The sequence below is a fragment of the Helianthus annuus genome, chromosome 4 (genome assembly GCF_002127325.2).
Source record: "Helianthus annuus cultivar XRQ/B chromosome 4, HanXRQr2.0-SUNRISE, whole genome shotgun sequence".
Lineage (NCBI taxonomy): Eukaryota > Viridiplantae > Streptophyta > Magnoliopsida > Asterales > Asteraceae > Helianthus > Helianthus annuus.
In genome coordinates this window covers 93,086,400-93,158,488 of record NC_035436.2, presented here as the reverse complement: position 1 = coordinate 93,158,488, position 72,089 = coordinate 93,086,400, and positions in this window count along the sequence as shown.

Below are 72,089 nucleotides of genomic sequence, written 5' to 3'. Positions count from 1 at the left end.
GAAACACCTTTCATATGGAATTGGTTTGGATTATATTGCATTTACTTTTACTTTATACAATGTTCTGTATGATTGGTGGCTTGATCCTGGTCAGTCACGCTTGTCACACCCCCAAAATCCACCTGCGGATAACGCCCGCTCCGAGGGCGTGACTGACCAGGATCCAGCCACCAATCATACTGAACAAGCATATAAGTAGTTATAAAAGTTTAACCATCACGATTGGTGTTCCAAAACAAATAAGTTTAAGTTGCAAGCGGAAGCATAAGTTTAAAGTTATAACATAAGTTCCAAAGGTTTCAAGTTTAACATAGTCTTGTAGCAATCCCTGTCCCACAACGATCCTCCTCCATGCAAGCTCCCACTGAGTACCTATGGTCCTGCAAAGCATGTAGTAACGAGTCAACAACTAGTTGAGTGAGTTCACGGGTGGGCGTTTGTTTTAGTTATTCCGAAAACAGTTTTCCTTTAACTGGCAATCCTGCCGTGGGGGTTACCCCATAGTTTAAAAACGTGACCTGTTCATTCCCAGTTACTCCGGCACTCCAGCCGTGGGGGCTACCCCATGTTTAGTTATCAGGCATTTCGGCCGTGGGGGCTACCCCATGTACATCATCTGGCTCTCCAGCCGTGGGGGCTACCCCATGTGTATACTAGACTCGTTACCGTATCGATTGCTGACTGTAGTCATGTTTATGTGCCCTGAAAAACATCAATGTCTATCATCATTGACGTGCCCCAGATCCATTAGTTCACGCCCGTCCTCTGCGGCACGGTGTGAGGCTTGTCAGACCTAAATAGCGCTATCTAACTAATGACCCGCTCGCCATTGGCCCGGCGATTAGTCGATACAAAAAGGAGGGACTTCGTGATAGAGTTTTAGTCTAGTACGTTTATCCGTCCATCCGGACGAGGAATCACATTCCTGAACCACTGACGTCCTACCCAATGGTAGACGAGGAACCCATGTTCCTGAATCCCATTCCCAACCCAGGGAATCCCATGCTTTGTAAAGGGTGTGAACTCACCTTGGTTTGCTCGGCAGTTAATCACAGAAAGTCAATCAAGTCGCAAGTAGTCAATAACGTCCTAACACGGATATCACGTATAATCAGATTCGAACCAAGTAGTGCACAAATGTGCAACACGTATGGCAAACACGGGTAATAATCATGGCAACACGTTTAACATACACAGTTCACAGTTATCATTCAAACACAGCCCAAAGTCTAAGTGTAAGGCCCAAACAGTTGGGCTCGTGATAACAGACCCAAATAACATATCAACAGTAGCACAGAAGTCCATAAATTCGGCCCACTAACTTAGGCCCAAAGTGTGGTCTCGAGTCGCAACCGGACTCGCAAGCATGGTCTCGAGTCAGGCTGTGTGTGTTGATCTCAGGTGGTTGCGAGTCGCAACCGGTGTCGCAACCGTGGTCTCGGTTCATCATGCTAAGGTCTCGAGTCGCAACGGGACTCGTAACCTGTGGTTTCGGCTTGTCCTGTTATGGTTGCGAGTCGCAACCGCGTAGTCTCGAGTTGTAACGCTGTGGTTGCGAGTCGCAACGGGTGATTGCGAGTCGGTAAGCTGTCGTTGTCAAGTTCACGTGTTGATGCAGATGTAGTCAGATTAATGGTACAATATAATCAGGCCCAAATCCGGAAATAACCAATAGAATCCCACTAACATATTTCCTAATCAGGCCATTAGTCAAAGATGGATCAAAATCACAAGGGTTTTCAATCCTCAACATTCATTCAAAGTGTTCTTCCTATGTTCAAACACATATTCATCAAGTATTCAACCTTTATTCAAACAAAACTATGAACAAGCATCAAAACACTAAACATAACACACAACTCGGTTTTTATATATGTCCGATTTCATGAGAAATGCAAATCCGATTTCATGTATCATCAAGATCTAGTAGTTTAACTCTATTTAACACAAGATGTCATGAGTTCTTTAGCAACACATTCCAACACTATAACTTGTTAACATACATAAAACTTCATCTCATTCATGCATCCATTTAAACACAAACATAACATAAACTAACAATAATCATCAAGAAATACTAACAATAAACATCATCTCATGCATTTTATCATTTAACATGATTAACATAAATCCATAAACATTAAAAGCACTAACCGGTTGTGTGTGTGTGTGTGCCGATCCGAAGTTCCAAATCCGAGAGTTTCTTGTGTCAACCGAGTGGATCCGAGAGTCTTGGAGGTGGGTTTGTGTGCTTAAGGCTTAGAGAGAAAAGTAGGAGAGTGTGTGGGTGTAATGTTCAACAAATGGTAAAAACTAACTAAGGTATGGTATATATAGTCAAGTTCCAAGAGTGTGCACCCTTAGTGGGTTTCGAGTGGGGGTTCACGGCCCAATGGCCCAACCGGCCACAAGGTTCTCGGCCCAAAGGCCTATTCGGTCACTATTCACTCGAGACCTCTTGGTCTCGAGTCGGGTCCGTTGTTTCGTGTCGGGTTCTCGGTTCACATATAACACGTACACACATATATATATATACAATACACGCGTAACAAAGCACTTATCACATAAAAAGATTCACGTTATCATTTTAACTAGTCACATAACGTACAAGTAAGTTACAACGAAAGGTTCTAAATTTCGAGTTGTCACATCATCCCCAAGTTGAAAGAAATTTCGTCCCGAAATTTGATGGCACTCACTGAGGAAGCTAGTCAAGTTGCAAGGTTTTCCCGGTTTTCCTGGGGTGTCACATCCACCCCCCGTTGATCTGGAATTTCGTCCCGAAATTCCGTAGCTTCAGCCTCAGTAGCGTTTGTACTGTTCTCAAACAGTTGGGGATACTTTTGTTTCATCCGATCTTCGCGCTCCCAGGTAAACTCTGGGCCGCGACGTGAGTTCCAACGAACTCGAACAAGAGGTATTCTAGTGTTCTTGAGGACCTTAACATCCCGGTCCGTGATCTCGACAGGTTCTTCGACGAATTTCAACTGTTCGTCGATCGTAAGTTCCTTCAGAGGAACTACGTGCGTCTCATCTGACAGACACTTCTTCAGATTCGACACATGGAAAACGTTGTGAACTGCACCGAGTTCTGTTGGTAATTTCAGTCGGTAGGCCACCTTGCCTATTTTCTCAAGAATCTCAAAAGGTCCAACGTACCGTGGGTTGAGTTTCCCTCGTTTACCAAAACGAACCACACCCTTCCAGGGTGAAACTTTGAGTAATACCCGCTCCCCAACCTGGAGCTCAAGTGGTTTCCTGCCCTTATCGGCGTATGCCTTCTGACGGTCACGAGCGGCCGCCATGCGTTGTCGTATTTGAGCAATCCGCTCAGTAGTGTCTACCACATGTTCTGGACCAGTGATCTGACTATCCCCCACCTCTGCCCAACAGAGGGGTGACCGGCATTTACGTCCGTACAATGCCTCAAACGGAGCAGCTTTAATGCTGGTGTGGTAGCTGTTATTATACGAGAATTCCACGAGTGGCAGATGTCTTTCCTAGCTGTTGCCAAAGTCGATTACACAAGCGCGAAGCATGTCTTCTAAGGTTTGAATAGTACGCTCGGACTGCCCGTCCGTCTGTGGGTGATATGCTGTGCTCATATCTAAACGTGAGCCAAAAGACTTGTGCATTGCCTGCCACAGTTCCGAAGTAAAACGTGCATCTCGATCAGAGATGATAGAAGTGGGCACCCCGTGCCTCGAAACAACTTCCTTGAGGTATATCTCCGCTAGAGTGGAGAACTTATCCGTTTCCTTGATTGCCAAAAAGTGTGCGGATTTCGTGAGTCGATCCACGATCACCCAGATAGTATCGTTTCCGCGCTGTGATCTAGGTAGGCCAGTAACGAAATCCATGGAAATTTGCTCCCATTTCCATTGTGGTATCTCTGGTTGCTGAAGTAGGCCTGAGGGTTTCTGATATTCCGTCTTGACTCGCGCACAAGTCAAACACTTGCTGACATACGTTGCTATGTGGGCCTTCATGCTAGGCCACCAATACGTGGTTTTAATATCGTGGTACATCTTGTCCGAACCAGGGTGTACCGAGTAGCGAGATTTGTGCGCTTCATCCATCACAAGTTCTCGTAAATCGCCATAGAGTGGGACCCAAATGCGTCCTGATACATAATAAGCACCGTCTTCCTTCTGTTCTAAGCGTTGCCTTGACCCGCGTAGGGCTTCGGCTCTAATGTTTTCTGGTTTCAGTGCTTCTATCTGAGCAGCTCGTATCTGCGAAGGTAGACTAGAATGGATCGTGAGTTGTAAAGCTCTTACACGCTTAGGCGTAGTGTCCTTTCGACTGAGGGCGTCCGCCACTACATTGGCCTTGCCCGGGTGATACCTGATAGAGCACTCGTAGTCATTCAGCAGCTCGACCCATCGTCGCTGCCGCATATTCAGTTCCTTCTGCTTGAATATGTGTTCTAAACTTCTGTGGTCGGTGTAGATGGCGCACTTGGTTCCGTACAGGTAATGCCGCCATAGTTTAAGTGCAAAAACAACAGCTCCCAGCTCTAAATCATGTGTCGTGTAGTTCTTCTCGTGAACTTTAAGTTGTCGTGAGGCGTAAGCTATGACTTTATCTCGTTGCATCAATACACAACCAAGACCTTGAATTGATGCATCACAGTAAACCACAAAATCGTCTGTGCCTTCTGGCAGTGAAAGGATAGGTGCACTGCAAAGTCTATCCTTTAGATGCTGAAAAGCTAACTCTTGTGCATTTCCCCAATGATAAACAACGCCTTTCTGCGTTAGTAAGGTGAGAGGCTGCGCGATCTTAGAAAAATCCTTAATGAATCTCCTGTAATATCCTGCCAATCCCAAAAATTGGCGAATTTCCTTTGGTGTGCGAGGCGCAGGCCAGTTCTTAATAGATTCCACTTTGGATGGATCAACGTGAATCCCATCCTTGTTCACCACATGCCCTAGGAAATGGACTTCACGAAGCCAGAAGTCGCATTTCGAGAATTTTGCGTAAAGCTGTTCCTTCCGAAGGAGTTCCAAAATAAGTCGTAGATGCTGTTCGTGCTCTTCTTTACTCTTAGAATAGATCAGGATGTCGTCGATGAAGACTATAACAAACTTGTCCAGGTACGGTTTGCACACTCGATTCATCAAATCCATAAAAACTGCCGGTGCGTTCGTCAGCCCAAACGGCATGACCAGAAACTCATAGTGCCCATATCGAGTCCTAAAAGCCGTCTTAGAGACATCCTCTTCCCGAACTCTCAGCTGGTGATATCCCGATCTCAAATCGATCTTCGAATAGTAGCTCGACCCCTGCAACTGGTCGAACAAGTCGTCAATACGCGGTAGAGGATAACGATTCTTCACAGTCACCTTGTTGAGTTCGCGATAGTCGATACACATTCTGAAGGTACCATCCTTCTTTTTCACAAAAAGTACTGGAGCTCCCCAAGGCGATGAGCTAGGACGAATAAAACCCTTATCCAAGAGTTCTTGTAGTTGCGTGGAGAGTTCTTCCAACTCTGATGGCGCTAAACGATAAGGTGCACGGGCTACAGGCGCGGCTCCAGGAGCTAAATCAATCTGAAACTCGACTTGGCGATGGGGCGGAAGACCAGGTAATTCCTCAGGGAATACCTCAGGATAGTCGCGTACAACGGGAAAATCTTCTAGCTTCTTCTCCTTTTCTGTGGTATCAGTAACTAGAGCCAAAATCGCAGTGTGGCCCTTTCGTAAGCATTTCTGGGCCTTAAGAAGAGAGATGATGTTCTCAACAGCACTTCTCTTGTCGCCACGAATCATGAGAGGTTCACTACCTAAACCAGGAACACGAACGATCTTTTCGTTGCAAAGAATCTCTGCTCGGTGTTGGGATAACCAATCCATCCCAATGACAACGTCGAAACTACCCAAGACAATAGGAATAAGATCGATAGAGAAGGTCTGGTTAGCGAGAATAAGCTGACAACCCTTGACTACGTGAGAGGCTTCCAAACTCTTACCATTAGCTAGCTCTACAGTGTGCTTGTCGCTCAGGGGTGTAGGAATACGCTTAAGCATCTTACTAACTTCTAGTGACACATAACTAGTATCGGCACCCGAATCAAATAAGACTGTAACATAAAAGTCGTCGAGAAGGAACTTACCCGTCACCACGTTGGGATCATTCCTTGCTTCACCTTGACCAATCACGAACACACGTCCCCTAGCACCATTGTTGTTGTTGTTCCCATTGTTACCATTCCCCTGATTGTTGTTGTTCTGGTTCAGTTGGGGACAATCCTTCTTGAAGTGGCCTTCAGCTCCACACTGAAAGCATCCTTTGTTGTTACCCTGCTGCTGTCGCTGGTTCTGCTGAGGTTGCTGACGATTCTGGTTGACGGGGTATGCGCTTCTGCAATCCTTTGCAACATGACCAGGCTTGTTGCATCGATGACAGTTGCCCCTGGTGCATGGCCCACTGTGGTGTAGGCTGCAGCGATTGCACTTGGGGTGATTCCCCTTGTATCCACCATGACTTTGACCACCAGACGACTGCTGACTGGGGCTCTTGTGATCGTCCGTCTTTCTCTGCTGAGACTGAGTTTGCACTGAAGTTGAACCCCTGCTTGAAGTTCCATCCCATTTCCGTTTATCCCCACTAGAAGTACCAGAAGTAGTTGCAGCACCTATACGCTTCGGTAACTTGTTCTGCTCCACCGCTTGATCAGTAAGACGGTGAGCCAACTGTACAACCTGCTGGATAGTAGTCAACCTCGCTGAAGTCACATGACTTTGGATCTCTGGCACCAAGCCCTTGAGATAGAGTTCAATTCGCTTGTAGGGAGGATCCACCATAGTAGGACACAACAAAGCAAGCTCATGCGATCTCTTAGTGTATGCCTCAATTTCTGACCCCGACATCTTAAGATTGTAGAACTCATCTTCCAGTTTGTGAATGTCGTCACGACTGCAGTATTCCTCCCTGATCATTTCCTTGAAAGTTTCCCATGGGGTGGCGTTGGCAGCAACCAACCCTAACATCTGCACCTGAGCATTCCACCACGTGAGGGCCAAACCCTCGAGAGTACCAGTAGCATACTTCACCCTGCGCGCTTCAGGGCATTCGCACATTTCGAACACAGACTCCAGTTTCTCAAACCAGTGTAGGAGACCTACTGCTCCTTCAGTGCCGCTAAAAGTCGTGGGTCGACAGTCCATAAAGGTCTTAAAAGTGCACACCGGTGCCTGAGCATACTGACCTAAGGTAGGTGAAAGAAAAGACAGAGATTATCACAAAGGTTGGTTCACGAGAGTAGGATCCAAATGATCCTAGAACAATTTCGGACTGCAGGATATACCTCCTGCGTGTGCAGCTGCGAGCGCTGCGGCAACTCGTTCGTTGATCAAAGCCGTCAACTGGGCTTGTGTCATGTTAACGCGTCCAGACATGGTTCTTCATAACAAGAGTAACACGTGTGAGAGAGGTTCGCGAAAGCACGATAGTAGGACAGAGTAAGCACGCACGTGTTCAAACAACAGTAGCTATACTAATCAAGCATACCATGAGCAGTGTACTACGCAACTAACAAGTAGGCAATATACATACATCATATTACCTAGAACGTCGAGCCTTGCATGAGGAGCGAAGTGTCGTTGTGGACCGTTGAGCACTAAACCGGTTATAGTCTGGTTTTAACAAAAACGTTTCTCCTTTATTAAAACCAAGTTCACTATAACCAATGGCTCTGATACCAATCTGTCACACCCCCAAAATCCACCTGCGGATAACGCCCGCTCCGAGGGCGTGACTGACCAGGATCCAGCCACCAATCATACTGAACAAGCATATAAGTAGTTATAAAAGTTTAACCATCACGATTGGTGTTCCAAAACAAATAAGTTTAAGTTGCAAGCGGAAGCATAAGTTTAAAGTTATAACATAAGTTCCAAAGGTTTCAAGTTTAACATAGTCTTGTAGCAATCCCTGTCCCACAACGATCCTCCTCCATGCAAGCTCCCACTGAGTACCTATGGTCCTGCAAAGCATGTAGTAACGAGTCAACAACTAGTTGAGTGAGTTCACGGGTGGGCGTTTGTTTTAGTTATTCCGAAAACAGTTTTCCTTTAACTGGCAATCCTGCCGTGGGGGTTACCCCATAGTTTAAAAACGTGACCTGTTCATTCCCAGTTACTCCGGCACTCCAGCCGTGGGGGCTACCCCATGTTTAGTTATCAGGCATTTCGGCCGTGGGGGCTACCCCATGTACATCATCTGGCTCTCCAGCCGTGGGGGCTACCCCATGTGTATACTAGACTCGTTACCGTATCGATTGCTGACTGTAGTCATGTTTATGTGCCCTGAAAAACATCAATGTCTATCATCATTGACGTGCCCCAGATCCATTAGTTCACGCCCGTCCTCTGCGGCACGGTGTGAGGCTTGTCAGACCTAAATAGCGCTATCTAACTAATGACCCGCTCGCCATTGGCCCGGCGATTAGTCGATACAAAAAGGAGGGACTTCGTGATAGAGTTTTAGTCTAGTACGTTTATCCGTCCATCCGGACGAGGAATCACATTCCTGAACCACTGACGTCCTACCCAATGGTAGACGAGGAACCCATGTTCCTGAATCCCATTCCCAACCCAGGGAATCCCATGCTTTGTAAAGGGTGTGAACTCACCTTGGTTTGCTCGGCAGTTAATCACAGAAAGTCAATCAAGTCGCAAGTAGTCAATAACGTCCTAACACGGATATCACGTATAATCAGATTCGAACCAAGTAGTGCACAAATGTGCAACACGTATGGCAAACACGGGTAATAATCATGGCAACACGTTTAACATACACAGTTCACAGTTATCATTCAAACACAGCCCAAAGTCTAAGTGTAAGGCCCAAACAGTTGGGCTCGTGATAACAGACCCAAATAACATATCAACAGTAGCACAGAAGTCCATAAATTCGGCCCACTAACTTAGGCCCAAAGTGTGGTCTCGAGTCGCAACCGGACTCGCAAGCATGGTCTCGAGTCAGGCTGTGTGTGTTGATCTCAGGTGGTTGCGAGTCGCAACCGGTGTCGCAACCGTGGTCTCGGTTCATCATGCTAAGGTCTCGAGTCGCAACGGGACTCGTAACCTGTGGTTTCGGCTTGTCCTGTTATGGTTGCGAGTCGCAACCGCGTAGTCTCGAGTTGTAACGCTGTGGTTGCGAGTCGCAACGGGTGATTGCGAGTCGGTAAGCTGTCGTTGTCAAGTTCACGTGTTGATGCAGATGTAGTCAGATTAATGGTACAATATAATCAGGCCCAAATCCGGAAATAACCAATAGAATCCCACTAACATATTTCCTAATCAGGCCATTAGTCAAAGATGGATCAAAATCACAAGGGTTTTCAATCCTCAACATTCATTCAAAGTGTTCTTCCTATGTTCAAACACATATTCATCAAGTATTCAACCTTTATTCAAACAAAACTATGAACAAGCATCAAAACACTAAACATAACACACAACTCGGTTTTTATATATGTCCGATTTCATGAGAAATGCAAATCCGATTTCATGTATCATCAAGATCTAGTAGTTTAACTCTATTTAACACAAGATGTCATGAGTTCTTTAGCAACACATTCCAACACTATAACTTGTTAACATACATAAAACTTCATCTCATTCATGCATCCATTTAAACACAAACATAACATAAACTAACAATAATCATCAAGAAATACTAACAATAAACATCATCTCATGCATTTTATCATTTAACATGATTAACATAAATCCATAAACATTAAAAGCACTAACCGGTTGTGTGTGTGTGTGTGCCGATCCGAAGTTCCAAATCCGAGAGTTTCTTGTGTCAACCGAGTGGATCCGAGAGTCTTGGAGGTGGGTTTGTGTGCTTAAGGCTTAGAGAGAAAAGTAGGAGAGTGTGTGGGTGTAATGTTCAACAAATGGTAAAAACTAACTAAGGTATGGTATATATAGTCAAGTTCCAAGAGTGTGCACCCTTAGTGGGTTTCGAGTGGGGGTTCACGGCCCAATGGCCCAACCGGCCACAAGGTTCTCGGCCCAAAGGCCTATTCGGTCACTATTCACTCGAGACCTCTTGGTCTCGAGTCGGGTCCGTTGTTTCGTGTCGGGTTCTCGGTTCACATATAACACGTACACACATATATATATATACAATACACGCGTAACAAAGCACTTATCACATAAAAAGATTCACGTTATCATTTTAACTAGTCACATAACGTACAAGTAAGTTACAACGAAAGGTTCTAAATTTCGAGTTGTCACAACGCTCCCAAGCGGTGAGACTCCGCAGGTGGATTTTGGGGGGTGTGACAGATTGGTATCAGAGCCATTGGTTATAGAGAACTTGGTTTTAATATGGAAAAACGTTTTTATTAAAACCAGACTATAACCAGAACAGTGCTCTCAACGATCCACAACGACGCTTCGCTCCACGTGCAAGACTCGACATCCTAGGTAATAAGGTTTATGTTTATTGCCTACACGCTAGAATTTGCATAGAACTTTGCTCGTAGTATGCTTACATTACTTTGCTCACAACTTGTTATTGCTTGAGAACACATACGTGCTTACACTTTCTGTCATCGCACTACTCGCGAACCATTCATACTTATGCTACCTTTACTGTTCGATCATGTCCGGACGTGTTGACATGACTCAAGCCCAGTTGACGGCACCCATTAACGAACAAGTTGCTACGGCACTTGCAGTCGCACAAGCAGGAGGTATAACCTGCTATTCCAAACCTATCCTAGGATGTTAGATCCTACTCTCGTGACCCAACTCTCGCGCTTAACCTTGACCTATCTTTCTCGCGCAACGGGTCAGAACGCACATCAACCTCTCTGCACATTCCAGAACATCATGGACTGTCGTCCAAGCACATTCAGTGGCACATTCAAGAACTTCATGTGTGAACGCCCTGAGGCTCGCAGGGTCAAGTACGCCACTGGTACTTTGGTAGGAATCGCGCTAACCAGGTGGAACGCGCAAGTACAGATACCAGGGTTGGCAGCTGCTAACGCCACCCCCTGGAACGAATTCAAAGAACACATTAAAAGGGAATACTACACGCGTGATGACATCCACAAGTTGGAAGTGGAGCCTTACCATTTGAAAATGACGGGGTCAGAAATTGAAGCTCATACGAAACGATAGAACGAACTGGCCATCTTGTGTCCAACCATGGTGTACCCTCCAAACAAGCGTATCGAATTGTACCTCAAGGGTCTAGCCTCAGAGATTCAGAGCCATGCTACATCGGCTAACCTCGACAAAATCCAAGACATTCAGTGTCTTGCTCATCGCCTCACGGATCAGGCAGTGGAACAGAACAGGCTGCCTAGTTGTATCAGCGCTATTACTACCGCTACCACTTCTGCTACTCCTGCTACTCCTAGTGACAACAAGCGGAAATGGGATGGGTATTCCAGCAAGGGTTCAGCTACCGTTCGGTCTCAAGCACAACAGCAGCACAAGAATAGTGATCGCCAGAGCACAGCAGAAGCTAAGGATTCAGGAGCCCACGGCTTGCACATCGGAATCGCCAGCAGCAACAGCAAGCAGAAATCCTATACAAAGAAAAGATTGTTCGCATTCCTCGTTCTGGTCAAGAACCTCTCGAAGCTCAAGGCGACAAGAGTGGTGCCGTGGTTGGCATCATCTCTTTCTTAAAGGCGCAGAAATGTTTACGAAAGGGACATACTGCCATTCTGGCACTTGTCACTGACGCATCAGCAAAAGTAAAGAAGCTGGAGGATATACCAGTTGTGCGTGATTTTCCTCAAGTGTTTCCCGAAGATTTACCTGGTTTACCTCCTCATCGTCAAGTCGAGTTTCAGATTGAGTTAGCTCCTGGAGCAGCACCAATAGCCCGCGCACCGTATCGTTTAGCTCCAACCGAACTGGAAGAACTGTCGAAGCAGCTACAAGAGCTCTTGGAAAAGGGCTTTATTCGTCCAAGCTCTTCGCCTTGGGGAGCTCCAGTGTTATTTGTGAAGAAGAAAGACGGTACGTTTAGAATGTGCATCGACTACCGTGAACACAACAAGGTGACGGTGAAGAACCGTTATCCTCTTCCACGCATAGATGACCTATTCGACCAGTTGCAAGGGTCGTGTTACTATTCCAAGATTGATTTAAGGTCAGGGTATCATCAGCTGAGAGTCCGGGATGAGGACGTCTCCAAAACCGCTTTCAGAACTCGTTACGGTCACTACGAGTTTCTTGTTATGCCATTCGGGCTTACGAACGCGCCTGCAGTCTTCATGGATCTTATGAACAGGGTGTGTAAACCCTATCTAGACAAGTTCGTCATTGTTTTCATCGACGACATTCTAATCTACTCCAAGAGTCAGGAGGAGCACGAGCAGCACTTACGTCTTATCTTGGAACTTCTTCGAAAAGAGCAACTGTACGCAAAGTTTTCAAAATGCGACTTCTGGCTTCGTGAAGTCCACTTCCTAGGCCACGTGGTAAACAAGGATGGGATTCACGTCGATCCATCCAAGGTAGATTCGATCAGAAATTGGCCTGCACCGCGTACACCGACAGAAATACGCCAATTCTTGGGTTTGGCAGGTTACTACAAACGGTTTATCAAGGATTTCTCGAAGATCGCGCAACCACTTACACTACTGACACAGAAGGGTGTCACCTACCGTTGGGGCAACACGCAGGAAACTGCTTTTCAGTATCTAGAGGATAGGCTTTGCAGCGCACCTATTCTCTCTTTGCCAGAAGGCACAGATGACTTCGTAGTATATTGTGACGCATCAATACAGGGTCTGGGTTGCGTATTGATGCAGCGGGATAAAGTGATAGCCTACGCTTCTCGGCAACTCAAGGTTCATGAACGAAACTACACGACGCACGATCTAGAGCTGGGAGCTGTTGTTTTCGCGCTTAAGATATGGCGACACTACCTGTACGGTACCAGGTGCACGATTTACACCGATCACAGGAGTCTCGAGCATATCCTTAAGCAGAAGGATTTGAACATGCGTCAACGACGATGGGTCGAGTTACTTAACGACTACGAATGCGCCATCAAGTACCATCCAGGCAAAGCCAATGTTGTGGCTGATGCCCTCAGTCGAAAGGACACTTTACCTCGGCGCGTGCGAGCGCTACAGCTTACGATTCAGTCCAGTCTTCCTGCACAGATACGAGCTGCTCAGATAGAAGCACTAAAACCCGAAAACGTCAAGGCTGAAGCCTTACGCGGCTCACGACAACAAATGGAACAGAAGGCAGACGGCGCCTACTATGTAACGGGGCGTATTTGGGTCCCACTTTATGGCGGTCTACGCGAACTTGTAATGGATGAAGCTCACAAGTCTCGCTATTCGGTACATCCAGGGTCGGATAAAATGTACCACGACATCAGCACTACTTATTGGTGGCCTAGTATGAAGGCCCACATCGCTACGTACGTTGGAAAATGCTTAACCTGTGCGAGAGTCAAGGTTGAATATCAGAAACCAGCTGGTCTACTTCAGCAGCCTAAGATACCGCAATGGAAATGGGAAGAAATTTCCATGGATTTTGTTACAGGTTTACCTAGATCTCAGCGTGGGAATGATACAATATGGGTCATAGTTGATCGACTCACCAAGTCTGCACACTTCCTGCCGATTAAGGAAACGGACAAGTTCTCCACTCTCGCAGACGTCTATCTTAAAGAAGTTGTTTCGAGGCACGGAGTGCCCACCTCTATTATTTCGGATCGCGATGCACGATTCACGTCAGAGCTATGGCAAGCAATGCATAAATCTTTCGGCTCACGTTTAGACATGAGCACAGCATATCATCCTCAGACGGATGGGCAGTCTGAGCGAACGATTCAAACACTTGAAGACATGCTTAGGGCATGCGTTATCGATTTCGGCAACGGCTGGGAAAAACACCTCCCATTGGTGGAGTTTTCATACAATAACAGTTACCACACCAGCATTCAAGCCGCTCCATTCGAGGCATTGTACGGACGTAAATGCCGGTCACCTCTCTGTTGGGCAGAGGTGGGGGATAGTCAGATTACGGGTCCAGAGATTGTAGTGGATGCCACAGAAAAGATTGCACAAATACGTCAACGCATGGCGGCAGCACGCGACCGTCAGAAAGCCTACGCGGATAAGCGAAAGAGACCGTTGGAATTTCAGGTCGGGGACCGGGTTTTACTAAAAGTCTCACCCTGGAAGGGTGTGGTTCGATTTGGTAAACGAGGCAAACTCAATCCACGGTATGTTGGACCGTTCGAAATCACTGAAAGAATAGGCAAAGTAGCCTACAGATTAAACTTACCAGCTGAACTCGGTGCAGTTCACAATGTGTTTCACGTGTCGAATCTGAAGAAGTGCCTGTCAGATGAGACCCTCATAGTTCCTTTTAAGGAACTCACTATCGACGAGCGGTTGCAGTTCGTCGAGGAACCAGTTGAAATCACGGACCGGGATGTTAAGGTCCTCAAACACAAGAGAATCCCTCTTGTTCGAGTTCGTTGGAACTCCCAGCGTGGTCCAGAGTATACCTGGGAACGCGAAAATCAGATGAAAGAAAAGTACCCCCAGTTATTCGAGACCAATGCAACCACTACTGAGGCTGAAGCTACTACTACTGAATTTCGGGACGAAATTCCAAATCAACGGGGGGATGATGTGACACCCCAGGAAAACCAGTGAACGATATAACTTACCTAACTTCCTCAGTGAGTGCGTACCAAATTTCGGGACGAAATTTCTTTTAAGTTGGGGATAATGTGACAACTCGAATTTCTAAGATTTCCTATTTTTGCATTTATTGCACGTTCTTGTATTGCTTAGTTGATTATTTGCACAATTAGTTGCTATGGAACTGTAACGTTTTAATATAATGAAGTGCATTGTGTGATTGTGCATGACAATGTGTTAATTATGATAAACTTGTCAAATGTGTGAACTTGGTGGTGAAACTGTGTAATTAATTGGAATAGTGCACTATTGTAAAATATAATACTTGAGGATGTAGAGGACAATTAGTGGAATTCTAGTAATACATAACCCTAAACTCTTTCACTAATTATTTGGCACAAAAACCAAAGCACGTACATTCATCTCTCTAGCAATCATCATCACCACCATCATCGGCACAAGGCATTCATCACTTTCGATTTCTCTATTTCGTTGGAATCATTCAAGGTAATTGTTAATGATTGTGCGTTGATTATTTGATTGTATCAATTCTTGACTAGTTGTTGATTGATTGATGCTTATAAAACCCTAGTTCTTCATGTGATAGGTTGTGATTTTGATTTGATTCTGAACTATTGATGATAATGATTAGTCGTATGATTGATAGATGGTTCCTATAATGATATAGTTTGATTTTTGTTGAGCATGAGTGGATTGATTATGATTCTGCCGTTACTGTGTTTGATATTAGGGTTTGATTGAATGATAAACGTAACTGCTATGATTGTTAATAAGAAATTGAAAGTTCACGAGCTATGTTTGTCTGAGTTTGATGATTTACATATGCCTGAGTTTAATGATATATAAACGTCTGAGTTTATAATGAATTAGAATGGTCCGAGTATAAAGAATTAGATTGGTCCGAGTTTAGTTAATTGTGAATGGACCGAGTTTATTTATGGACCGAGTTTATTTGATTGGTCCGAGTTTGTTCAATGCATTCAAGTCCGACTTTAATGAGTTTGATGTGGTCCGAACTTAAAGTAATTCACATGGTCCGAGTTTAAATGAACATCACATGGTCCGAACATAATTGGATCACCTTGGACCGAACATAATTGGATCACCTTGTCCGACTTTATTTGGGATCTTTGGTCCGAGTTTAATTAAGGGACATTAAGTCCGAGTTTGTTAAATAGTGAATGGTCCGAGTTTAATGTTATGAGGTTGGTCCGAGTTTAAATGATTTGATGTTGGACCGAGTTTAATGAGTATGTGTTGGGCCGGATATAATGAATGTCTATTGGACCGAGTTTAAAACATGATCAACCATGTTCGAATTTATATGCTGATTATATGTCTGAAGTTGTATGATGAATATATGTGCTATCCGAGTTTCGAACAGGGGAGACCCCCCCCCATACTTGTCTGAGTTTTTGTGAGATGCATGATCCTGTATATGTTCATATGAATTACGTGAATTGCATGAATGGGTTAACTGTTACGTGATACATGATTGATACATGATATTGGCTGTCAAGCACTATACGACATTAGATTACATGCGTATCATTGCGAACATGAACTGATTTGTTATACGTGCATACAATAGGACTTGATTAATTACTTGTGAGTGCATAACCTAGCATACCGAGCAAACCAAGGTGAGTTCACACTCCTACTAAGGCATGGGATTCCCGGGTCGTGGGAATGGGATAAAGGTTACCATTGACTAAGAACGTATATATGTTTTTCCTAGACTATCACCTACCATGGTCCTCGGATGTCAGGACGGTTCCGTAGGTTAGGATAACACCTACGTGGTCATATGCCAATTACTGCCTCGGATGTCAGGCACGCATGGTCCTCGGATGTCAGGACGGTTCCGTAGGTTAGGATAACACCTACGTGGTCATATGCCAATTACTGCCTCGAATGTCAGGCACGCACGTAAAACCTACGTGTACGCATTACTTACTTCTATCCTCGGTTGTGAAGGATACGTGCGTAAAACCTACGCACACCCCATACGCGCTACTGTTCTCGGACGAAGAACAGGGATGATACGAGTAGTTGATACGAATAGTCTAGTGGTCACATAACATGGGAAGCCCCCACCTGTATAACTTACTATTTGTGACAACTCGAACTTTAGACTCACTTTGTGTAACGATACGTGGTTATGAGAACGTTGTTTATTGAATAATTATGTGATTTTGTTATTACGTGTGTTGTGCATATAATATGTGGATGTATGTAAACGAGCCAAACCGCACAAGGCTACATAACTTGAACCGCACAACACCACTCGCACAAGCCCTTTGGGGCCACTCCTTGTTCTCGGGTCCATTAGACAACCGTGTGGGCTCGGCCCACTCCCCACTCGCAACCCACAAAACTGAGTTTAGGGGTTTTGTTTTACCACTTTTGCAAATCACAAACACACACACAAACCCTAGAAGTTTTGCTCTCTCTCTCTCTCGTTTACTTGGAACCCAACGGCGAACAACACTTCTCGGCTCACCCTCTCTTTGATTCCAACCGGTTAGTGTACATTGTTATTTGATTGTATGTGATGATATTATGATCTATGCGTTTACATGATGATTTTATATGATTCTTGAACATTACATGATGTAATTCGGATGATGCTAGTATGGTTGATTGTGATAGAACCGGTTTACATGTGTGCTTTGTTATAAATCAAATGTTAATATGTGTTTCGGATTGTTAACATGTTCATACGGATCGGATGAAACTCGATGAAATCTGTTGTTATGCTATAGGATTCGGATGTTAACTTGTGGATATGCTAAGTTTTGGGCTAGGTAATTAGTCACGGTTACATGCTCATAGAAATAGATTGTTGTTCATATGAATGCAGTTCACGTTGATTCGATGTTCTTGAATGGTTATGAATATGCATGAAATCTAAATCAACTGTTGATGAATTTCTGTGATTGATCTGATTTCGAAACTGCCGTAGATGTTTGCTAGAATCACGGGATAGTCAATGCAGGAATTATGGAAACCAGTTACACACGCGGTTGCGACTCGGCATCACTCGTTGCGAGTCGGAACCCCACTCGAGACCACTAACAGCACCAGCCGGAACCACGGTTGCGAGTCCCGTTGCGACTCGTAACCAGACCATGATGAACCGAGATCTCCATTTGCGACTCGCAACCAGCCGTTGCGACTCGTAATCTCCGGTTGCGACTCGAGATCTCCGTTGCGACTCGAGACCATCGTTTACACGCACACACTGTTGGGCCTTCACTGTCACGGGCCCAACGATTTGAATGGTGGACTGATTATTAATGGACTTGTATGTGATTGCTATTTGGGCCGATTGAGAATCTGGACTGTTTTGGTATTGGGCTGCTTATGACATTGGGCCGGGTATGATTGGACTTAGACAATTGGATCCTCACATGCTATGCCTTATCTGCTTATGTGCGTACATGTTTGCCATGACTATACGTGATTGCTATATACGTACTATATACGAACCTGACTCGTATAATAACCATGATAGGACGTGAGTGACCATTTACTTGCTACTTATATTCCTTGTGTATCTGCCGAGCAAACCAAGGTGAGTTCACACAGCCAAGGCATGGGATTCCCGGGTTGGGAATTGGGTTGGATATGATGGATATGGAATGATTACTCGTACTTACGCATATACCAGACTATAGACCATCGTCCTCAGGTTAGTCAGGACACGTTACGTAAAGCCTACGTAACCCAGTATACTTGCCTTATGTCTCCCGGGTCGGGAGGACACGTTACGTAAAGCCTACGTAACCCAATACCATCTACTGGTTTCCAGGTCGGAAGGCCACGCTGCGTAAAGCCTACGTAGCCCCCACGCGTACCACTGTCCTCGGGGAAGGGCACGTCACGTAAAGCCTACGTGACCCTGTACGTTTTCCTGTTCTCGGTAAAGAAGAACACATGGTCGGAAGTTAGTCTAGTAAGTACCGTTAATGAGAAGCCCTCATTAACCAGGATGAACATGGGAAGCCCCCACCTTTATTACACACTAGTATGGGAAGCCCCCACTAGCTATACTTATGCATTACACTATGAACTTACTTTCTGTGAACTCGCTCAACTAGTTTGTTGATTATGTGCTGCATGCCTTGCAGGACCTTAGGTACATTACGGAGCTTGCACAGGGAGGAGCAGGTCGTTGTGGGATTTGGATTCATGAACGTTATTCGAACTTATAATTACTTTGAGATTACATACTATGCTTCCGCTATTTAAACGATGTTTGGTTTTGGAACATCAATCATGTCATGATGATTTACATTGATTACTTTTATTATTAAATGCTATGTTTGATATGATTGGTGGCTTGATCCTGGTCAGTCACGCTCCCAAGCGGTGGTATTCCGCGGGTGGATTTTGGGGGTGTGACAGATTGGTATCAGAGCCATTGGTTATAGAGAACTTGGTTTTAATATGGGAAAAACGTTTTTATTAAAACCGGACTATAACCAGAACAGTGCTCTCAACGATCCACAACGACGCTTCGCTCCACGTGCAAGACTCGACATCTTAGGTAATAAGGTTTATGATTATTGCCTGTTTGCTAGAACTGCTCAGAACTTTGCTCGCATTACGCTTAGATATACATGCTTTGATTACATGAGAACACCTATATGCCTACGCTTTTCTGTCATCGCCCTACTCGCGAACCATTCTTACGTATGCTACTTGTTACTATGAAGATCATGTCTGGACGAATCAACATGACACAAGCCCAGCTAGAGGCTCTTGTTCAAGCTCAAGTTGCTGCGGCAGTTGCAGCAGCTCAAGCAGGTAGTATATCCTGCAGTATAGGCCCACACTAGGATCTTTAGATCCTACATTAACTCCCGTATTTAACTTCGTCCTATTCGTACACAATAGGTCAACACGCGCAGCAGCCAGTCTGCACTTTCAAGAACTTCATGGACTGTCGTCCAAACTCTTTCAGCGGCACAGAAGGAGCGGTTGGACTCCTCCACTGGTTCGAGAAGTTAGAATCGGTATTCGAAATGTGCGAGTGCCCTGAGGCTCGCAAGGTCAAGTTTGCTACTGGCACTTTGGAAGGAATAGCGTTAACTTGGTGGAACGCCCAAGTTCAGATCTTAGGGTTGGCAGCTGCTAACGCCACCCCATGGAACGACTTCAAGGAACTCATCAAGCGTGAGTACTGTACACGTGAGGATATTCACAAGCTGGAAGACGAGCTGTATAATTTGAAAATGGTTGGATCGGAAATCGAAGCGTATACCAAACGGTCGAATGAGCTGGCCGTTCTGTGTCCTACTATGGTAGACCCTCCATATAAGCGCATTGAGTTGTATCTCAAGGGATTGGCGCCAGAAATTCAGAGCCACGTGACGTCGGCTAACCTCGAAAACATCCAAGAAATCCAGCGTCTTGCTCACCGTATCACCGATCAGGCAGTGGATCAGAATAGACTGCCCAAGCGTGTTAACGCTACTGCTAACGTCACCACCTCAGTTACTCCTGCTACGTCTGGTGACAGTAAAAGAAAATGGGATGGGGATTCCAGTAAAAGTTCAGCATCTGTTCAGCCACAATCTCAGCAGCAGAAGATTGACCACTATCAGAGCCCCAGTCAGCAATCCTCTGGTGGTCACAGACAGAGGAGATATCAGGGTAGTCAACCTAGGTGCCACAACTGCAACAGGCATCACCACGGCCCATGTAACAAGGGTCGTTGTCAAAGGTGTCTCAAAATGGGTCACGAGGCCAAAGACTGCAGGAGCCCTCGTCCTGCGAATCAGAACCAGCAGCCTCAGCAACCAGCTCCACAGAACCAGCAGCAACAGCAGCCACAGCGTGGAAACCGGGGGTGTTTCCAGTGTGGGGCTGAAGGTCATTTCAAACGCGATTGCCCTCAATTGAACCAAAATCGCAACAATAACAACCAAGGCAACGGGAACAACAACGGTGGAAACAACAACAACAACAACGGCAATGAAGCCCGTGGTCGCGCTTTTGTGCTAGGTCGAGGCGACGCAGTGAACGATCCCAACGTTGTCATGGGTAAGTTTCTCCTCGACAATATTTACGTTACTGTTTTGTTTGATTCGGGTGCGGATACAAGCTATATGTCTGTGAAAATGTGTCAACTGCTAAAACGTGCACCAACACTTTTACCCACCAAACATGTAGTAGAGTTAGCTAACGGTAAAAGTCTAGAAGCCACGCACGTAGTTCAGGGTTGTAATCTTATCCTAGCTGGCCAAGCCTTCTCTATTGATCTCATTCCCATAGTTTTGGGTAGTTTCGACGTCGTGATTGGGATGGATTGGTTATCCCAACACCAGGCAGAAATCTTATGCAGCGAAAAGGTTATTCGCATTCCTCGTTCTAGTCAGGAACCTCTAGAAGTTCAAGGCGACAAGAGTGGTGCAGTGGTTGGTATCATCTCTTTCTTGAAGGCTCAGAAGTGCTTACGTAAAGGTCACGCAGCCATTCTGGCTCTCGTTACAGACGCATCAACAAAGGAAAAGAAATTGGAGGATATTCCAATTGTACGTGATTACCCTCAGGTGTTTCCTGAAGACTTACCTGGCTTACCGCCTCATCGTCAGGTCGAATTTCAGATCGAGCTCGCTCCAGGAGCAGCACCCATAGCTCGCGCACCATATCGCCTAGCTCCATCGGAATTGGAGGAATTGTCAAAGCAATTACAAGAGCTCTTGGAAAAGGGTTTCATTCGACCAAGCTCTTCGCCTTGGGGAGCTCCAGTACTCTTTGTGAAGAAGAAAGACGGTACGTTCAGGATGTGTATAGACTACAGGGAACTGAACAAGGTGACGGTGAAGAACCGTTATCCTCTTCCGCGCATCGACGACTTATTCGACCAGTTGCAAGGGTCGTGCTACTACTCGAAGATAGACTTGAGGTCTGGTTATCATCAGCTGAGAGTCCGGGATGAGGACGTCTCCAAGACAGCTTTCAGAACTCGTTACGGTCACTACGAGTTTCTCGTCATGCCATTTGGGTTAACGAACGCGCCTGCTGTATTTATGGATCTTATGAACAGGGTGTGCAAACCCTATCTCGACAAGTTCGTCATAGTATTTATCGACGACATTCTGATTTACTCCAAGAGTCAGGAGGAACACGAGCAACATCTTCGCCTGATTTTGGAACTCCTTCGAAAGGAACAATTGTACGCCAAGCTTTCTAAATGCGACTTCTGGCTTCGTGAAGTCCACTTCTTAGGCCATGTGGTGAACAAGGATGGGATCCACGTCGATCCATCCAAGGTAGATTCGATCAGAGACTGGCCTGCACCGCGTACACCGACGGAAATACGCCAATTCTTGGGTCTGGCAGGTTACTACAGACGGTTTATCAAGGATTTCTCGAAGATTGCTCAGCCGCTTACGCTACTGACACAGAAGGGTGTTACCTATCGCTGGGGAGAGCCCCAGGAGACTGCTTTTCAGCACCTAAAGGATAGACTTTGCAGTGCACCTATCCTCTCATTGCCAGAGGGCACAGATGACTTCGTGGTTTATTGTGATGCATCCATTCGGGGACTGGGATGTGTGTTAATGCAGCGCGACAAGGTTATTGCTTACGCCTCTCGTCAACTCAAGGTTCACGAACGGAACTACACGACGCACGATTTAGAGCTGGGAGCTGTTGTTTTTGCGCTTAAGATATGGCGACACTACCTGTACGGTACCAGGTGCACGATTTACACCGATCACAGGAGTCTCGAGCATATTCTTAAGCAGAAGGATTTGAACATGCGTCAACGACGATGGGTCGAGTTACTTAATGACTACGAGTGCGCTATCAAGTACCATCCAGGCAAAGCCAATGTTGTGGCTGACGCTCTTAGTCGAAAGGACACTTTACCGAAGCGCGTGCGAGCGCTACAGCTTACGATTCAGTCTAGCCTTCCTACACAGATACGAAATGCTCAGACAGAAGCACTGAAGCCCGAAAACGTCAAGGCTGAAGCCTTACGCGGCTCACGACAACAGATGGAACAGAAGGCAGATGGCGCTTACTATGTAACGGGCCGGATTTGGGTCCCTCTCTATGGCGGTCTACGCGAACTTGTAATGGATGAAGCTCACAAGTCTCGCTATTCGGTACATCCAGGGTCGGATAAAATGTACCACGATATCAGCACTACTTATTGGTGGCCTAGTATGAAGGCCCACATCGCTACGTACGTTGGAAAGTGCTTGACTTGTGCGAGAGTCAAGGTCGAATATCAGAAACCAGCTGGCCTACTTCAACAGCCTAAGATACCGCAATGGAAATGGGAAGAAATTTCCATGGATTTCGTTACGGGTTTACCTAGATCCCAGCGTGGGAACGATACAATATGGGTCATAGTTGATCGACTCACCAAGTCTGCACACTTCCTGCCGATTAAGGAAACGGATAAGTTCTCCACTCTCGCAGACGTATATCTTAAAGAAGTTGTCTCGAGGCACGGGGTGCCCACGTCCATCATTTCGGATCGCGATGCACGATTCACATCAGAGCTTTGGCAAGCAATGCACAAATCTTTCGGCTCACGGTTAGACATGAGCACAGCATATCACCCTCAGACGGATGGGCAGTCTGAGCGTACGATCCAAACTCTCGAAGACATGCTTCGGGCATGCGTTATTGATTTCGGCAACGGCTGGGAAAAGCATCTCCCTTTGGTGGAGTTCTCATACAATAACAGTTACCATACCAGCATTCAAGCCGCTCCATTCGAGGCATTGTACGGGCGTAAATGCCGGTCACCTCTCTGTTGGGCAGAGGTGGGGGATAGTCAGATCACGGGTCCAGAGATTGTAGTGGACGCCACAGAAAAGATTGCACAGATACGACAACGCATGGCGGCAGCACGCGACCGTCAGAAAGCCTACGCGGATAAGCGTAGAAAGCCATTGGAATTTGAGGTCGGGGACCGGGTCTTATTGAAAGTTTCACCCTGGAAGGGTGTGGTTCGTTTTGGCAAACGGGGCAAACTGAATCCGCGATACGTCGGACCATTCGAAATTTTAGAAAAGATTGGCAAAGTAGCCTACAAGTTGAAATTACCAGCTGAACTCGGGGCAGTTCACAATGTCTTTCATGTATCGAACTTAAAGAAGTGCCTATCAGATGAAAACCTCATCATTCCTTTCAAAGAACTCACTATCGACGAGCGGTTGCAGTTCGTCGAGGAACCAGTAGAAATCACGGACCGGGATGTGAAGGTCCTCAAACACAAGAGAATCCCTCTTGTTCGAGTTCGTTGGAACTCCAAACGTGGCCCAGAGTACACCTGGGAACGCGAAGACAGGATGACAGAAAAGTACCCCCAGTTATTCGGGAACCAGGCAACCACTACTGAGGCTGAAGCTACTACTTCGGAATTTCGGGACGAAATTCCAGATCAACGGGGGGAGGATGTGACACCCCAGGAAAATCAGTGAACGGTACAGTTCACCTAGCTTCCTCAGTGAGTGCATACCAAATTTCGGGACGAAATTTCCAATTAGTTGGGGATAATGTGACAACTCGAACTTTAGACTCACTTTGTGTAACGATACGTGGTTATGAGAACGTTGTTTATTGAATAATTATGTGATTTTGTTATTACGTGTGTTGTGCATATAATATGTGGATGTATGTAAACGAGCCAAACCGCACAAGGCTACATAACTTGAACCGCACAACACCACTCGCACAAGCCCTTTGGGGCCACTCCTTGTTCTCGGGTCCATTAGACAACCGTGTGGGCTCGGCCCACTCCCCACTCGCAACCCACAAAACTGAGTTTAGGGGTTTTGTTTTACCACTTTTGCAAATCACAAACACACACACAAACCCTAGAAGTTTTGCTCTCTCTCTCTCTCGTTTACTTGGAACCCAACGGCGAACAACACTTCTCGGCTCACCCTCTCTTTGATTCCAACCGGTTAGTGTACATTGTTATTTGATTGTATGTGATGATATTATGATCTATGCGTTTACATGATGATTTTATATGATTCTTGAACATTACATGATGTAATTCGGATGATGCTAGTATGGTTGATTGTGATAGAACCGGTTTACATGTGTGCTTTGTTATAAATCAAATGTTAATATGTGTTTCGGATTGTTAACATGTTCATACGGATCGGATGAAACTCGATGAAATCTGTTGTTATGCTATAGGATTCGGATGTTAACTTGTGGATATGCTAAGTTTTGGGCTAGGTAATTAGTCACGGTTACATGCTCATAGAAATAGATTGTTGTTCATATGAATGCAGTTCACGTTGATTCGATGTTCTTGAATGGTTATGAATATGCATGAAATCTAAATCAACTGTTGATGAATTTCTGTGATTGATCTGATTTCGAAACTGCCGTAGATGTTTGCTAGAATCACGGGATAGTCAATGCAGGAATTATGGAAACCAGTTACACACGCGGTTGCGACTCGGCATCACTCGTTGCGAGTCGGAACCCCACTCGAGACCACTAACAGCACCAGCCGGAACCACGGTTGCGAGTCCCGTTGCGACTCGTAACCAGACCATGATGAACCGAGATCTCCATTTGCGACTCGCAACCAGCCGTTGCGACTCGTAATCTCCGGTTGCGACTCGAGATCTCCGTTGCGACTCGAGACCATCGTTTACACGCACACACTGTTGGGCCTTCACTGTCACGGGCCCAACGATTTGAATGGTGGACTGATTATTAATGGACTTGTATGTGATTGCTATTTGGGCCGATTGAGAATCTGGACTGTTTTGGTATTGGGCTGCTTATGACATTGGGCCGGGTATGATTGGACTTAGACAATTGGATCCTCACATGCTATGCCTTATCTGCTTATGTGCGTACATGTTTGCCATGACTATACGTGATTGCTATATACGTACTATATACGAACCTGACTCGTATAATAACCATGATAGGACGTGAGTGACCATTTACTTGCTACTTATATTCCTTGTGTATCTGCCGAGCAAACCAAGGTGAGTTCACACAGCCAAGGCATGGGATTCCCGGGTTGGGAATTGGGTTGGATATGATGGATATGGAATGATTACTCGTACTTACGCATATACCAGACTATAGACCATCGTCCTCAGGTTAGTCAGGACACGTTACGTAAAGCCTACGTAACCCAGTATACTTGCCTTATGTCTCCCGGGTCGGGAGGACACGTTACGTAAAGCCTACGTAACCCAATACCATCTACTGGTTTCCAGGTCGGAAGGCCACGCTGCGTAAAGCCTACGTAGCCCCCACGCGTACCACTGTCCTCGGGGAAGGGCACGTCACGTAAAGCCTACGTGACCCTGTACGTTTTCCTGTTCTCGGTAAAGAAGAACACATGGTCGGAAGTTAGTCTAGTAAGTACCGTTAATGAGAAGCCCTCATTAACCAGGATGAACATGGGAAGCCCCCACCTTTATTACACACTAGTATGGGAAGCCCCCACTAGCTATACTTATGCATTACACTATGAACTTACTTTCTGTGAACTCGCTCAACTAGTTTGTTGATTATGTGCTGCATGCCTTGCAGGACCTTAGGTACATTACGGAGCTTGCACAGGGAGGAGCAGGTCGTTGTGGGATTTGGATTCATGAACGTTATTCGAACTTATAATTACTTTGAGATTACATACTATGCTTCCGCTATTTAAACGATGTTTGGTTTTGGAACATCAATCATGTCATGATGATTTACATTGATTACTTTTATTATTAAATGCTATGTTTGATATGATTGGTGGCTTGATCCTGGTCAGTCACGCTCCCAAGCGGTGGTATTCCGCGGGTGGATTTTGGGGGTGTGACACTATTGGCCCAGTAGAGCCACCCGTTACTTACTGTTACGCACTTACTTACTGTGAACTCGCTCAACTAGTTTGTTGATCATTCTGTTACATGCCTTGCAGATCGTTAGGTACTTGGAGCTTGCACATGGAGGAGCGGGTCGTTGTGGGCTTGGATCGTGATTACCTTATTAAACACTTATGACATTTAGTACTTATTTACGTTGGGGTTTGATTATACGCTTCCGCTAAACGATGTTAACTTACTTATGTTTTGGAAACACCTTTCATATGGAATTGGTTTGGATTATATTGCATTTACTTTTACTTTATACAATGTTCTGTATGATTGGTGGCTTGATCCTGGTCAGTCACGCTCCCAAGCGGTGAGACTCCGCGGGTGGATTTCGGGGGGTGTGACATTTTTATCGACGACATCCTGATCTACTCCAAGAGTCAGGAGGAACACGAGCAGCACTTACGTCTTATCTTGGAACTTCTTCGAAAGGAACAACTGTACGCCAAGTTTTCAAAATGCGACTTCTGGCTTCGTGAAGTCCACTTCTTAGGCCATGTGGTGAACAGGGATGGGATTCATGTCGATCCATCCAAGGTAGATTCGATCAGGAACTGGCCTGCACCGCGTACACCAACGGAAATACGCCAATTCTTGGGTTTGGCGGGGTATTACAGACGATTCATCAAAGACTTTTCAAAGATCGCACAACCGCTTACAATGTTGACACAGAAAGGTGTTACCTATCGTTGGGGAAATACACAAGAAACGGCTTTTCAGTATCTGAAGGATACACTATGCAGCGCACCTATTCTCTCATTGCCAGAGGGCACAGACGATTTTGTAGTATATTTTGACGCATCGATACAGGGGCTTGGTTGTGTATTGATGCAGCGGGATAAAGTTATTGCTTACGCTTCGCGGCAACTCAAAGTTCATGAATGGAACTACACGACGCACGATTTAGAGCTGGGAGCTGTTGTTTTCGCGCTTAAGATATGGCGACACTACCTGTACGGTACCAAGTGCACTATTTACACCGATCACAGGAGTCTCGAGCATATCTTCAAGCAGAAGGAATTGAACATGCGTTAACGACGATGGGTCGAGTTACTTAACGATTACGAATGCGCCATCAAGTACCATCCAGGCAAAGCCAATGTTGTGGCTGACGCTCTCAGTCGAAAAGACACTCTACCTAGGCGTGTACGAGCTCTGCAGCTCACCATTCAGTCTAGACTTCCTGCACAAATACGAGATGCTCAGGTGGAAGCATTGAAACCAGAAAACGTCAGGGCTGAAGCCTTACGCGGCTCAAGGCAACGATTAGGAAGTTTATTAATGTTGAATCTGTTAAGATGTGTATGTCACTTGGTTAAGTCACTAACTCCGTTAAACTTGTGAAGTTTATTAAAGCTGCTAAATGTACTAAGTATCTTAACGGTGGCAATTAGGTTAATATCCACGTTAGACTAAACTGTGAAATCAAAGACGTGACGCATGAATTAGGTGAATACGAGTAACTGTTTACGTGATGTATGATTCTATATATATGATTGTATGATACTGAATGCAACTGTATGATCTTGCATGTATGAATCATTCTATGTGATATCATCCTGTACACAATAAGCACACAAAACACAGTTGCTTGAATATCAATGACTTGCAAACCCTAATTGGATGCAAACACTTACATCGTATCATGTGCAATGAATCCTAGGTCGTGTGTAACGGACTTAGACATTTAGTTAACCCTAGAAGCAATAACATACCGAGCAAACCAAGGTGAGTTCACACTCTTACTAAGGCATGAGATTCCCAGGGTTTGGGAATAGGATTGAAGGAATAAGGTTGAATAGAATCGTACTTACACTGTTACTAGACTACCATACCATCGTCCTCGGTTGTGCAGGACACATACGTAAAACCTACGTATACTTATGCTACTCACTGTCCTCAGGTTGCGAAGGACACTCATGTAAAACCTACGTGAACTTATACTCACTACTGCCTCGGTTGTGTCAGGCACTTACGTAAAACCTACGTAAACCCCCGCGTACCCCTATCCTCGGTTGTGAAGGATACTGACGTAAAACCTACGTAAACTTGTACGTATTACTGTTCTCGGGATATGTAGAACACTTATGGTTACGAATAGTCTAGTGGATATACAACATGGGAAGCCCCCACCAATAGAACGTACTATCGGCCCAGGAGAGCCACATGTTACAAACGAACTTACTATTACTCATTTACTTACTGTGAACTCGCTCAACTAGTTGTTGATCCTCTGTTACATGCCTTGCAGGTCGTTAGATACATGGAGCTTGCACAGGGAGGAGCTGGTCGTTGTGGGCTTGGATCGTGATTGTTTCATTAAACACTTATGACTTTTCATACTATATTATGTTGGGTTTTACTTATACGCTTCCGCTAAACAGTGATAACATATTTATGTTTTGGAACACCTTTCATATGGATTGGTTTGGTTAAATTGCAATTACTTTTACTTTATACATTGTTCTATATGATTGGTGGCTTGATCCTAGTCAGTCACGCTCCCAAGCGGTGATACTCCGCAGGTGGATTTTGGGGGTGTGACAGATTGGTATCAGAGCCATTGGTTATAGAGAACTTGGTTTTAATATGGGAAAACGTTTTTATTAAAACCAGACTATAACCAGAACAGTGCTCTCAACAATCCACAACGACGCTTCGCTCCATGTGCAAGACTCGACATCCTAGGTAATATGGTTTATGTTTACTACCTGTTTGCTAGAATTGCCTAGAACTTTGCTCGTAGTACCCTTAGATACACATGACACTATTACGTGAGATTACCTATGTGCTTACACTCTTCTGTCATCGCACTACTCGCGAACCATTCTCACTTATGCTACTTTTACTATGAAGATCATGTCTGGTCGTGTTAACATGACTCAAGCCTAGTTGTCGGCTCTCATTAACGAACAAGTTGTCACACCCCCAAAATCCCACACGCGGAGTACCACCGCTTGGGAGCGTAACTGACCAGGATCAAGCCACCAATTATATCAAACATAGCATTTAATAATAAGCATAGACATAATTGATGTTCAAAACCAAACATTGTATACGTAGCGGAAGCATTAAATGTAAAACCCAAAACATAAGTATCAATGTGTGAATGTAAAAGTGTTTAATAAGCATTCACATGTTCTTGTCCACAACGACCCGCTTCTCCTCTGGTGCAAGCTCCAAGTATACCTAAGGTCCTGCAAGGCATGCAGCAAATAATCAACAAACTAGTTGAGCGAGTTCACAGAAAGTAAGTTCATAACAGTAATGCGTAAGTTCATCTAGTGGTGAGGGATTCTCACGATTATCCTTAACAATGGGGGATTCCCATTATGGTACTTACTAGACTAGTGCAACCATGTGTTCTTCTTAAACCGAGAACAGGAATACGTACTGGGTCACGCAGGCTTTACGTGACGTGCCCTTCCCCGAGGACAGTGGTACGCGTGGGGGCTACGCAGGATTTACGCAGCGTGTCCTTCCGACCCGGAAGACAGTAGAAGGTATTGGGTTACGCAGGATTTACGTAACGTGTCCTCCCGACCCGGGAGACAATTGGCAATTACTGGGTTACGCAGGATTTACGTAACGTGTCCTGACTATCCTGAGGACGATGGTCTATAGTCTAGTGATTTCGTAAGTACGAGTAATCATTCCATATCAAATCAATCCAACCCAATTCCCACCCGGGAATCCCATGCCTTGGCTGTATGAACTCACCTTGGTTTGCTCGGCAGATACACAAAGAGTACAGATAAGCTAGTAAATGGTCAATCATGTCCTAGCATGGTTATAATACAAGTCAGGTTTTGACTAATGTAATACACGTATGCATCACGTAAGTTAACACGTTACTATCACGTATAAATCATGGCAACGTTTGCCAGTTAAGCAATACCTACAACTTGTACGGTTTAACAAGTAAGCCCAATAGTATTCGGCCCAACATGTTGTGCGACCCACAACATGTTGTGCGAACCAACCAAACCCGGGCTATCAATAACATCCAAATCAATAACATATCGGCCCAATACCCCAAACATATAACAGTCTTGTAAAGATATAAGCCCAATATGCTCGGCCCAAAACAATTAGACATCAACCGGCTTGTGCGATTCAGATCTGTTTGTGCGACTGGCCTTGGGCTTGCACGGCCCAAACAGTGTAACAGCTTAACATGTGCGATTAGCCTATTACCCAGCCCAATTCACTCATTCGGCCCAACAGTTAATGAACATAAAGCTTTGTGCGATCCAGTACGTGTTGTGCGACAGTTGGGTTGTGCGATCAGGGACATGGGCTTGTGCGTCTGAACCTTTGGGCTGTCCGACCCAACCTACAGCCTTGTGCGACCAGGCTGCACTTGTGCGACCAGGTTCCCCTTGTGCGTACGGATCACCTTGTGTGGTTGGACTTCTTGTTCGACCAAGAAGTCTTGTGCGATTAGTTTTTAAATGCCGGATTTTATGCTAATACGGTTACATCATTATTCTAGCCAAATCAATCACAAGGTTTCCTATTTTATCATAATCAATTAACAATAACAATTTTCCATATTATAGATCAAACAAGGATTTCCAAACATTAATTCACATGAACCCTAACAAGAATCAAAGCATGAACAAGAAACACATCCTTCCAATAATCAATCGGATCAACTTTAAGACATAACAATTTCATACAAGCCGATTACATACATAACCCGATTCATTAACACATCGACAAGCTGCCAATCCGATACAACAATTAGACAAGCATTATCAAATCAGTTTCTAAGTTATTCTCATGCAGTTTCGTTCCACAAAACATCCATATACGGTTCATATTGTTCATCACAACAATTAACCCTAGTTGTTTTAATCAAACCGTATAATCATAACAAATCATCATCATACCGAGCATAAGCAACACAACAATAGTTAACGTACTAACCGATTAGGATCAAACAGAGAGGGGATGATCTTCGGTTGCCTTGTGCCGTCGGGTTTCCAAGCAAGACGAGGGAAAGAGAGAGAGTCTAGGGTTGTTGTGTGTTGTGAGTTGTAAAAGTGGAGGATGGTTACAACTTTCCTAAGTGTTATTCGGATTAGGGAAGGATGGGCCGAACCCGCCACTTGGGCCGCCCTATAGCTCAATTACAAGTAACACGGCCCAAAAGGCCTTGTGCGGTCGAGTGGGTGTGTGTGTTGTGCGATCCTTGTGCGGTTCAATACATACATACATACAATATATACACAACATACATGACAAGGTTCACGTAACATTCATTAATTCAAGGTATCACATAGACACGTAACATTACATCAAAGTAAGTCTAAAGTTCAAGTTGTCACATTATCCCCAACTAATTGGAAATTTCGTCCCGAAATTTGGTATGCACTCACTGAGGAAGCTAGGTAAACTGTATTGTTCACTGATTTTCCTGGGGTGTCACATCCTCCCCCCGTTGATCTGGAATTTCGTCCCGAAATTCCGAAGTAGTAGCTTCAGTCTCAGTAGTGGTTGCATTGGTTTCGAATAACTGGGGGTACTTTTCTGTCATCCTGTCTTCGCGTTCCCAGGTGTACTCTGGGCCACGTTTGGAGTTCCAACGTACTCGAACAAGAGGGATTCTCTTGTTTTTGAGGACCTTCACATCCCGGTCCGTGATTTCAACTGGTTCCTCGACGAACTGCAACCGCTCGTCGATAGTGAGTTCTTTGAAAGGAATGATGAGGTTTTCATCTGATATGCACTTCTTTAGGTTCGACACATGAAAGACATTGTGAACTGCCCCGAGTTCAGCTGGTAGGTTTAGCTTGTAGGCTACTTTGCCAATCTTTTCTATGATTTCGAATGGTCCGACGTACCGCGGATTCAGTTTGCCCCGTTTGCCAAAACGAACCACACCCTTCCAGGGTGAGACTTTTAATAAAACCCGGTCCCCGACCTGAAATTCCAATGGCTTTCTACGCTTGTCCGCGTAGGTTTTCTGACGGTCGCGTGCTGCCGCCATTCGTTGTCGTATCTGTGCTATCTTTTCTGTGGCGTCCACTACAATCTCTGGACCCGTGATCTGACTATCCCCCACCTCTGCCCAACATAGAGGTGACCGGCGTTTACGTCCGTACAATGCCTCGAATGGAGCGGCTTGTATGCTGGTGTGATAACTGTTATTATACGAGAACTCCACCAAAGGGAGATGCTTTTCCCAGCTGTTGCCAAAATCGATGACGCATGCCCGAAGCATGTCTTCTAGAGTTTGGATCGTTCGCTCAGACTGCCCATCCGTCTGAGGATGATATGCTGTGCTCATGTCTAATCGTGAGCCGAAAGATTTGTGCATCGCTTGCCATAGCTCTGACGTGAATCGTGCATCGCGATCCGAAATGATGGATGTGGGCACCCCGTGCCTCGAAACGACTTCTTTAAGATAGACGTCTGCGAGAGTGGAGAACTTATCCGTTTCCTTTATAGCTAGGAAGTGTGCAGACTTGGTGAGTCGATCCACGATCACCCATATAGTATCATTCCCTCGCTGGGATCTAGGTAGGCCTGTAACGAAATCCATGGAAATTTCTTCCCATTTCCATTGCGGTATCTTGGGCTGCTGGAGTAGACAGCTGGTTTCTGATATTCAACCTTGACCCTTGCACAGGTCAGGCATTTTCCAACGTACGTAGCGATGTGGGCCTTCATACTAGGCCACCAATAAGTAGTGCTGATGTCGTGGTACATTTTGTCCGACCCTGGATGTACCGAGTAGCGAGACTTGTGTGCTTCATCCATTACAAGTTCGCGTAGACCGCCATACAGTGGGACCCAAATACGCCCCGTTACATAGTAGGCGCCGTCTGCCTTCTGTTCCATTTGCTGTCGTGAGCCGCGTAAGGCTTCAGCCTTGACGTTTTCGGGCTTCAATGCTTCTACCTGAGCGTTTCGTATTTGTGCAGGAAGGCTAGACTGAATCGTAAGCTGTAGCGCTCGCACGCGCCGAGGTAAAGTGTCTTTCCGACTGAGGGCGTCAGCCACAACATTGGCTTTGCCTGGATGGTACTTGATAGCGCATTCGTAATCGTTGAGTAGCTCGACCCATCGTCGTTGACGCATATTCAATTCCTTTTGCTTGAAGATATGCTCGAGACTCCTGTGATCGGTGTAAATCGTGCACCTGGTACCGTACAGGTAGTGTCGCCATATCTTAAGCGCGAAAACAACAGCTCCCAGCTCTAAATCGTGCGTCGTGTAGTTCCGTTCGTGAATCTTGAGTTGACGTGAGGCGTAGGCAATAACTTTATCCCGCTGCATCAATACACAACCCAGACCCTGTATTGATGCGTCACAATATACTACGAAGTCATCTGTGCCCTCTGGCAATGAGAGAATAGGTGCGCTGCAAAGCCTATCCTTTAGGTACTGAAAAGTTGTCTCCTGGGGCTCTCCCCAGCGATAAACGGCACCCTTCTGTGTCAGTAACGTAAGCGGCTGAGCAATCTTCGAAAAGTCTTTAATAAACCGTCTGTAGTAACCCGCCAAACCCAAGAATTGGCGTATTTCCGTTGGCGTACGTGGTGCAGGCCAGTTTCTGATCGAGTCTACCTTGGATGGATCGACATGGATCCCATCCTTGTTTATTATGTGGCCTAAGAAATGGACTTCACGAAGCCAGAAGTCGCATTTCGAAAACTTAGCATATAGCTGTTCCTTCCGAAGGAGTTCCAAAATAAGGCGAAGATGCTGCTCGTGTTCCTCCTGAGTCTTGGAGTAGATCAGAATGTCGTCGATGGAAACAATGACGAACTTGTCAAGATAGGGTTTGCACACCCTGTTCATAAGATCCATAAATACGGCAGGCGCGTTCGTTAACCCGAACGGCATGACAAGAAACTCGTAGTGGCCGTAGCGAGTTCTGAATGCAGTCTTGGAGACGTCCTCATCCCGGACTCTCAGCTGATGATACCCTGACCTCAAATCTATCTTGGAATAGTAACACGACCCTTGTAACTGGTCGAATAAGTCGTCGATGCGCGGAAGAGGATAACGGTTCTTCATCGTCACCTTGTTGAGTTCACGGTAGTCGATGCACATTCTGAACGTACCGTCTTTCTTCCTTACGAATAGTACTGGAGCTCCCCAAGGCGAAGAGCTTGGACGAATAAAGCCCTTTTCCAAGAGCTCTTGCAGCTGTTTTGACAGTTCTTCTAATTCTGATGGAGCTAGACGATACGGTGCGCGAGCTATGGGTGCTGCTCCTGGAGCGAGCTCGATCTGAAATTCGACCTGACGATGAGGCGGTAAGCCAGGTAAGTCTTCAGGAAACACCTGAGGGTAGTCACGTACAATTGGAATATCCTCCAATTTCTTTTCCTTTGCTGATGCGTCTGTAACGAGTGCCAGAATGGCAATGTGCCCCTTTCGTAAGCATTTCTGAGCCTTCAAGAAAGAGATGATGCCAACCACTGCACCACTCTTGTCGCCTTGGACTTCGAGAGGTTCCTGACCAGAACGAGGTATACGAATGATCTTCTCACTGCATAGAATTTCTGCCTGGTGTTGGGATAACCAATCCATCCCAATCACGACGTCGAAGCTACCCAAAACTATGGGAATGAGATCGATAGAAAAAGCTTGACCAGCTAGGATAAGATTACAACCCTGAACTACGTGCGTGGCTTCTAGACTTTTACCGTTAGCTAACTCTACTACATGTTTGGTGGGTAAAAGTGTTGGTGCACGTTTTAGCAGTTGACACATTTTCACAGACATATAGCTTGTATCCGCACCCGAATCAAACAAAACAGTAACGTAAATATTGTCGAGGAGAAACTTACCCATAACCACATTGGGATCGTTCACTGCGTCACCTCGACCTAGCACAAAAGCGCGTCCCCTAGCCTCGTTGCCATTATTGTTGTTATTCCCACCGTTGTTGTTCCCGTTGCCCTGGTTATTGTTGCGGTTCTGGTTCAACTGAGGGCAATCACGCTTGAAGTGACCTTCAGCCCCACACTGGAAACATCCCCGGTTTCCACGCTGTGGCTGCTGCTGCTGGTTCTGTGGAGCTGGTTGTTGTGGTTGCTGGTTCTGATTTGCAGGACGAGGGCTCCTACAGTCTTTAGCCTCGTGCCCCATCTTGAGGCATCTTTGACAACGACCCTTGCTGCATGGGCCGCTATGGTGCCTGTTGCAATTGTGACACTTGGGGTGAAAACCCTGATATCTTCCCCGTCTATGACCACCAGAGGATTGCTGACTGGGACTCTGGTAGTGGTAAGTCTTCTGTTGCTGAGCTTGAGACTGAACAGAGGCTGAACCTTTACTGGAATCTCCATCCCACTTTCTTTTGCTGTCGCTTGTAGTAGCAGGAGTAGCTGAAGGAGTGACTGTAGCAGTAGCGTTGACACGCTTAGGCAGTTTATTCTGATCCACTGCCTGGTCAGTGATACGGTGGGCGAGGCGTTGGATATCCTGGATGTTATCAAGGTTAGCCGAAGTAACGTGGCTCTGGATCTCTGGCGCCAATCCCTTGAGATACATCTCAATGCGCTTGTATGGAGGGTCCACCATAGTTGGGCACAGAACGGCTAGCTCATTAGACCGTTTAGTATACGCTTCAATCTCTGACCCAACCATTTTCAGGTTATACAGCTCGTCTTCCAGCTTGTGAATATCTTCACGCGTACAATACTCCCTCTTGATAAGTTCCTTAAAATCGTTCCAGGGTGTGGCGTTAGCAGCTGCCAACCCCAGAATTTGCACCTGCGCGTTCCACCAGGTTAGCGCGATTCCTTCCAAGGTGCCGGTGGCATACTTAACCTTCGAGCCTCAGGGCACTCGCACATTTCGAATACTGACTCTAACTTTTCGAACCAGTGGAGGAGTCCCACTGCCCCCTCTGTGCTGCTGAAGGTACTTGGACGACAGTCCATGAAGTTCTTAAAGGTGCAAACTTGCTGCGCTGGTTGACCTATTGTGTACGAATAGGGCAAAGTTTAAATACAAGGGCTAGTTTAGGAGTGTAGGATCTAAAGATCCTAGCGTAAGTTATGACTACAGGATATACTACCTGCTTGAGCGGCTGCAAGTGCCGCAGCAACTTGAGCTTGAACGAGAGCCTCTAGCTGGGCTTGTGTCATGTTAATTCTCCCAGACATGATCTTCATAGTAAAAAGTAACGTGAGTGAGAGTGGTTCGCGAGTAGGGCGATGACAGAAAAGTGTAAGCACGTAGGGATTCTCATGCTATAGTATCATGTGTATCTAAACGTAATGCAAGCAAAGTTCTAAGCAGTTCTAGCAAACAGGCAATAAACATAAACCTTATTACCTAGGATGTCGAGTCTTGCACGTGGAGCGAAGCGTCGTTGTGGATCGGTGAGAGCACTGTTCTGGTTATAGTCTGGTTTTAATAAAAACGTTTTCCCATATTAAAACCAAGTTCTCTATAACCAATGGCTCTGATACCAATCTGTCACACCCCCAAAATCCCACACGCGGAGTACCACCGCTTGGGAGCGTGACTGACCAGGATCAAGCCACCAATTATATCAAACATAGCATTTAATAATAATCATAGACATAATTGATGTTCAAAACCAAACATTGTATACGTAGCGGAAGCATTAAATGTAAAACCCAAAACATAAGTATCAATGTGTGAATGTAAAAGTGTTTAATAAGCATTCACATGTTCTTGTCCACAACGACCCGCTTCTCCTCTGGTGCAAGCTCCAAGTATACCTAAGGTCCTGCAAGGCATGCAGCAAATAATCAACAAACTAGTTGAGCGAGTTCACAGAAAGTAAGTTCATAACAGTAATGCGTAAGTTCATCTAGTGGTGAGGGATTCTCACGATTATCCTTAACAATGGGGGATTCCCATTATGGTACTTACTAGACTAGTGCAACCATGTGTTCTTCTTAAACCGAGAACAGGAATACGTACTGGTTCACGCAGGCTTTACGTGACGTGCCCTTCCCCGAGGACAGTGGTACGCGTGGGGGCTACGCAGGATTTACGCAGCGTGTCCTTCCGACCCGGAAGACAGTAGAAGGTATTGGGTTACGCAGGATTTACGTAACGTGTCCTCCCGACCCGGGAGACAATTGGCAATTACTGGGTTACGCAGGATTTACGTAACGTGTCCTGACTATCCTGAGGACGATGGTCTATAGTCTAGTGATTTCGTAAGTACGAGTAATCATTCCATATCAAATCAATCCAACCCAATTCCCACCCGGGAATCCCATGCCTTGGCTGTATGAACTCAACTTGGTTTGCTCGGCAGATACACAAAGAGTACAGATAAGCTAGTAAATGGTCAATCACGTCCTAGCATGGTTATAATACAAGTCAGGTTTTGACTAATGTAATACACGTATGCATCACGTAAGTTAACACGTTACTATCACGTATAAATCATGGCAACGTTTGCCAGTTAAGCAATACCTACAACTTGTACGGTTTAACAAGTAAGCCCAATAGTATTCGGCCCAACATGTTGTGCGACCCACAACATGTTGTGCGAACCAACCAAACCCGGGCCATCAATAACATCCAAACCAATAACATATCGGCCCAATACCCCAAACATATAACAGTCTTGTAAAGATATAAGCCCAATATGCTCGGCCCAAAACAATTAGACATCAACCGGCTTGTGCGATTCAGATCTGTTTGTGCGACTGGCCTTGGGCTTGCACGGCCCAAACAGTGTAACAGCTTAACATGTGCGATTAGCCTATTACCCAGCCCAATTCACTCATTCGGCCCAACAGTTAATGAACATAAAGCTTTGTGCGATCCAGTACGTGTTGTGCGACAGTTGGGTTGTGCGATCAGGGACATGGGCTTGTGCGTCTGAACCTTTGGGCTGTCCGGCCCAACCTACAGCCTTGTGCGACCAGGCTGCACTTGTGCGACCAGGTTCCCTTTGTGCGTACGGATCACCTTGTGTGGTTGGACTTCTTGTTCGACCAAGAAGTCTTGTGCGATTAGTTTTTAAATACCGGATTTTATGCTAATACGGTTACATCATTATTCTAGCCAAATCAATCACAAGGTTTCCTATTTTATCATAATCAATTAACAATAACAATTTTCCATATTATAGATCAAACAAGGATTTCCAAACATTAATTCACATGAACCCTAACAAGAATCAAAGCATGAACAAGAAACACATCCTTCCAATAATCAATCGGATCAACTTTAAGACATAACAATTTCATACAAGCCGATTACATACATAACCCGATTCATTAACACATCGACAAGCTGCCAATCCGAATTATAAGTCGTAACAACAATTAGACAAGCATTATCAAATCAGTTTCTAAGTTATTCTCATGCAGTTTCGTTCCACAAAACATCCATATACGGTTCATATTGTTCATCACAACAATTAACCCTAGTTGTTTTAATCAAACCGTATAATCATAACAAATCATCATCATACCGAGCATAAGCAACACAACAATAGTTAACGTACTAACCGATTAGGATCAAATAGAGAGGGGATGATCTTCGGTTGCCTTGTGCCATCGGGTTTCCAAGCAAGACGAGGGAAAGAGAGAGAGTCTAGGGTTGTTGTGTGTTGTGAGTTGTAAAAGTGGAGGATGGTTACAACTTTCCTAAGTGTTATTCGGTTTAGGGAAGGATGGGCCGAACCCGCCACTTGGGCTGCCTTATAGCTCAATTACAAGTAACACGGCCCAAAAGGCCTTGTGCGGTCGAGTGGGTGTGTGTGTTGTGCGATCCTTGTGCGGTTCAATACATACATACATACAATATATACACAACATACATGACAAGGTTCACGTAACATTCATTAATTCAAGGTATCACATAGACACATAACATTACATCAAAGTAAGTCTAAAGTTCAAGTTGTCACACAAGTTGCTGCGGCACTTGCAGCCGCATAAGCCGGAGGTATATCCTGTAGTCATAACTCACACTAGGATCTCTAGATCCTACACTCCTAAACCAACTCTCGTGTTTAAACTTTGTCCTATTCGTACAGAATAGGTCAACCCGCACAGCAACCTATCTGCACTTTCAAGAACTTCATGGACTGTCGTCCAAGCACATTCAGTGGCACAGAAGGAGCAGTGGGACTACTCCATTGGTTTGAGAAGCTCGAGTCAGTGTTCGAGATGTGTGAATGCCCTGAGGCTCGCAGGGTCAAGTACGCCACTGGTACTTTGGAAGGAATCGCGTTAACCTGGTGGAACGCGCAAGTTCAGATTCTAGGGTTGGCAGCTACTAACGCCACCCCTTGGAACGATTTTAAGGAACTCATTAAGAGGGAATATTGCACGCGTGATGACATCCACAAGTTGGAAGTGGAGCTTTATCATCTGAAAATGACGGGGTCGGAAATCGAGGCTTATACGAAACGGTCGAACGAACTGGCCATCTTGTGTCCAACCATGGTGGACCCTCCAATCAAGCGCATCGAGTTGTATCTCAAAGGGTTAGCGCCAGAAATTCAGAGCCATGTAACATCGGCAAATCTTGACAACATCCAGGCCATTCAACGCCTTGCGCATCGCCTCACAGATCAGGCAGTGGATCAGAACAGACTGCCTAAACGTATCAGCGCTACTGCTACCGTTACCACTTCTGCTACACTTGCTACTCCCAGTGACAACAAGAGAAAATGGGATGGAGATTCCAGTAAGGGGTCAGCTTCAGTTCAGTCACAGGTTCAGCAACGAAAGACTGACAGTTATCAGAGTCCCAGTCAGCACTCCTCAGGCAGCCACAGGCAGGGTGGATATCGAGGGAACCTCCCAAAGTGTGACAACTGTAACAGACACCACAGTGGCCAGTGTAACAAGGGTCGCTGTCAAAGATGCCTCAAGATGGGTCATGAGGCCAAGGATTGTAGGAGCCCTCGGCCTGCGAATCAGAATCAGCAGCAGCCACCAGCACAGCAGAATCAGCAACAAGGCAACAGGGGATGTTTTCATTGTGGTGCAGAAGGTCACTTCAAAAGGCACTGCCCTCAACTAAACAGGAACCAGAACAACAACAACAATAACAACAATCAGGGAAATGGAAACAACAACAACAACGGTGGGAACAACAACGACAATGAAGCAAGGGGTCGTGCATTTGTGTTGGGGAAGGGTGATGCCAGAAATGATTCCAACGTAGTCATGGGTAAGTTTCTTCTTGACGACTTTTATGTTACTGTATTGTTTGATTCGGGTGCGGATACAAGTTATGTGTCTCTTAAAGTTAGCCAAATGTTAAAACGTGCGCCAACACCATTAAACACCAAGCATGTCGTAGAGTTAGCTAATGGTAAAAGTCTAGAAGCAACACAAATAGTTCAGGGTTGTAATCTTATCCTCGCTGGTCAGACTTTCTCCATCGATCTTATTCCTATAGTTCTGGGTAGTTTTGATATCGTCATTGGCATGGATTGGTTATCCAAGAAGCAAGCAGAGATCTTATGTAAGGAGAAGATCATTCGTATTCCTCGTTCGGGTAAGGAACCTCTCGAAGTTCAAGGTGACAAGAGTGGTGCTGTGGTTGGCATCATCTCTTTCTTGAAGGCTCAGAAATGTTTACGAAAGGGTCACACTGCCATTTTGGCACTAGTTACTGATGCATCAACGAAAGAGAAAAGGATAGAGGATATTCCAGTTGTACGTGATTTTCCTCAAGTGTTTCCTGAAGATTTACCTGGTCTACCGCCTCATCGTCAGGTCGAGTTTCAAGTCGAGCTAGCTCCAGGAGCAGCACCTATAGCTCGCGCACCGTATCGTTTAGCTCCAACTGAACTGGAAGAACTGTCTAAGCAACTACAAGAGCTCTTGGATAAGGGCTTCATTCGTCCAAGCTCTTCGCCTTGGGGAGCTCCAGTATTATTCGTGAAAAAGAAGGATGGCACTTTCAGGATGTGTATAGACTACCGTGAACTGAACAAGGTCACAGTGAAAAACCGTTATCCTCTTCCTCGTATTGACGACTTATTCGACCAGTTGCAAGGGTCGAGTTACTATTCCAAGATTGATCTAAGGTCAGGGTATCATCAGCTGAGAGTCCGGGATGAGGACGTCTCCAAGACAGCATTCAGAACTCGCTACGGTCACTACGAGTTCCTTGTCATGCCATTTGGGTTAACGAACGCGCCTGCCGTATTTATGGATCTAATGAACAGGGTATGCAAGCCCTACTTAGACAAATTTGTGATAGTTTTTATCGACGACATCCTGATCTACTCCAAGAGTCAGGAGGAACACGAGCAACACTTACGTCTTATCTTGGAACTTCTTCGAAAGGAACAACTGTACGCCAAGTTTTCAAAATGCGACTTCTGGCTTCGTGAAGTCCACTTCTTAGGCCATGTGATGAACAGGGATGGGATTCATGTCGATCCATCCAAGGTAGATTCGATCAGGAACTGGCCTGCACCGCGTACACCAACGGAAATACGCCAATTCTTGGGTTTGGCGGGGTATTACAGACGATTCATCAAAGACTTTTCAAAGATCGCACAACCGCTTACAATGTTGACACAGAAAGGTGTTACCTATCGTTGGGGAAATACACAAGAAACGGTTTTTCAGTATCTGAAGGATAGACTATGCAGCGCACCTATTCTCTCATTGCCAGAGGGCACAGACGATTTTGTAGTATATTGTGACGCATCGATACAGGGGCTTGGTTGTGTATTGATGCAGCGGGATAAAGTTATTGCCTACGCTTCGCGGCAACTCAAAGTTCATGAATGGAACTACACGACGCACGATTTAGAGCTGGGAGCTGTTGTTTTCGCGCTTAAGATATGGCGACACTACCTGTACGGCACCAAGTGCACTATTTACACCGATCACAGGAGTCTCGAGCATATCTTCAAGCAGAAGGAATTGAACATGCGTCAACGACGATGGGTCGACTTACTTAACGATTACGAATGCGCCATCAAGTACCATCCAGGCAAAGCCAATGTTGTGGATGACGCTCTTAGTCGAAAAGACACTCTACCTAGGCGTGTACGAGCTTTGCAGCTCACCATTCAGTCTAGACTTCCTGCACAAATACGAGATGCTCAGGTGGAAGCATTGAAACCAGAAAACGTCAGGGCTGAAGCCTTACGCGGCTCAAGGCAACGATTAGGAAGTTTATTAATGTTGAATCTGTTAAGATGTGTATGTCACTTGGTTAAGTCACTAACTCCGTTAAACTTGTGAAGTTTATTAAAGCTGCTAAATGTACTAAGTATCTTAACGGTGGCAATTAGGTTAATATCCACGTTAGACTAAACTGTGAAATCAAAGACGTGACGCATGAATTAGGTGAATACGAGTAACTGTTTACGTGATGTATGATTCTATATATATGATCGTATGATACTGAATGCAACTGTATGATCTTGCATGTATGAATCATTCTATGTGATATCATCCTGTACACAATAAGCACACAAAACACAGTTGCTTGAATATCAATGACTTGCAAACCCTAATTGGATGCAAACACTTACATCGTATCATGTGCAATGAATCCTAGGTCGTGTGTAACGGACTTAGACATTTAGTTAACCCTAGAAGCAATAACATACCGAGCAAACCAAGGTGAGTTCACACTCTTACTAAGGCATGAGATTCCCAGGGTTTGGGAATGGGATTGAAGGAATAAGGTTGAATAGAATCGTACTTACACTGTTACTAGACTACCATACCATCGTCCTCGGTTGTGCAGGACACATACGTAAAACCTACGTATACTTATGCTACTCACTGTCCTCAGGTTGCGAAGGACACTCATGTAAAATGTGACAACTCGTATTTTGAACTCACTTTGTGTAACGTACGTGAATGTGTTATGATTAAGTGAACGATTACTTGAATGTTATGACATTATGATATGTATTATGTATATGTATATAACAAGCCCAATCGCACAAATGCACACATCAATGCCCGATCGCACAAGCCCATTTTGGGCCACATCTTGTACGCGGACCCATAGGGCACCCGAGTTGGGTTCGGCCCACTTGTTTTGTACGCAAACAAACACCCATCTAGGGATAGTTCTCTCATTTGTCACAAAACACAACACACACAAGAAACCCTAGACTTCTCTCTCTCTCGTTTGCTTGAAACCCGACGGCACCAAGGATACACATTCGGATCAATTCCTGCCCACTTCCTCTCAATCGGTTAGTGTTGTACATTATGTTTGTAAGTTATGTATGATTACATGTGTGATTTCATGATGAGGGTTGCTCATATGATAAGTTGTGGTGTGTTACATGTATGTAAATCGTATGACTTGCAAGAACTCGGCTGGTTAGGTGTTGTTTGAATTGTGAATGTTACCTGAAAACAAATAAATCAGTTGTGATTTGATATCGGTTGAATGATGATATGATTGTTGTGTAATCAGCTCTTATGTGTAAGTGTTAATAAATCGGATAGTTTGAATGTTCTTGTTATTCATATTAGGGTTCATATGAATTGCTTAGATTATGCTAGTTTGATCGATTAGAGGCATGATTGGAAACTGATTAGTTGTTAATTGATTGTAAATATGGAAACTATTAAAAGCTTGTAACCGATTGCATGACATCCGGAAGTTTGTTACGGATCGCACAAGACCGGGTCGCACAAGTTGGTCCGATCACACAAGCTGATCTGGTCGCACAAGAGACCCTGATCGGACAAGGGGTCTCCAATCGCACAAAGCATTGCCCAGTCGCACAAGGGGTAATGTCGTTTACCTGTTGGGCCTTAGAAGCCCAAGACACAAACGCACAAGCCCACACTGATCGTACAAGTGAGTCGTTATGCTAGTTGGGCTGAACAAGCCCAAAGTCACACGCACAACCCAACTCAATCGCACAAGATCCTTTGGATCGCACAAAATCATAATAGTGTTAACTGTTGGGCCGAATGATGTATTGGGCTGGGTAATTAGTAGGATCGCACAAGAAGTGTTAACTTAACATTTGGGCCGGATATGTTGTACCGTTCACTTATGCTAGTTGGGCCGGGACTATGCGGATCGCACAACATGTTGTGGATCGCACAACATGTTGGGCCGATTTCTATTGGGCTATTTTACTCGCACAAGTTGAATACGTTGCTTGACTGTTATGTGTTTACCATGATATTCACATGTTCGTACTGTGTTAACCTATGTGGAACCAATGTGCATTACTTGGGTCAAAACCTGACTTGTATGGTAACCCTGTTAGGACGTGGTTGACCACTTTAGTTCAAGAACCTTTTATTGTGTATCTGCCGAGCAACCCAAGGTGAGTTCACACTCTTACCAAGGCATGGGATTCCCGGGGTGTTGGGAATGGGATTGATAAGGATAAGGTTGTATAGACTCATACGGACACTGTTACTAGACTACCATACCATCGTCCTCGGTTGTGCAGGACACATACGTAAAACCTACGTATAACTAAGTTACTCGCTATCCTCGGTTGTGAAGGATACTCACGTAAAACCTGCGTGAACGGAAACTCACTACTGCCTCGGTTGTGTCAGGCACTTACGTAAAACCTACGTAAACCCCCACGTACCCTATCCTCGGTTGTGAAGGATACTTACGTAAATCCTGCGTAAACTTGTACGTATTACTGTTCTCGGATGTGAAGAACACATATGGTTACGCATACTCTAGTGGATTAATATTTGGGAAGCCCCCACCAATAGAAACATATGTTGACCCAGTAGAGCCACCTGATACTCATGAACTTACTATTACGCATTTACTTTCTGTGAACTCGCTCAACTAGTTGTTGACTCTCTGCTGCATGCCTTGCAGGACCTTAGGTACTAATGGAGCTTGCACAAGGAGGAGCAGGTCGTTGTGAGCAGATGGATCGTGATTACTTTTAAACACTTATGACGTGTTCAAACATTAATACTTTTGTTGGGTTTTACATAAATGCTTCCGCTACATTTACTTATGTTGGTTTTGATAAACACCTTTTGTATTGATGGATAACTTTTACTATTTAATTACTTGTTCAATATGATTGGTGGCTTGATCCTGGTCATGTCACGCCTCCAGCGGTGGTACGCCGCGTGTGGATTTTGGGGGTGTGACAGATTGGTATCAGAGCCATTGGTTATAGAGAACTTGGTTTTAATATGGGAAAACGTTTTTATTAAAACCAGACTATAACCAGAACAGTGCTCTCAACGATCCACAACGACGCTTCGCTCCACGTGCAAGACTCGACATCCTAGGTAATAAGGTTTATGTTTATTGCCTGTTTGCTAGAACTGCTTAGAACTTTGCTCGCATTACGCTTAGATACACATGACTTTATTACATGAGAATACCTACGTGCTTACGCTTTTCTGTCATCGCCTTATTCGCGAACCATCCTCACTTACGTTACTTTTACTATGAAGATCATGTCTGGACGAATTAACATGACTCAAGCCCAGCTAGAGGCTCTCGTTCAAGCTCAAGTTGCTGCGGCACTTGCAGCTGCTCAAGCAGGTAGTATATCCTGTAGTCATAACTCACACTAGGATCTCTAGATCCTACACGCCTAAACTAGCCCTTGTATTTAAACTTTGCCCTACTCGTACACTATAGGTCAACACGCGTAGCAACCTGTCTGCACTTTCAAGAACTTCATGGACTGTCGTCCAAGTACTTTCAGCGGCACAGAGGGGGCAGTTGGACTCCTCCACTGGTTTGAGAAGCTCGAGTTAGTTTTCGAAATGTGTGAATGCCCTGAGGCTCGCAGGGTGAAATACGCCACTGGCACGCTGGAAGGAATAGCACTAACTTGGTGGAACGCCCAAGTTCAGATCTTAGGGTTGGCAGCTGCTAACGCCACACCCTGGAACGAATTCAAGGAACTGATCAAGAGGGAGTATTGTACTCGGGAAGACATCCATAAGCTGGAGGATGAGTTTTACCACCTGAAGATGACTGGATCAGAGATTGAAGCTTACACCAAAAGGTCAAACGAACTGGCAGTGCTGTGTCCAACTATGGTGGACCCTCCAATTAAGCGCATTGAGTTGTATCTCAAAGGGTTGGCGCCAGAGATCCCGAGCCACGTTACTTCGGCTAATCTTGATAACATCCAGGATATTCAACGCCTCGCTCACCGCATCACAGACCAGGCAGTAGATCAGAACAAACTGCCTAAACGCATCAGCGCCACTGCTACTGCTACTACTTCAGCTACTCCTACTACTCCCAGTGACAGCAAGAGAAAATGGGATGGAGATTCCAGCAAGGGATCAGCTTCAGTTCAGTCTCAGGCCCAACAGCGAAAGACTGACAGCTATCAGAGTCCCAGTCAACACTCTTCAGGTAGTCACAGGCAGGGCGGATATCGAGGGAACCTCCCAAAGTGCAACAACTGCGGCAGACACCACGGTGGCCAGTGTAACAAGGGTCGCTGTCAAAGATGCCTCAAGATGGGTTATGAGGCCAAGGATTGTAGAAGCCATCGTCCTGCGAACCAGAACCAGCAGCAGCCACAGGCAAAGCAGAATCAGCAACAGGGCAACAAAGGATGTTTTCATTGCGGCGCAGAAGGACACTTCAAAAGGCACTGTCCTCAGCTAAACAGGAACAATAACAACAACCAGGGCAATGGCAACAACAACAACGGGGGAAACAACAACGGCAACGAGGCAAGGGGCCGTGCATTCGTACTAGGTCGAGGTGACGCAGTGAACGATCCCAACGTAGTTATGGGTAAGTTTCTCCTCGACAATATTTATGTTACTGTTTTATTTGATTCGGGCGCGGATACAAGTTATATTTCTGTGAAAGCTAGTAAATTGTTAAAACGTACATCAACACCCCTAAGCACCAAACACGTCGTAGAACTAGCTAACGGTAAGAGTCTAGAAGCCACGCAGATAGTCAGGGGTTGTAGTATTGTCTTAGCCGGTCAAGTATTCTCCATCGACCTTATACCCATAGTCTTGGGGAGTTTTGATATCGTTATTGGGATGGATTGGTTATCCCAACATCAGGCAGAGATCTTATGTAGTGAGAAGATCATCCGTATTCCACGCACTGGTCAAGAACCTCTCGAAGTTCAAGGTGACAAGAGTGGTGCTGTTGTAGGTATCATCTCTTTCTTGAAGGCTCAGAAGTGTCTGCGGAAGGGTCACACCGCAATCTTGGCACTCGTTACAGACGCATCAGCAAAGGAAAAGAAATTGGAGGATATTCCAATTGTACGCGACTACCCTCAGGTGTTTCCTGAAGATTTACCTGGTTTACCGCCTCATCGTCAGGTCGAATTCCAAATCGAGCTCGCTCCAGGAGCAGCACCTATAGCTCGCGCACCGTATCGTCTAGCTCCATCAGAATTGAAAGAATTGTCAAAGCAACTACAAGAGCTCTTGGAAAAGGGCTTCATTCGTCCAAGCTCTTCGCCTTGGGGAGCTCCAGTACTATTTGTGAAAAAGAAAGACGGTACGTTCAGAATGTGCATCGACTACCGTGAACTGAACAAGGTAACGGTGAAGAACCGTTATCCTCTTCCACGCATAGACGACTTATTCGACCAGTTGCAAGGGTCGTGCTATTATTCGAAGATAGACCTGAGGTCAGGTTATCATCAGCTGAGAGTCCAGGAGGAGGACGTCTCCAAAACCGCATTCAGAACTTGCTACGGTCACTACGAGTTTCTTGTCATGCCGTTCGGGTTAACAAACGCACCTGCCGTATTTATGGACCTTATGAACAGGGTGTGCAAACCCTATCTTGACAAGTTCGTCATTGTCTTCATCGACGACATTCTGATCTACTCCAAGAGTCAGGAGGAGCACGAGCAGCATCTACGCCTTATTCTGGAACTTCTACGGAAGGAACAGCTGTACGCTAAGTTTTCGAAATGCGACTTCTGGCATTGTGAAGTCCACTTTCTAGGCCACGTAGTGAACAAGGATGGGATCCATGTCGATCCATCCAAGGTAGACTCGATCAGAAGCTGGCCTGCACCACGTACACCAACGGAAATACGCCAATTCTTGGGTTTGGCGGGTTACTATAGACGGTTTATTAAAGACTTCTCAAAGATTGCTCAGCCGCTTACACTACTGACACAGAAGGGTGTCACCTACCGTTGGGGCAACACGCAGGAAACTGCTTTTCAGTACTTAAAGGATAGACTTTGCAGTGCACCTATCCTCTCTTTGCCAGAGGGCACAGACGATTTCGTAGTATATTGTGATGCATCCATCCAGGGTCTTGGGTGTGTATTGATGCAGCGCGACAAGGTTATTGCTTACGCTTCACGCCAACTTAAGATTCACGAACGGAACTATACGACGCACGATTTAGAGCTGGGAGCTGTTGTTTTCGCACTTAAGATATGGCGACACTACCTGTACGGTACCAGGTGCACGATTTACACCGATCACAGGAGTCTCGAGCATATCCTTAAGCAGAAGGATTTGAACATGCGTCAACGGCGATGGGTCGAGTTACTGAACGATTACGAATGCGCTATCAAGTACCATCCAGGCAAGGCCAATGTTGTGGCTGACGCCCTCAATCGGAAAGACACTTTACCTCGGCGTGTGCGAGCGCTACAGCTTACGATTCAGTCTAGCCTTCCAGCACAGATACGAAATGCTCAGGTAGAAGCATTGAAGCCTGAAAACGTCAAGGCTGAAGCCTTACGCGGCTCACGACAACGATTAGAGCAGAAGGCAGACGGCGCCTACTATGTAACGGGGCGTATTTGGGTCCCACTTTACGGCGGTCTACGCGAACTTGTAATGGATGAAGCTCACAAGTCTCGCTACTCGGTACATCCAGGGTCGGATAAGATGTACCACGACATTAGAACTACTTATTGGTGGCCTAGCATGAAGGCCCACATCGCTACATACGTTGGAAAATGCTTGACCTGTGCGAGAGTCAAGGTTGAATACCAGAAACCAGCGGGACTACTTCAGCAGCCTAAGATACCTCAATGGAAATGGGAAGAAATTTCCATGGACTTCGTTACGGGCTTACCTAGATCCCAGCGTGGGAATGATACCATATGGGTGATCGTGGATCGACTCACCAAGTCTGCACACTTCCTAGCTATAAAGGAAACAGATAAGTTCTCCACTCTCGCAGACGTTTATCTTAAAGAAGTTGTTTCGAGGCACGGAGTGCCAACTTCCATCATTTCGGATCGGGATGCACGATTCACGTCAGAACTATGGCAAGCGATGCACAAATCTTTCGGCTCACGGTTAGACATGAGCACAGCATATCATCCTCAGACGGATGGGCAGTCTGAGCGAACGATTCAAACTCTGGAAGACATGCTTCGGGCATGCGTTATTGATTTCGGCAACGGCTGGGAAAAGCACCTCCCTTTGGTGGAGTTCTCATAGATTAACAGTTATCACACCAGCATACAAGCCGCTCCATTCGAGGCATTGTACGGGCGTAAATGCCGGTCACCTCTCTGTTGGGTAGAGGTGGGGGATAGTCAGATTACGGGTCCAGAGATTGTAGTGGACGCAACAGAAAAGATTGCACAGATACGACAACGCATGGCGGCAGCACGCGACCGTCAGAAAGCCTACGCGGACAAGCATAGAAAGCCATTGGAATTTCAGGTCGGGGACTGGGTTTTACTAAAAGTTTCACCCTGGAAAGGTGTAGTTCGTTTTGGCAAACGGGGCAAACTAAATCCGCGGTATGTCGGACCGTTCGAAATCATTGAGAAAATCGGCAAAGTGGCCTATAAGTTGAACCTACCAGCTGAACTCGGTGCAGTTCACAATGTCTTTCACGTGTCGAATCTGAAGAAGTGCCTATCAGATGAGACCCTTATCATTCCTTTTAAGGAACTCACAATCGACGAGCGGTTGCAGTTCGTCGAGGAGCCAGTTGAAATCACGGACCGGGATGTGAAGGTCCTCAAAAATAAGAGAATCCCTCTTGTTCGAGTACGTTGGAACTCCAAACGTGGCCCAGAGTACACCTGGGAACGCGAAGATAGGATGACAGAAAAGTACCCCCAGTTATTCGGAAACAATGCAACCACTACTGAGGCTGAAGCTACTACTGCGGAATTTCGGGACGAAATTCCAGATCAACGGGGGGAGGATGTGACACCCCAGGAAAACCAGTGAGCAATATTATTTACCTAGCTTCCTCAGTGAGTGCATACCAAATTTCGGGATGAAATTTCTATTTAGTTGGGGATAATGTGACAACTCGTATTTTGAACCCACTTTGTGTAACGTACGTGAATGTGTTATGATTAAGTGAACGATTACTTGAATGTTATGACATTATGATATGTATTATGTATATGTATATAACAAGCCCAATCGCACAAATGCACACATCAATGCCCGATCGCACAAGCCCATTTTGGGCCACATCTTGTACGCGGACCCATAGGGCACCCGAGTTGGGTTCGGCCCACTTGTTTTGTACGCAAACAAACACCCATCTAGGGATAGTTCTCTCATTTGTCACAAAACACAACACACACAAGAAACCCTAGACTTCTCTCTCTCTCTCGTTTGCTTGAAACCCGACGGCACCAAGGATACACGTTCGGATCAATTCCTGCCCACTTCCTCTCAATCGGTTAGTGTTGTACATTATGTTTGTAAGTTATGTATGATTACATGTGTGATTTCATGATGAGGGTTGCTCATATGATAAGTTGTGGTGTGTTACATGTATGTAAATCGTATGACTTGCAAGAACTCGGCTGGTTAGGTGTTGTTTGAATTGTGAATGTTACCTGAAAACAAATAAATCAGTTGTGATTTGATATCGGTTGAATGATGATATGATTGTTGTGTAATCAGCTCTTATGTGTAAGTGTTAATAAATCGGATAGTTTGAATGTTCTTGTTATTCATATTAGGGTTCATATGAATTGCTTAGATTATGCTAGTTTGATCGATTAGAGGCATGATTGGAAACTGATTAGTTGTTAATTGATTGTAAATATGGAAACTATTAAAAGCTTGTAACCGATTGCATGACATCCGGAAGTTTGTTACGGATCGCACAAGACCGGGTCGCACAAGTTGGTCCGATCACACAAGCTGATCTGGTCGCACAAGAGACCCTGATCGGACAAGGGGTCTCCAATCGCACAAAGCATTGCCCAGTCGCACAAGGGGTAATGTCGTTTACCTGTTGGGCCTTAGAAGCCCAAGACACAAACGCACAAGCCCACACTGATCGTACAAGTGAGTCGTTATGCTAGTTGGGCTGAACAAGCCCAAAGTCACACGCACAACCCAACTCAATCGCACAAGATCCTTTGGATCGCACAAAATCATAATAGTGTTAACTGTTGGGCCGAATGATGTATTGGGCTGGGTAATTAGTAGGATCGCACAAGAAGTGTTAACTTAACATTTGGGCCGGATATGTTGTACCGTTCACTTATGCTAGTTGGGCCGGGACTATGCGGATCGCACAACATGTTGTGGATCGCACAACATGTTGGGCCGATTTCTATTGGGCTATTTTACTCGCACAAGTTGAATACGTTGCTTGACTGTTATGTGTTTACCATGATATTCACATGTTCGTACTGTGTTAACCTATGTGGAACCAATGTGCATTACTTGGGTCAAAACCTGACTTGTATGGTAACCCTGTTAGGACGTGGTTGACCACTTTAGTTCAAGAACCTTTTATTGTGTATCTGCCGAGCAACCCAAGGTGAGTTCACACTCTTACCAAGGCATGGGATTCCCGGGGTGTTGGGAATGGGATTGATAAGGATAAGGTTGTATAGACTCATACGGACACTGTTACTAGACTACCATACCATCGTCCTCGGTTGTGCAGGACACATACGTAAAACCTACGTATAACTAAGTTACTCGCTATCCTCGGTTGTGAAGGATACTCACGTAAAACCTGCGTGAACGGAAACTCACTACTGCCTCGGTTGTGTCAGGCACTTACGTAAAACCTACGTAAACCCCCACGTACCCTATCCTCGGTTGTGAAGGATACTTACGTAAATCCTGCGTAAACTTGTACGTATTACTGTTCTCGGATGTGAAGAACACATATGGTTACGCATACTCTAGTGGATTAATATTTGGGAAGCCCCCACCAATAGAAACATATGTTGACCCAGTAGAGCCACCTGATACTCATGAACTTACTATTACGCATTTACTTTCTGTGAACTCGCTCAACTAGTTGTTGACTCTCTGCTGCATGCCTTGCAGGACCTTAGGTACTAATGGAGCTTGCACAAGGAGGAGCAGGTCGTTGTGAGCAGATGGATCGTGATTACTTTTAAACACTTATGACGTGTTCAAACATTAATACTTTTGTTGGGTTTTACATAAATGCTTCCGCTACATTTACTTATGTTGGTTTTGATAAACACCTTTTGTATTGATGGATAACTTTTACTATTTAATTACTTGTTCAATATGATTGGTGGCTTGATCCTGGTCATGTCACGCCTCCAGCGGTGGTACGCCGCGTGTGGATTTTGGGGGTGTGACAGATTGGTATCAGAGCCATTGGTTATAGAGAACTTGGTTTTAATATGGGAAAACGTTTTTATTAAAACCAGACTATAACCAGAACAGTGCTCTCAACGATCCACAACGACGCTTCGCTCCACGTGCAAGACTCGACATCCTAGGTAATAAGGTTTATGTTTATTGCCTGTTTGCTAGAACTGCTTAGAACTTTGCTCGCATTACGCTTAGATACACATGACTTTATTACATGAGAATACCTACGTGCTTACGCTTTTCTGTCATCGCCTTATTCGCGAACCATCCTCACTTACGTTACTTTTACTATGAAGATCATGTCTGGACGAATTAACATGACTCAAGCCCAGCTAGAGGCTCTCGTTCAAGCTCAAGTTGCTGCGGCACTTGCAGCTGCTCAAGCAGGTAGTATATCCTGTAGTCATAACTCACACTAGGATCTCTAGATCCTACACGCCTAAACTAGCCCTTGTATTTAAACTTTGCCCTACTCGTACACTATAGGTCAACACGCGCAGCAACCTGTCTGCACTTTCAAGAACTTCATGGACTGTCGTCCAAGTACTTTCAGCGGCACAGAGGGGGCAGTTGGACTCCTCCACTGGTTTGAGAAGCTCGAGTTAGTTTTCGAAATGTGTGAATGCCCTGAGGCTCGCAGGGTGAAATACGCCACTGGCACGCTGGAAGGAATAGCACTAACTTGGTGGAACGCCCAAGTTCAGATCTTAGGGTTGGCAGCTGCTAACGCCACACCCTGGAACGAATTCAAGGAACTGATCAAGAGGGAGTATTGTACTCGGGAAGACATCCATAAGCTGGAGGATGAGTTTTACCACCTGAAGATGACTGGATCAGAGATTGAAGCTTACACCAAAAGGTCAAACGAACTGGCAGTGCTGTGTCCAACTATGGTGGACCCTCCAATTAAGCGCATTGAGTTGTATCTCAAAGGGTTGGCGCCAGAGATCCCGAGCCACGTTACTTCGGCTAATCTTGATAACATCCAGGATATTCAACGCCTCGCTCACCGCATCACAGACCAGGCAGTAGATCAGAACAAACTGCCTAAACGCATCAGCGCCACTGCTACTGCTACTACTTCAGCTACTCCTACTACTCCCAGTGACAGCAAGAGAAAATGGGATGGAGATTCCAGCAAGGGATCAGCTTCAGTTCAGTCTCAGGCCCAACAGCGAAAGACTGACAGCTATCAGAGTCCCAGTCAACACTCTTCAGGTAGTCACAGGCAGGGCGGATATCGAGGGAACCTCCCAAAGTGCAACAACTGCGGCAGACACCACGGTGGCCAGTGTAACAAGGGTCGCTGTCAAAGATGCCTCAAGATGGGTTATGAGGCCAAGGATTGTAGAAGCCATCGTCCTGCGAACCAGAACCAGCAGCAGCCACAGGCAAAGCAGAATCAGCAACAGGGCAACAAAGGATGTTTTCATTGCGGCGCAGAAGGACACTTCAAAAGGCACTGTCCTCAGCTAAACAGGAACAATAACAACAACCAGGGCAATGGCAACAACAACAACGGGGGAAACAACAACGGCAACGAGGCAAGGGGCCGTGCATTCGTACTAGGTCGAGGTGACGCAGTGAACGATCCCAACGTAGTTATGGGTAAGTTTCTCCTCGACAATATTTATGTTACTGTTTTATTTGATTCGGGCGCGGATACAAGTTATATTTCTGTGAAAGCTAGTAAATTGTTAAAACGTACATCAACACCCCTAAGCACCAAACACGTCGTAGAACTAGCTAACGGTAAGAGTCTAGAAGCCACGCAGATAGTCAGGGGTTGTAGTATTGTCTTAGCCGGTCAAGTATTCTCCATCGACCTTATACCCATAGTCTTGGGGAGTTTTGATATCGTTATTGGGATGGATTGGTTATCCCAACATCAGGCAGAGATCTTATGTAGTGAGAAGATCATCCGTATTCCACGCACTGGTCAAGAACCTCTCGAAGTTCAAGGTGACAAGAGTGGTGCTGTTGTAGGTATCATCTCTTTCTTGAAGGCTCAGAAGTGTCTGCGGAAGGGTCACACCGCAATCTTGGCACTCGTTACAGACGCATCAGCAAAGGAAAAGAAATTGGAGGATATTCCAATTGTACGCGACTACCCTCAGGTGTTTCCTGAAGATTTACCTGGTTTACCGCCTCATCGTCAGGTCGAATTCCAAATCGAGCTCGCTCCAGGAGCAGCACCTATAGCTCGCGCACCGTATCGTCTAGCTCCATCAGAATTGAAAGAATTGTCAAAGCAACTACAAGAGCTCTTGGAAAAGGGCTTCATTCGTCCAAGCTCTTCGCCTTGGGGAGCTCCAGTACTATTTGTGAAAAAGAAAGACGGTACGTTCAGAATGTGCATCGACTACCGTGAACTGAACAAGGTAACGGTGAAGAACCGTTATCCTCTTCCACGCATAGACGACTTATTCGACCAGTTGCAAGGGTCGTGCTATTATTCGAAGATAGACCTGAGGTCAGGTTATCATCAGCTGAGAGTCCGGGAGGAGGACGTCTCAAAACCGCATTCAGAACTTGCTACGGTCACTACGAGTTTCTTGTCATGTCGTTCGGGTTAACAAACGCACCTGCCGTATTTATGGACCTTATGAACAGGGTGTGCAAACCCTATCTTGACAAGTTCGTCATTGTCTTCATCGACGACATTCTGATCTACTCCAAGAGTCAGGAGGAGCACGAGCAGCATCTACGCCTTATTCTGGAACTTCTACGGAAGGAACAGCTGTACGCTAAGTTTTCGAAATGCGACTTCTGGCATTGTGAAGTCCACTTTCTAGGCCACGTAGTGAACAAGGATGGGATCCATGTCGATCCATCCAAGGTAGACTCGATCAGAAGCTGGCCTGCACCACGTACACCAACGGAAATACGCCAATTCTTGGGTTTGGCGGGTTACTATAGACGGTTTATTAAAGACTTCTCAAAGATTGCTCAGCCGCTTACACTACTGACACAGAAGGGTGTCACCTACCGTTGGGGCAACACGCAGGAAACTGCTTTTCAGTACTTAAAGGATAGACTTTGCAGTGCACCTATCCTCTCTTTGCCAGAGGGCACAGACGATTTCGTAGTATATTGTGATGCATCCATCCAGGGTCTTGGGTGTGTATTGATGCAGCGCGACAAGGTTATTGCTTACGCTTCACGCCAACTTAAGATTCACGAACGGAACTATACTGTCACACCCCCAAAATCCACCTGCGGAGTATCACCGCTTGGGAGCGTGACTGACCAGGATCAAGCCACCAATCATATTGAACATGCATTTAATATTAAGTAAAATAACTGAAAACCATCCATTCAATACAAAAGGTGATCAAACAAATCATCGTTTCAAAATGTAGCGGAAGCATAGTAAATAAACCAGTAGTAGTTAACAGTTTTAAGTGTCATAATAGCTCAACAGAAAAGCCACGATCCTTGTCCACAACGACCCGCTTCTCCAGTGCAAGCTCCAAGTACCTAACGATCTGCAAGGCATGTAACAGAATGATCAACAAACTAGTTGAGCGAGTTCACAGAAAGTAAATGCGTAATAGTAAGTTCGTTTGTAACAGGTGGCTCTACTGGGCCGTTTGTATGTTCTATTGGTGGTGGTGTTCCACGTTATTGGTGGTGGTGTTCCACGTTATTGGTGGTGGTGTTCCACGTTATTGGTGGTGGTGTTCCACGTTATTGGTGGTGGTGTTCCACGTTATTGGTGGTGGTGTTCCACGTTGTATAACCACTAGACTACTCGTAACTATAGGTATCCTTCACAACCGAGGATAGTGATCAGTATAAGTATCCTTCACATCCGAGGATAGTGATCAGTATAAGTATCCTTCACATCCGAGGATAGTAATGTGGTAGTCTAGTCATAGTGTCAATAGTGTATCTATCAACCTTTCAATCCCATTCCCAACACCCCGGGAATCCCATGCCTTGGTAAGAGTGTGAACTCACCTTGGTTTGCTCGGTATGCTAGGTTATGCACTCACAAGAATTTAATCACGTCCTATTGTATGCACGTATAACAAATCAGTTCATGTTCGCAATGATACGCATGCAATTTAATGTTCACATAGCAGTCAGTTTGCATATCGGCACAACACGTATTATTGCACGTATACAAATGTTAACGTTCATCAAGCATGGCATGCCAAATAAATCAAGCATATAATTCCATCTTTCAAAGTAGGTTCATAAATCCCTAGTATCTTTCGAATCCAACTATTATCTTTCGACAACAGTTATCACAATTATACTTCGGACCGAATGTTATGTTTCGGACCAATGTCATCTTTCGGTCAAAGCTATCTTTCGGTCCAAACTATCTTTCGGTCAAAGTTATGGTTCGGTCCAAACTATCTTTCGGTCAAAGTTACTATGGTTCGAAGGATAGGCATCTTTCGGTTCACAGCAACCATGTTTCGGATAACAAGTATCTTTCGGCATATTGGTTATCCTTCGATAAATAACAGTTACATTTTATTCAAGTTTTCCAAGTTTATCCGATTATCAATTAACACAACTTTCAAGTAATCGGTTACCTAAAATCGATCAAACAGTCAGTTTCATATTAAAACCTTATGAACCCTAATTTAACCGTATGAACAATAATAATACTCAATCATGTGTGTTCCGATTTCATGAACGATAACAATTTCGGATTGCATAAAATCACATCCGATCCACAATCACATCCGATTCACCAAACAGTATTATTAAACATAGTTCACAACAGATCCGATTAGCATACAAATCCGATTAACATCCATATACAATCATTATACATAACCGGTTAACATACAAACAACATATTGACATGTGATTGATAAATCATGAAATCATATACTTTAGACACTAACCGGGATAGAAAGCAAAAGAATTGATCAGCAAGTAGTCTCCGTAAATTTGTGGTTGCCGTCACAAGTAAAGGTGTTCTAGGGTTTTTAGAAAAACTCCGACTTTGCATGCCATTCACCGTATATAAACATATTACAGGAGTGGGCCGAGCCCATTAGAAGACTGGGCCGAAAGATGTCGAAGGATCTCTTCTTGGCCCGAAGGATATGTTTCGAGACCCTTCAAGCCGAAAGTTGATCTTTCGGATCGAAGGATATGTTTCGTGATCCTTCGATCCTTGAGCCATGTTTCGTGGACATCCTTCGAAGGTTGGACATCCTTCGAAGGTTGTTTGTGTGATGTAATGTGTTTCACACTAACTAGTTTACACATTTACAAGCTTCACAATGTAACAAACAAACAACTATGTACAGTCAAACAATCAAAACGTATAAAATTTCATGGCAACCAAACGTGCAAATAAACAACTAGTCAATACATGATCGTGTAATACATATGAAATCGAATCTTGGAAATTCGAGTTGTCACATTATCCCCAACTTGAAAGAAATTTCGTCCCGAAATTTGGTACGCACTCACTGAGGAAGCTAGGTAAGTTACATCATTCACTGGTTTTCCTGGGGTGTCACATCATCCCCCCGTTGATTTGGAATTTCGTCCCGAAATTCAGTAGTAGTAGCTTCAGTCTCAGAAGTGGATGCATTGATTTCGAATAGCTGGGGGTGCTTTTCTTTCATCTGGTCTTCGCGTTCCCAGGTATACTCTGGGCCACGCTGGGAGTTCCAACGAACTCGAACAAGAGGGATTCTCTTGTGTTTGAGGACCTTAACATCCCGGTCCGTGATTTCAACTGGTTCCTCGACGAACTGCAACCGCTCGTCGATAGTGAGTTCCTTAAAAGGAACTATAAGGGTCTCATCTGATAGGCATTTCTTCAGATTCGACACGTGAAATACATTGTGAACTGCACCGAGTTCAGCTGGTAGGTTTAATCTGTAGGCTACTTTGCCAATCTTTTCTAAGATTTCGAATGGTCCGACGTACCGCGGATTCAGTTTGCCTCTTTTACCAAATCGAACCACACCCTTCCAGGGTGAAACTTTCAATAAAACCCGGTCCCCGACCTCAAATTCCAATGGCTTTCTACGCTTGTCCGCGTAGGCTTTCTGACGGTCGCGTGCTGCCGCCATGCGTTGACGTATCTGTGCTATCTTTTCTGTGGCGTCCACAACAATCTCTGGACCCGTAATTTGACTATCCCCCACCTCTGCCCAACAGAGAGGTGACCGGCATTTACGTCCGTACAATGCCTCAAATGGAGCGGCTTGAATGCTGGTGTGGTAACTGTTATTGTATGAAAACTCCACTAAAGGGAGGTGTTTTTCCCAGCCGTTGCCGAAATCGATGACACACGCTCGAAGCATGTCTTCTAGAGTTTGGATAGTTCGCTCAGACTGCCCATCCGTCTGAGGATGATATGCTGTGCTCATGTCTAACCGTGAGCCGAAGGATTTGTGCATCGCTTGCCAAAGCTCTGACGTGAATCGTGCATCGCGATCCGAAATGATAGAGGTTGGCACTCCGTGCCTCGAAACAACTTCTTTCAAGTAAATGTCTGCTAAGGTAGAAAACTTATCCGTTTCTTTGATAGCCAAGAAGTGAGCAGACTTTGTGAGTCGATCAACGATCACCCAAATAGTGTCATTCCCACGCTGGGATCTAGGTAAGCCCGTAACGAAATCCATGGAAATTTCTTCCCATTTCCATTGTGGTATCTTGGGCTGCTGAAGTAGACCTGCTGGTTTCTGATATTCAACCTTGACTCTCGCACAGGTTAAGCATTTTCCAACGTACGTAGCGATGTGAGCCTTCATACTAGGCCACCAGTAAGTGGTACTGATGTCGTGGTACATTTTATCCGACCCTGGATGTACCGAATAGCGAGACTTGTGAGCTTCATCCATTACAAGTTCGCGTAAACCGCCATAAAGTGGGACCCAAATACGCCCCGTTACGTAGTAGGCGCCGTCTTCCTTTTGTTCCATGCGTTGCCTTGAGCCGCGTAAGGCTTCAGCTTTGACGTTTTCGGGTTTCAGTGCTTCTAACTGAGCAGTTCGTATCTGTGCAGGAAGACTGGACTGAATAGTAAGCTGTAGCGCTCGCACGCGCTTAGGTAGAGTGTCTTTCCGACTGAGGGCATCAGCCACAACATTGGCCTTGCCTGGATGATACTTGATGGCGCATTCATAGTCGTTTAGAAGTTCAACCCATCTCCGTTGACGCATATTCAAATCCTTTTGCTTAAGAATATGCTCGAGACTCCTGTGATCGGTGTAAATCGTGCACCTGGTACCATACAGGTAGTGTCGCCATATCTTAAGCGCGAAAACAACAGCTCCCAGCTCTAAATCGTGCGTCGTGTAGTTTCGTTCATGAACCTTGAGTTGCCGCGAAGCGTAGGCAATAACTTTATCCCGCTGCATCAATACACAACCAAGCCCCTGTATCGATGCGTCACAGTAAACCACGAAGTCATCCGTGCCCTCTGGCAATGAGAGAATAGGTGCGCTGCAAAGCCTATCTTTTAAGTACTGAAAAGCGGTCTCTTGCGTATTACCCCATCTGTAAACGACACCTTTCTGTGTTAGCATAGTAAGTGGTTGCGCGATCTTTGAGAAGTCTTTAATAAATCGCCTGTAGTAACCCGCCAAACCCAAGAATTGGCGTATTTCTGTCGGTGTACATGGTGCTGGCCAGTTTCTGATCGAATCAACCTTGGATGGATCGACATGAATCCCATCCTTGTTTACTACATGGCCTAAGAAGTGGACTTCACGAAGCCAGAAGTCGCATTTTGAAAACTTTGCGTACAATTGCTCTTTTCGAAGAAGTTCCAAGATAAGACGTAAGTGCTGCTCGTGCTCCTCCTGACTCTTGGAGTAAATCAAAATGTCGTTGATGAAGACGATAATAAACTTATCAAGATACGGTTTGCACACCCTGTTCATAAGATCCATGAAGACTGCAGGCGCGTTCGTAAGCCCGAATGGCATGACAAGAAACTCGTAATGACCGTAGCGAGTTCTGAAAGCGGTTTTGGAGACGTCCTCATCCCGGACTCTCAGCTGATGATACCCTGACCTTAAATCAATCTTGGAATAGTAACACGACCCTTGCAACTGGTCGAATAGGTCATCTATGCGCGGAAGAGGATAACGGTTCTTCACCGTCACCTTATTGAGTTCGCGGTAGTCGATGCACATCCTGAACGTACCGTCTTTCTTCTTTACAAATAACACTGGAGCTCCCCAAGGCGAAGAGCTTGGACGAATAAAGCCCTTTTCCAAGAGCTCTTGTAGCTGCTTCGACAGTTCTTCCAGTTCGGTTGGAGCTAAACGATACGGTGCGCGGGCTATTGGTGCTGCTCCAGGAGCTAACTCAATCTGAAACTCGACTTGACGATGAGGAGGTAAACCAGGTAAATCTTCAGGAAACACTTGAGGAAAATCACGCACAACTGGTATATCCTCCAGCTTCCTTTCCTTTGCTGATGCGTCAGTGACAAGTGCCAGAATGGCAGTATGTCCCTTTCGTAAACATTTCTGCGCCTTTAAGTAAGAAATGATGCCAACCACAGCACCACTCTTGTCACCTTGTACTTCGAGAGGTTCCTGACTGGAGCGAGGAATACGAATAACTTTTTCTTTGCATAAGATCTCCGCATAATGTTGGGATAACCAATCCATACCAATGACGACGTCGAAACTACCCAAAACTATGGGTATGAGATCAATCGAGAAAGTCTGACCCGCTAGAACAATACTACAACCCTTGACTACCTGAGCGGCCTCTACACTTTTACCATTGGCTAGTTCTACAACGTGTTTGGTGTCTAGGGGTGTTGGTGTACGTTTTAATAATTTACTCATTTTCAATGACATATAACTTGTATCAGCACCCGAATCAAATAAGACAGTAACATAAATATCGTCGAGAAGAAACTTACCCATAACCACATTGGGATCATTCACTGCATCTCCTCGACCCAACACGAAAGCACGACCACGAGCTTCGTTGCCATTGTTGTTGTTGTTTCCCCCGTTGTTGTTGTTACCATTACCCTGATTGTTGTTATGATTGTTGTTGTTCTGGTTCCTGTTCAACTTAGGGCAATGCCTTTTGAAGTGACCCTCTGCACCGCAATGAAAACACCCTTTGTTACCCTGCTGCTGATTCTGCTGTGCCTGGGGTTGCTGATGATTCTGGTTTGCAGGACGAGCGCTTCTACAATCTTTAGCCTCGTGACCCATCTTGAGGCATCTTTGACAACGAACCTTATTACACTGGCCAATGTGATGTTTGTTGCAGGTGTTACACTTTGGAAGGTTTCCTCGATACCCTCCCTGTCTGTGGCTGCCTGAGGAGTGCTGACTTGGACTCTGGTAACTGTCTGTCTTTCGCTGTTGAGCTTGCGACTGCACTGAAGCTGATCCCTTGCTAGAATCCCCATCCCATTTTCTCTTACTTTCACTGGGAGTAGCAAGTGTAGTAGAAGCAGTAGTGGTAGCAGTAGCACTGATACGCTTTGGCAGTTTGTTCTGATCCACTGCCTGATCGGTGATGCGATGAGCGAGACGCTGGATTTCCTGGATGTTGTTGAGATTAGCCGAGGTAACGTGGCTCTGTATTTCTGGTGCCAAACCTTTGAGGTACAACTCAATACGCTTGTATGGAGGGTCCACCATAGTTGGACATAACACAGCCAACTCATTCGATCTCTTGGTGTAAGCTTCGATTTCCGAACCAACCATTTTCAAGTTATACAACTCGTCCTCCAACTTGTGAATGTCTTCTCTAGTGCAGTATTCCCTCTTGATCAGTTCTTTGAAATCATTCCAGGGTGTGGCGTTAGCAGCTGCCAACCCTAAGATCTGCACTTGTGCGTTCCACCAAGTGAGCGCAATCCCTTCAAGTGTGCCAGTGGCGAACTTCACCCTGCGAGCCTCAGGGCATTCACACATTTCGAAAACCGACTCGAGCTTTTCAAACCAGTGGAGGAGTCCAACTGCTCCCTCCGTGCCACTGAACGAACTAGGACGACATTCCATGAAATTCTTGAAGGTGCACCCAGGCTGTTGCTGAGCGGGTTGACCTATTGTGTACGAATAGGACAAAGTTAAGTACGAGAATTAATGTAGGATCTAAAGATCCTAGTGTCTATACTGCAGGGTATACTACCTGCTTGGGCGGCTGCAACTGCCGCAGCAACGAGAGCCTCTAGCTGGGCTTGAGTCATGGTAATTCGTGCGGCCATTGATCTTCACATCAAAGGCAACATAAGTGAGAAAGGTTCGCGAATAGTGCGATGACAGAAGAGTGTAAGCACATAAGTATTCTCATGCAATGACAAGTTGTGAGCAAGGTAATGTAAGCATACTACGAGCAAAGTTCTATGCAAATTCTAGCAATGTAGGCAATAAACATAAACCTTATTACCTAGGAAGTTGAGTCTTGCACGTGGAGCGAAGCGTCGTTGTGGATCGTTGAGAGCACTGTTCTGGTTATAGTCTGGTTTTAATAAAAACGTTTTTCCATATTAAAACCAAGTTCTCTATAACCAATGGCTCTGATACCAATCTGTCACACCCCCAAAATCCACCTGCGGAGTATCACCGCTTGGGAGCGTGACTGACCAGGATCAAGCCACCAATCATATTGAACATGCATTTAATATTAAGTAAAATAACTGAAAACCATCCATTCAATACAAAAGGTGATCAAACAAATCATCGTTTCAAAATGTAGCGGAAGCATAGTAAATAAACCAGTAGTAGTTAACAGTTTTAAGTGTCATAATAGCTCAACAGAAAAGCCACGATCCTTGTCCACAACGACCCGCTTCTCCAGTGCAAGCTCCAAGTACCTAACGATCTGCAAGGCATGTAACAGAATGATCAACAAACTAGTTGAGCGAGTTCACAGAAAGTAAATGCGTAATAGTAAGTTCGTTTGTAACAGGTGGCTCTACTGGGCCGTTTGTATGTTCTATTGGTGGTGGTGTTCCACGTTATTGGTGGTGGTGTTCCACGTTATTGGTGGTGGTGTTCCACGTTATTGGTGGTGGTGTTCCACGTTATTGGTGGTGGTGTTCCACGTTATTGGTGGTGGTGTTCCACGTTGTATAACCACTAGACTACTCGTAACTATAGGTATCCTTCACAACCGAGGATAGTGATCAGTATAAGTATCCTTCACATCCGAGGATAGTGATCAGTATAAGTATCCTTCACATCCGAGGATAGTAATGTGGTAGTCTAGTCATAGTGTCAATAGTGTATCTATCAACCTTTCAATCCCATTCCCAACACCCCGGGAATCCCATGCCTTGGTAAGAGTGTGAACTCACCTTGGTTTGCTCGGTATGCTAGGTTATGCACTCACAAGAATTTAATCACGTCCTATTGTATGCACGTATAACAAATCAGTTCATGTTCGCAATGATACGCATGCAATTTAATGTTCACATAGCAGTCAGTTTGCATATCGGCACAACACGTATTATTGCACGTATACAAATGTTAACGTTCATCAAGCATGGCATGCCAAATAAATCAAGCATATAATTCCATCTTTCAAAGTAGGTTCATAAATCCCTAGTATCTTTCGAATCCAACTATTATCTTTCGACAACAGTTATCACAATTATACTTCGGACCGAATGTTATGTTTCGGACCAATGTCATCTTTCGGTCAAAGCTATCTTTCGGTCCAAACTATCTTTCGGTCAAAGTTATGGTTCGGTCCAAACTATCTTTCGGTCAAAGTTACTATGGTTCGAAGGATAGGCATCTTTCGGTTCACAGCAACCATGTTTCGGATAACAAGTATCTTTCGGCATATTGGTTATCCTTCGATAAATAACAGTTACATTTTATTCAAGTTTTCCAAGTTTATCCGATTATCAATTAACACAACTTTCAAGTAATCGGTTACCTAAAATCGATCAAACAGTCAGTTTCATATTAAAACCTTATGAACCCTAATTTAACCGTATGAACAATAATAATACTCAATCATGTGTGTTCCGATTTCATGAACGATAACAATTTCGGATTGCATAAAATCACATCCGATCCACAATCACATCCGATTCACCAAACAGTATTATTAAACATAGTTCACAACAGATCCGATTAGCATACAAATCCGATTAACATCCATATACAATCATTATACATAACCGGTTAACATACAAACAACATATTGACATGTGATTGATAAATCATGAAATCATATACTTTAGACACTAACCGGGATAGAAAGCAAAAGAATTGATCAGCAAGTAGTCTCCGTAAATTTGTGGTTGCCGTCACAAGTAAAGGTGTTCTAGGGTTTTTAGAAAAACTCCGACTTTGCATGCCATTCACCGTATATAAACATATTACAGGAGTGGGCCGAGCCCATTAGAAGACTGGGCCGAAAGATGTCGAAGGATCTCTTCTTGGCCCGAAGGATATGTTTCGAGACCCTTCAAGCCGAAAGTTGATCTTTCGGATCGAAGGATATGTTTCGTGATCCTTCGATCCTTGAGCCATGTTTCGTGGACATCCTTCGAAGGTTGGACATCCTTCGAAGGTTGTTTGTGTGATGTAATGTGTTTCACACTAACTAGTTTACACATTTACAAGCTTCACAATGTAACAAACAAACAACTATGTACAGTCAAACAATCAAAACGTATAAAATTTCATGGCAACCAAACGTGCAAATAAACAACTAGTCAATACATGATCGTGTAATACATATGAAATCGAATCTTGGAAATTCGAGTTGTCACATATACGACGCACGATTTAGAGCTGGGAGCTGTTGTTTTCGCACTTAAGATATGGCGACACTACCTGTACGGTACCAGGTGCACGATTTACACCGATCACAGGAGTCTCGAGCATATCCTTAAGCAGAAGGATTTGAACATGCGTCAACGGCGATGGGTCGAGTTACTGAACGATTACGAATGCGCTATCAAGTACCATCCAGGCAAGGCCAATGTTGTGGCTGACGCCCTCAATCGGAAAGACACTTTACCTCGGCGTGTGCGAGCGCTACAGCTTACGATTCAGTCTAGCCTTCCAGCACAGATACGAAATGCTCAGGTAGAAGCATTGAAGCCCGAAAACGTCAAGGCTGAAGCCTTACGCGGCTCACGACAACGATTAGAGCAGAAGGCAGACGGCGCCTACTATGTAACGGGGCGTATTTGGGTCCCACTTTACGGCGGTCTACGCGAACTTGTAATGGATGAAGCTCACAAGTCTCGCTACTCGGTACATCCAGGGTCGGATAAGATGTACCACGACATTAGAACTACTTATTGGTGGCCTAGCATGAAGGCCCACATCGCTACATACGTTGGAAAATGCTTGACCTGTGCGAGAGTCAAGGTTGAATACCAGAAACCAGCGGGACTACTTCAGCAGCCTAAGATACCTCAATGGAAATGGGAAGAAATTTCCATGGACTTCGTTACGGGCTTACCTAGATCCCAGCGTGGGAATGATACCATATGGGTGATCGTGGATCGACTCACCAAGTCTGCACACTTCCTAGCTATAAAGGAAACAGATAAGTTCTCCACTCTCGCAGACGTTTATCTTAAAGAAGTTGTTTCGAGGCACGGAGTGCCAACTTCCATCATTTCGGATCGGGATGCACGATTCACGTCAGAACTATGGCAAGCGATGCACAAATCTTTCGGCTCACGGTTAGACATGAGCACAGCATATCATCCTCAGACGGATGGGCAGTCTGAGCGAACGATTCAAACTCTTGAAGACATGCTTCGGGCATGCGTTATTGATTTCGGCAACGGCTGGGAAAAGCACCTCCATTTGGTGGAGTTCTCATAGATTAACAGTTATCACACCAGCATACAAGCCGCTCCATTCGAGGCATTGTACGGGCGTAAATGCCGGTCACCTCTCTGTTGGGTAGAGGTGGGGGATAGTCAGATTACGGGTCCAGAGATTGTAGTGGACGCAACAGAAAAGATTGCACAGATACGACAACGCATGGCGGCAGCACGCGACCGTCAGAAAGCCTACGCGGACAAGCGTAGAAAGCCATTGGAATTTCAGGTCGGGGACCGGGTTTTACTAAAAGTTTCACCCTGGAAAGGTGTAGTTCGTTTTGGCAAACGGGGCAAACTAAATCCGCGGTATGTCGGACCGTTCGAAATCATTGAGAAAATCGGCAAAGTGGCCTATAAGTTGAACCTACCAGCTGAACTCGGTGCAGTTCACAATGTCTTTCACGTGTCGAATCTGAAGAAGTGCCTATCAGATGAGACCCTTATCATTCCTTTTAAGGAACTCACAATCGACGAGCGGTTGCAGTTCGTCGAGGAGCCAGTTGAAATCACGGACCGGGATGTGAAGGTCCTCAAAAACAAGAGAATCCCTCTTGTTCGAGTACGTTGGAACTCCAAACGTGGCCCAGAGTACACCTGGGAACGCGAAGATAGGATGACAGAAAAGTACCCCCAGTTATTCGGAAACAATGCAACCACTACTGAGGCTGAAGCTACTACTGCGGAATTTCGGGACGAAATTCCAGATCAACGGGGGGAGGATGTGACACCCCAGGAAAACCAGTGAGCAATATTATTTACCTAGCTTCCTCAGTGAGTGCATACCAAATTTCGGGATGAAATTTCTATTTAGTTGGGGATAATGTGACAACTCGTATTTTGAACCCACTTTGTGTAACGTACGTGAATGTGTTATGATTAAGTGAACGATTACTTGAATGTTATGACATTATGATATGTATTATGTATATGTATATAACAAGCCCAATCGCACAAATGCACACATCAATGCCCGATCGCACAAGCCCATTTTGGGCCACATCTTGTACGCGGACCCATAGGGCACCCGAGTTGGGTTCGGCCCACTTGTTTTGTACGCAAACAAACACCCATCTAGGGATAGTTCTCTCATTTGTCACAAAACACAACACACACAAGAAACCCTAGACTTCTCTCTCTCTCTCGTTTGCTTGAAACCCGACGGCACCAAGGATACACGTTCGGATCAATTCCTGCCCACTTCCTCTCAATCGGTTAGTGTTGTACATTATGTTTGTAAGTTATGTATGATTACATGTGTGATTTCATGATGAGGGTTGCTCATATGATAAGTTGTGGTGTGTTACATGTATGTAAATCGTATGACTTGCAAGAACTCGGCTGGTTAGGTGTTGTTTGAATTGTGAATGTTACCTGAAAACAAATAAATCAGTTGTGATTTGATATCGGTTGAATGATGATATGATTGTTGTGTAATCAGCTCTTATGTGTAAGTGTTAATAAATCGGATAGTTTGAATGTTCTTGTTATTCATATTAGGGTTCATATGAATTGCTTAGATTATGCTAGTTTGATCGATTAGAGGCATGATTGGAAACTGATTAGTTGTTAATTGATTGTAAATATGGAAACTATTAAAAGCTTGTACCCGATTGCATGACATCCGGAAGTTTGTTACGGATCGCACAAGACCGGGTCGCACAAGTTGGTCCGATCACACAAGCTGATCTGGTCGCACAAGAGACCCTGATCGGACAAGGGGTCTCCAATCGCACAAAGCATTGCCCAGTCGCACAAGGGGTAATGTCGTTTACCTGTTGGGCCTTAGAAGCCCAAGACACAAACGCACAAGCCCACACTGATCGTACAAGTGAGTCGTTATGCTAGTTGGGCTGAACAAGCCCAAAGTCACACGCACAACCCAACTCAATCGCACAAGATCCTTTGGATCGCACAAAATCATAATAGTGTTAACTGTTGGGCCGAATGATGTATTGGGCTGGGTAATTAGTAGGATCGCACAAGAAGTGTTAACTTAACATTTGGGCCGGATATGTTGTACCATTCACTTATGCTAGTTGGGCCGGGACTATGCGGATCGCACAACATGTTGTGGATCGCACAACATGTTGGGCCGATTTCTATTGGGCTATTTTACTCGCACAAGTTGAATACGTTGCTTGACTGTTATGTGTTTACCATGATATTCACATGTTCGTACTGTGTTAACCTATGTGGAACCAATGTGCATTACTTGGGTCAAAACCTGACTTGTATGGTAACCCTGTTAGGACGTGGTTGACCACTTTAGTTCAAGAACCTTTTATTGTGTATCTGCCGAGCAACCCAAGGTGAGTTCACACTCTTACCAAGGCATGGGATTCCCGGGGTGTTGGGAATGGGATTGATAAGGATAAGGTTGTATAGACTCATACGGACACTGTTACTAGACTACCATACCATCGTCCTCGGTTTTTTTTTTTTTGGGTAAAGGGTTACCCCGGTGAATTTTATAAATCAACAATAAGAACAAAAGTGTGGCAGAAGTACCACACCCAAACTAGTGTCGGCATACCAACACTAGACACAAACATCCCAAAAAAACACGAGCAGGCACACAGGCCACAACCAAAAACGAAAACAAACACAACCAAACTACACAAACCGACTACCAACAAAAATCAACTACTCTAGTCGGGTTCAAACTCCAAGTTGTTGTCAGGAATCTTCCATTTATCCACCAAGCTCTGGTTCTCAAATCGCCGTTTGAACTTAAGAGACAAAAGCCGTAATCGGACCGTAGTAAGAACATCATGAGCCACCACCATAGCCGACCGATGGTTCCTTGAAAACAAGCGGCTGTTACGTTCTTGCCAAATGAAGTAGGATGCAGCCGCAACAACCAACCTACTAATCACATTATCAGGTTTTTGTAGGGACGAGTTATGATACATCCAAGCCATGATATCACTCCAATCGCCATTAACCTCCCCCATATTAGTGAAGCTCCTAACTTTGTTCCAAACCTGCATAGCAAAAGGGCATTCAAAGAATAGATGGTCTCTCGAATCCCTGTCATAGAAGCATAAAGGACAGCACATAAGGTTCAAATTTGTTTCACTTCCCGCTTCAAATTTGTCCTCGGTTGTGCAGGACACATACGTAAAACCTACGTATAACTAAGTTACTCGCTATCCTCGGTTGTGAAGGATACTCACGTAAAACCTGCGTGAACGGAAACTCACTACTGCCTCGGTTGTGTCAGGCACTTACGTAAAACCTACGTAAACCCCCACGTACCCTATCCTCGGTTGTGAAGGATACTTATGTAAATCCTGCGTAAACTTGTACGTATTACTGTTCTCGGATGTGAAGAACACATATGGTTACGCATAGTCTAGTGGATTAATATTTGGGAAGCCCCCACCAATAGAAACATATGTTGGCCCAGTAGAGCCACCTGATACTCATGAACTTACTATTACGCATTTACTTTCTGTGAACTCGCTCAACTAGTTGTTGACTCTCTGCTGCATGCCTTGCAGGACCTTAGGTACTAATGGAGCTTGCACAAGGAGGAGCAGGTCGTTGTGGGCAGATGGATCGTGATTACTTTTAAACACTTATGACGTGTTCAAACATTAATACTTTTGTTGGGTTTTACATAAATGCTTCCGCTACATTTACTTATGTTGGTTTTGATAAACACCTTTCGTATTGATGGATAACTTTTACTATTTAATTACTTGTTCAATATGATTGGTGGCTTGATCCTGGTCATGTCACGCCTCCAAGCGGTGGTACGCCGCGTGTGGATTTTGGGGGTGTGACATAAAACCTACGTGAACTTATACTCACTACTGCCTCAGTTGTGTCAGGCACTTACATAAAACCTACGTAAACCCCCGCGTACCCCTATCCTCGGTTGTGAAGGATACTTACGTAAAACCTACGTAAACTTGTATGTATTACTGTTCTCGGGATATGTAGAACACTTATGGTTACGAATAGTCTAGTGGATATACAACATGGGAAGCCCCCACCAATAGAACGTACTATCGGCCCAGTAGAGCCACATGTTACAAACGAACTTACTATTACGCATTTACTTACTGTGAACTCGCTCAACTAGTTGTTGATCCTCTGTTACATGCCTTGCAGGTCGTTAGATACATGGAGCTTGCATAGGGAGGAGCTGGTCATTGTGGGCTTGGATCGTGATTGTTTCATTAAACACTTATGACTTTTCATACTATATTATGTTGGGTTTTACTTATACGCTTCCGCTAAACAGTGATAACATATTTATGTTTTGGAACACCTTTCATATGGATTGGTTTGGTTAAATTGCAATTACTTTTACTTTATACATTGTTCTATATGATTGGTGGCTTGATCCTGGTTGTGACAACTCGAATTTCCAAGATTTCTATTTCGCATTTATTGCATGTTCATTTATTATTTAGTTGTTTACTTGCACAATTGATTGCTGTGGAATTGTATACGTTTGATGTAATGAAACGGTATTATGTGATTATACATGGTTATGTGTTAATTGTGAAAGAATTGCCAAATGCATAAACTTGGTGGTGAAACTGTGAGATTGTTGTGAGATGTGGTGCTTGTGTAAAATGTAATAATTAAGGGTGTGTAGAGTGATTAGTGAAACTTATATAATACTTAACCCTAATCTTTCACTAAACCACACACAAGAAACATGGCACGTATTTTCATTCTTTGGTTTTCTCTGGCAATCATCACATCATATTGGCAAGCTATTCATCACTTTCGATTTCACATTTTCTCTCGAATCAACACAAGGTAAATGATTACTGTTTATTGATTGTTTGATTGTATCAATTCTTGATTATTGTAATACTTGTAAACCCTAGCTTTCATGTGATGTTCTGTGATTGTTGTTTTTGAATTCGGAGTATTATGATAATGATGTTGATTAGTGAATGATCATTTGCATGATGTTAAGATTCAAGGCATGTTAGAATGATTGACTGATGATTAAGTGTATGAATTAGGGTTCCTGTTCGTAAGAATGTAACTGATGAACGAAAGAAAGCGTAACTGTTACAATCGTGCTTGAATGATACGCATGTTTTGATTACTGGCCAACCTTTGAATGTTGTTTAAGTCCGAACTTTAAATATGTGATGATGTCCGAGTTTTATGAAAGGGTAACTGGTCCGAACTCTTTAATAAACACATAGAGTCCGAATTTTTATTAATAGATGATATATATCCGAGTTTTGATTGATAAAGTGCTGTCCGAGTTTAAATAATCAAGTGTGGTCCGAGTTTAATTCATT